We start from the raw sequence: 72,089 nt of genomic DNA, 5'->3' as shown, positions 1-72,089 counted from the left end.
GGGTTCCACGAGAAAGGCGAAACTAGGGCGTGAAGTCACTCCGCAAGTGACCCCACTCGGCCCGAGGCCACGCCTCGCGAACCATCAACAACGATCACAGCCATAATGACAATACATTTACTACATCAAACAACCCAACACAATACAACAACCGATCGACACGCTAGACTATCTCTGTAAACCGAGTAGGCGAACCTACCTTTAAGCCATCGCAACCAATCCATGCCGACAGATAACATGTCCAGCGATCAAGCAACGCCTATAACCAGAATACAATTCTAGATTACTAACAAGCAAACCCTAACTATGAAGAACAAGAACAACGATGATGATTATGACATACCTATAGGAGAAACTCGGCAAAAGACCGCTACCCGACTCAAGAGACGCTCTCCTAAGGCACAAGGATCTTCACAAAGGTTTCCATGGAGGTTTTGAGGTGAGGGGAAGGGAAAGAGGCGACTGAAAGATAGGAGGAAAGTGGCGGAAGTGATATGCGGATTTAACAAAACGCGATATAAAACCCTCGAAAAGAAAATCGGGTACTCGATCGAGTACCCAACATACTCGATCGAGTAGCCCCCTACTCGATCGAGTACCCTAACTACTCGATCGAGTAGCCTCTACTCTATCGAGTACCACTCTTAACACGCAACCCAAGATGACTTCAGCACTTACTTCTAAGACTATTACCGCTCCCAAGGTCAGTCAACGCTGGTCAAAGGGTCTCTAAAAGGACGGGTATTACATTTTGGGTTATCTAATGCACCGCCTGTGTTTATGGATTTGATGAACAGAATCTTCAGACGGTTTTTGGACAAGTTTGTGGTGGTGTTTATCGATGACATCTTAGTCTATTCCAAGACTAAGGAGGAGCATGAGGAGCATCTGAGGATTGTGTTGCAGACCTTGAGGGAGCATGAGTTATATGCTAAGCTATCCAAGTGTGAGTTGTGGTTAGAGAGAGTTGCTTTTCTGGGGCATGTGATCTCTAAGGATGGGGTAGCTGTGGATCCGACAAAGATTGAGGCAGTGACAAAGTGGGAAGCACCAAAGAATGTTGCTGAGATCAGGAGTTTCTTGGGTTTAGCTGGATATTACAGACGGTTCGTGAAGGATTTCTCCAATATTGCTAGACCTATGACAGCTTTGATGAGGAAAGAGAACAGGTTTCGTTGGGATGAGAGTTGTGAGACAGCATTCCAAACATTAAAGGAGCGTCTGACCACAGCTTCTATCTTATCATTACCTGAAGGGATTGAGAACTTTGAGGTTTATACAGATGCCTCAAAGAATGGGTTGGGATGTGTGTTGATGCAGAACGGTAAAGTGATTGCCTATGCTTCTAGGCAATTGAAGCCTTACGAGGAGAATTATCCTACACACGATCTAGAGTTGGGTGCAGTGGTGTTTGCTCTCAAGATTTGGAGACATTACCTTTATGGGGCGACCTTTAAGGTATTTTTTGATCATAAGAGTCTCAAGTACATCTTCACTCAAAAGGAGTTGAATATGAGACAGAGGAGGTGGATGGAGCTGATTGGCGATTATGACATGGATATTATCTACCATGAAGGGAAAGCCAATGTTGTTGCAGATGCCTTGAGTAGGAAGAGTGTATATTCGTTGTGTACAGCTTTATCTTTGATGAGGTTGAGAGATGAGGTGGGGAGGTTTGGGATACATGTGATGCAGAGAGGGGATGCCATGGGAGATTTGACGGTGCAGCCTGATCTTTATGATGATATTTGAGGTAAACAGGTATTGGATCCTAAGATGGTTGAGTGGAGAGCTGGAGTAGAGAAAGGGACAGTGTCTCGATTCTCTATTCATACAGATGGTAGTCTGAGGTTTGATGGGAGGAGGTGTATCCCTAATGATGAGGAGCTGAAAAAGACAATCAAGACAGAGGCACATAGTACACCTTATTCAGTACATCCAGGTGGTGACAAGCTGTACAAAGATCTAAAGAACACGTTCTGGTGGCCTGGGATGAAGAAAGAAACAGCTGAGTTTGTGGCCCGTTGTTTGACATGCCAGAGAGTTAAAGGGGAACAGCGATGACCACAAGGTAAGATTCAGTCTTTAGAGGTACCTGAGTGGAAGTGGGAATCCATTTCTATGGATTTTATCGTGGGTTTGCCGAAGAGTCAACAGGGTAACAACATGATATGGGTAATAGTGGATCGACTGACCAAGTCAGCTCATTTTGTGCCAATGAAAGATACATGGACTAAGGCACAATTAGCTATGGCTTATCGGAAAAATGTGCTAAAGTTGCATGGAGTCCCTAAGGACATAGTATCTGACAGAGATGCGAGATTTATCTCAAAGTTTTGGAAAGAGTTGCAAGAATCTTTAGGAACAACGTTAAAGATGAGTACAGCATTTCATCATGCGACAGACGGTCAGACTGAGAGAACAATCAAGACTCTAGAGGATATGTTACGAGTTTGTGTGATGGACTTTGGTGGTAGATGAGAACAGAGGTTAGATTTGATAGAATTTTCTTACAACAATAGCTATCACACTAGTATTGGCATGGCACCGTTTGAGGCCTTATATGGGAGGAGATGTAGGAGTCTGATTTGTTGAGACGACAGTGCTGAGGCAGTGGTTCTAGGGCCAGAGATGGTACATGAGATGGTTGAGCAGATTAAGATGATCAGGGAAAGGATGAGAGCGGATCAGAATAGGCAAAAGAGTTATGCAGATTTACATCGCCGGGATATAGAGTTTCAGGTTGGGGACAAGGTTCTTCTGAAAGTGTCTCCTATGCGTGGGGTTATGAGATTTGGGAAGAAAGGCAGGCTGAGTCAGAAGCTGATAGGGCCTTATGAGATCTTAGAACGGGTTGGAGAGGTTGCTTATCGTTTGGCTTTACCAGCTGCGTTAGAGAGGGTGCATAATGTGTTTCATGTATCTCAGTTGCGCAAGTATGTGAGTGATCCATCACATGTGTTAGATGCAGAGAGCATAGAGCTAGATGAGTCCTTGTCCTATCTTGAGGTACCTAAGCAGATTCTTGACCAAAAGGTTAGGAAGACTAGGAGTGGTGAGACAGTTTTGCTCAAAATCCTTTGGTCTAATCACGAGACTGAGGAAGCTACATGGGAGGCAGAGGAGGCCATGAGAGAGCGTTACCCTTTTCTTTTTGATCAGGTATGTATGGTTACGGGGACGTAACCTTGTTTCTTTTAGGGGGGGTAGGAGATGATCGCAAAAAGTTTTTAAGAGTTTTTACACCCTTTTTCTGTTGTGTCGGTATGTCTTGTAGTGGTTGATTCAGGTTAAGTTTGGTTGGTAGCATGTTTTTATGATTGAGTTTTGCTTTGGGTGTTGTGTCGGGAGTATAGTAGTATGTCTTTGTTTTGTTGTGGTTTGAACTTCGGGGACGAAGTTCTTTTTAAGGAGGGAAGACTGTAATACTACGGTTTTGTGAGTCTCTGGGTACTCTATCGAGTGGGCCTTACTCTGTCGAGTAAGTGTGTTTTGCGTTTTAAAATAGTTTCGGACCTGTTGGGTACTCGATCGAGTAGCCATGGTACTCGATCGAGTAGGCGGCACTCGATCGAGTACGTCAGTTACTCGATCGAGTAGCCGGTTTACGGGGGGATGATTTGTCGGGTTTTGTTAATAATGCGATTTAATATATAAACATTTCCGTCACTTTTATAATACACTTTTACAAACCTAATTACTTTCAAAAGAGATTTCAACCTACGTACTTCGTATTCATCGCATTATTGACAAATCCCGGAGCTTAGAAGTTCGGAATTCACCTTTCTTTACATCTTTGTGATCCTTGCGTCGAGGGTAAGATCTACGTACCGAATTTGTTATATTTAATTAAGTCTTGTTAAACCCTAATTTTGGGAATTGGGGATTTATGTTGGTTTTGTGTGGTTAGTGATGTATGTGATGTTATGTTAGGAGGAGGATTCGTAGAAGAGGCTTTTTGATAAAAGCTGTTGAGATCGTCTGACTGTGTTGCTTTCCAGGTAGGGTTTCCCTACTCAGTATTAGTCCCATAATGTGTTGGTGGTGATTTGTGATTGTTGATTGTTATCATACGAGTCTTGTGACGGTTGTTGGTTTTGATTGCTGATTAGTAGTTGTGATTGTTTGTATCTGTCTGTGTTCTTCGGGGTGCGTCCCTGGCTGAGTGGAGTCACTTGCGGGAGTGGCTTCATGCCCATTATTCGCCTTCTGTGGAACCCGCCACAGAAGGGATGTGCACATTAATGGATTTGGGTTATTCGCTCAACGGAGATGAGCGGGGCTTAGGTGGGAACGGCTGCTGTCCCCCACTGGCGGCGAGGAGTAACCTGTTGCGATGGGTACTCTGGCAGGGCTACACACTTTAGTGTGTAGTCAGTATTGTGGAGTTGGTGATGGAGTTCGGAGTACATTTGTGCCGATTGAGCTGTGTTGTTTGTTGTGCTGTTGGATTATATAAATTGTGTGATTAGTACTGACCCCGTTTATTGTTTTTAAAAAACTGTGGTGATCCATTCGGGGATGGTGAGCAGTTGTTGAGCAGGTATGAGTCGAGATACATGGGCTAGCTAGGAAGTGTCACCTTCAGATGATAGAGTCTTCCGCTGTAGCATGAATAGTTTGTCAGACATTTGATTTAGTTGATGAGATAGTTGTTTTGAGAACTTGTAACCCGTATTTTGGGTATTTGGTTTGGATTGTATTTTATTCACTAAACTATTACTATTTAAATGTCGTTTCATTATTGTCTTATGATTATCATTGCCTCGGGGAACCGAGATGGTAACATCTTTATACCTGAGTGGTCCTGGTTAGGCACTTGGAGTATGGGGGTGTTACAAAATTCACATGGGATAATGGGCAAGCGGGAGAGGCTAATCGGCAGAGTATGATTGATAGAGCAATGTGTACGAGTTCGTGGCTTGATCTATTTCCATATGCTAAGCTCATACATTTAACGCGGGATTGGTCGGACCATGCCCCCATCAAATTGTTTTTTGATAAATGAGTCACGGGTGTGGAGGTAAAGAAGAACTTCAGGTTCGAGCAGATATGGATTGGTGAAGAAGGATGTGAAGATGCCGTTAGGTGTGGGGTTAGTAAAGGCGGGGGGTGCTGGGTGAAGCGATTAGATGTTGTGCTCGGGAGTTGCAAGCTTGGAAGAAGACTAGTATAAGGAAAATTGGTCACATGATTGAGCACAAGGGTAAACAGCTAACCCGGTTAGCTGAAGGAGATCGATCAGAGGAAGCGGTTCGAAAAAGGAAGAAGCTTGTGTCTGAAATTGCGGTTTTACGACGCCAAGAAGAGCAGTATTGGAGGCAACGGTCTAGAGCGTTATGGTTACATGAGGGTGATCGTAATATTAAATTTTTTCACACAAGGGCGGGAGAGAGGAAGAGAAAGAACTATATAGGGATGATAGTCGATGAAATGGGTGAGGAGCGAGCTGGTCATGATGAGGTTGCGGCCGTGGCTACTACTTATTTCCAACAGCTGTTCACATCGTCACAACCCTCTCATTTTGATGAGGTGCTAGCTGGGATGGAGGTGTGGTTGATTGATTCAGACGATTGTGATTATACATTGTTGATAGATTCAGACGGTTGTTGATATTGTGATTGTGATTGTTTGTCTATGGTTCTCGAGATGTGTTCTCGGCTGAGTGGAGTCACTTGCGGGAGTGGCTTCACGCCCTAGTTTCGCCCTTCGTGGAACCCGCCACAGAAGGGGATGTGCACATTAATGGGACAGGGTTATCACTCGGTATGATGAGCGGGGATTTGGTGGGTACGGCTGCGGTCCCCCACTGGCAGGGCTGGTCCAGTGGAAAGTCGGTGACGGAGATGGAGTGGAGTGGATGATTGTGTATGATTGTATGAGCTGTATTGTTTACTGTTCCATTGGTTATATAATTTATGTAAATAGTACTGACCCCGATTATTGTTTTAAAACTTGCGGTGATCCATTCGGGGATGGTGAGCAGATATTGAGCAGGTATGAGTTGAGTACTGGGATAGCTGGGATGTACCACGATCTGATGATAGAAGTCTTCCGCTGTAGCTTAGTAGTTTTTATAAATATTTTAGTTAGATCAGTAAACAGTCAGTTTGAGGATATGTATTTGTACTTTTGGTTTTGGTTTTGAGATTGTAACCTTTCACTAAGTATTTCTATTTAAACGTTGTTTCATTATTTTTTATTTGATTATCATTGCCTCGGGTAACCGAGATGGTAACATCATTATACCTGGGTGGTCCTGGTAAGGCACTTGGAGTATGGGGGTGTTACAAAATGGTATCAGAGCGACAATCCTGAAACCTATAACCAATGAACCCAATGAATATAGGGAGTCAATTAAAATGAACCCGGGGTAAAGGTTGTAGGAGCTAATGCAAAGGCTTGGGAGACGTCCTAAAGTCGCGAAATCGCCCTACAATTTTGAACCGGTCACATGGGGGGTGTATGTCAAGTCGTATGTGTTGTTTGTCAGCTTGTGTGTGGATGTGATGAAGTATGACGTAATTGTTGAATGCTTGGAGTAGAAGGTTCAGAATATGAATGAAAGGTTGATGAGACATATAGAACTGTGTTGGAATAAGAAGCATGTTGGATGTTTACTATGTGGCATTTGATCATATGATATAACTGTTTCGTTGATTTTATGAAAAGCTTGGTAGAATTGCATGCTTAGCTATATCACATGTTGCGTTTATAATGTTGCTTAGTATGTTGGGAGATGTGAGATAACATGCGGGTAGTTATGCGAATCAGCATGACTCGATCGAGTAGGGGGGTACTCGATCGAGTAGGTGAGATACTCGGTCGAGTGGGTTTAACTCGATCGAGTGGGTATTTGACGATTTTGAATCCTGAATCGTGTTTTTGGGCACTCGATCGAGTACCTCGGGCACTCGATCGAGTAGGGGGTCACTCGATCGAGTAGCCGGGCTACTCGGTCGAGTATGTTAGAGGTCAGAAGGTCTGTTTGGGTTCTGGAGTCGAGGCACTCGATCGAGTATGTTGGGCACTCTATCGAGTAGCCTCTTACTCGATCGAGTAGGTTTGGGTACTCGATCGAGTGTGTTCTGGGCAGCCTGTTTTCGTGTTTTGAGGTTCTAGTGTGTATGTTTATGTCTACCCTTTCTTATATAGTTTCAAGATGCCGCCCAAGAGAAACGCGTACTATGCGAGAGCTAAGACCATGAACATAGATGATGTTGTTAAGATGTTGGAGCACCAAGATGCTCTTACCGAGGCCTTAAATAAAGTGAATAAGGATAAGGAGGTTTATCACTCTAAGATTAGTCTCTATATAGCGAGGTTTAACCCAAAAGAGTACACGGGAACCGGGGAACCAAACCTTCTTGACAACTGGCATCGTGAGATGGAGAACATTCTGGACCTGGTCCATTGTCCTGATGAGATGAGAGTAGAATAAGCTGCGTTCTACCTGAGGGGCGCAGCTGGCAAGTGGTGGGATATGGTGAAGGTGGGTGCTAGGGAGATGTATGTGAATCAGGGCTTAGCTGTTATACCTTGGGAAGAGTTTCGGAGGGCTATGAGGAAGGAGTTTGTACCGGAACATGTGAGGAGTAAGCTGAGAGAGGAGTTTGATGGATTTAAGATGGCATTTGATATGTCAGTTGCTGAGTATTACAAGCAGTTTAATGAGAAGTCTAGGTATGCTGAGGATATGGTTCTGAGTGAGGAGAACCTGGCGCTAAGGTTTGAGAGAGGGTTGACACCCAAGATTATGGATAAGTTACCCGTGGGAGTCCTTACCGATGTTAAGGAAGCTTATGAGAGGGCTGGGAGAGCTGAGAGGCTGGTTGAGATGGCTCAAGAGAGAGTGAGTGAGAAAAGAAAGGCTGAGAGTGAGGGTGGAGGCCAATCTAGTCACAAGAAAGGCAACCACAATCAAGCTAAGGGGTTTTCTTCTGGGTCAGGATTCAGTGCTGGGGCTTCCTATGGGCGTGGCCGTGTGAGTGGTAGTGGTAGTTGGGGGATGACTTGTTATGGCTGTGGCGGTGTAGGCCACAAGAGACATGAGTGCACGAGTGCACCGGGAGCTTTTCAGGGGTCGGCTCGGGGGGGGTATTCTCAGGGACCTGCACAGAGTTATGCGAGCAACAGACCAGGTGGGTCATGGTCTAACCGGGGAAGTCAGAGCTATCAGGGTGGAGGTAACCGCAATGGCGGTAATTCTTATCAGAAACCAGCTACGAACAACAATAACAATCAGGGGTAGGGTGCTAAGCCGACCACATTGGCAAGATCTTGTCGGGGAGGTGGACGAGAAGACCGATGGAAAAGTTCATGATGGACAAGAAAGCAGCTGAGGAGGATGCACATGTTATCACTGGTACTTTTCTTGTTAACGATGATGCGTGTCTTTTATATGATGTTTTACATCCCATTTTACACGCATTTCAGAGCTCATTCATGTAGTTTATGCTACATTTCTCCCTATTTCCGTCTACTTCCGTATTTTTGTACATTATTGCAGAAATGTGAAGAATCCAGCGGAAATCGAGCTAAATCCGTCCCCGAGTATCCTGCATTTCATGTGACGTGAAATATTCACCCGAGGAACGAGCGTGGTGCGCAATTCAAGGCCCAAATGACAAGTCCACGAGTTTATAGAAGTCAATAGCAGCTCAAGCAGTCGATCGACCGAGGTCATCAGTCGATCGACCAACCATCGGGTTCCAGATGCTACTGTTTACTGAAGACCAGTCGATCGACCCAATTGCTATTCCAGACGAGAATTAAAAGATCGTGAGTCTTGAAGCCCAAAGTTATGTTAGGTTTAGGAAATAAAGCTACGTTAGTTGCTATATAACGTAACCTAGAAACATCAGTTTAGCATTGAGTTTTTACATCAAGTTTTTATCTAAGTTTCACATTCAATTTTAGAATATCATAGTTAGGGTTTTGGATATTGATTGCATCGGATTTTTATTCATACTCCTAATCATTCTGTTACTATTCTCCTGCGATTTTCGGTATTCTTCCTGTTCTACTTTCAGTTCGTTCTATTTCGTTATTAGTATAGAATTGCTAAGTTAGATTCCCGAAACCGTATTATTGTTGTATGTTAATTACCGCTTTAATCATGAATTCAATACTTTATTGCCCTAGTATTATTGTTGTTATCACTTTCAGCATGAGTAGCTAAATAGTTTGTGCTAGGATGTAGGCGAATTATGGCGTAGGCGGCGAAGTATTAAATTGGACTGTATTCGCGTGTCAGTCGATCGACTGACATACTTGGTCGATCGACTGACCTCGTGAGGTTACCTTTCGTTTTAATTGATTTTAATGTTGTATTTAACGAATCGAAGGCATGCGACCAGTTAGATGCTTAATTTATGACTAACCCATTAGATCGAAAGATAGGGAAAGTTATTTGATCACCAATTAAGATGACTAAACTGTGCTGAGATCGAAAGATAGGTATAGTTTAGACCGTTAGTCACTTTTCAGGACGAGAGTCAGTATTAGTGATATTAGGGACCTATAGCGAGATCGAAAGATGCTATTTGTTAAGAGTAGACCGAGAGGACCTCTTGTTTCCCGCCTCACTTGTGTTTGATTGGACCGACTTAGTATCTTTTATTTGAAGCTTTAATGAACCGACCATCCTAGTACCCCTTCTTTATCTGTTTAAGCCGTCTTTTTAGTTTATTGTCTTTATTTATTCTTAGCTATAGACCAATTTAACTCAACCCCCACACTCGTTACTTTAGACTAGAATTAGACAGCTAGAAATTACGTCTGCCTCCTTGTGGTTCGACCCTGTTACCACTAGCCTAGGTTAGTCTTAATAGGAAATTATAAATCTTATTTTTGGTACTCACAACGACGGGTATCAAATTTTGGCGCCGTTGCCGGGGAGGCAATTGTTCTAATTTTTAGTTGTTTTATTTTAGTCTGTTTTTCGCCTCAAGGGAAGACTGAGTACCTTGAGGTAGTTCTCATCTTCTTCTTTAGTATTGTTTATTTGCAGTACTTCAGGAGAGTCCACTCATGTTCCATCCTTGGGAGCAGCAGGTGGAGATTTATGGGAGATGTGGCGCTAAGGGGCATGATTCTGTTATGTGCCGAGCAGATATGGACCAAGTCTATGCTTACTGGCACTATAAACATGATCATTATACGCCACCACATCCGTACTATCAGCAAGGCTTCCAAGAGCCTTCATATTCTTTTGCACCACCTCAGCAAGACTCTCTTCCTTCTGAAGAGAGTGCGGAATTGAAGTCTATGATGGAGATGCTTAAACTCCAAATGCAAGAAATGGCTGAACAGAGGGAAGCTTCTTTCAAAAGACTTGAGCTTCTCTTGGCTCAAGTAGTTGCCGAGCAAAATGATGATATGTATGACTCGGAGGATGATGATTTGGAGGAAGATGAAGCGTCAATTGAAGACTTCAATGCTGTGCCACATGAAGAGTTTGATCAAGCAGGTTTATGTGGTCGAACGATTGACATTACAGAAGGGAGAGCGGTCGATCGACTGGAACCAGTGGTCGATCGACCAGTTATGCTGGAGGAGGAAACTACTCGATCGAGTAGTGACGCTGTTCGATCGACCCCTTCAGCCTTGGGAATTGTTAAATCGTCACCAACGCATATTCCGGATGACGATGAGAAGGTAAATAAAGACCACTCCTATCCGATTAGAGGTAATTCCACTCCTTTAGTCGATTATGTATACCTTCTTACTCCTTCTGTCGAACCATTTGCTGCTGTAGAATTGACGCCTCCGCCCCAGTTTGGGGACAAATTGGAGGAACATCGCTTCGTTTCTCTTTCTACAGGTCTTGGCAAGTTCAAAGACCCCGGAGGTGAGTTGGGTGTTCCTAGCTTGAAGTCTGGAACTGCCCGGAAATATGATCCAGGAGGAGGTCCTGATGAGGATATGCCGTCTAATAAGAAGTCGTGCGCTGGGGCGAAAGATTGGGATCCGGATGCTGCGAGACGTTGTTGTTCTTCTGTTGCCGTGTTGTGGAGGCCGGGAGTAGATTTGACAGTTGCTGAAGCCACAGCGTTCAGTCAGAAGCCTAGTAGTGGGCCAGTGATTTGTGCTTTTTGATGATCGAAAAGTGGGTCGAGCTGGGACCGTCTAATCTAGCGCTACCGGGAGGCAACCCGGAGTCTGAAACATTTCGTTTAATTTGGTTTTGGAACTTTTAGCTTTTTTTTATTTTTGTGTGCTCTAATAATTAGCTACACTTTAGACTTTACTTTGGGTTTTGCGCAATTTTGGGCGCGTATTATTGTGCATTTATAGAGTTTTAGAGCTCACTAGCTCAAGTTATTGAGCAAATACGAAGAAATAAGGAGTACAGCAGTATTTTCAGTCGATCGACTGAGTTGCACTTTCCAGAAGCTTCTGTTCCTGTTCATCTGGTCGATCGACTGCCTACTATGGTCGATCGACCGCCGAGGACGCTGTTGTACCTATTCACGACCTCTCCCCTGCTGTGTTTGGTCGATATGCGGACTTAAGGGAGTTTTCTACTCCAATTTTCTTTCCGTCCAATTATTTATTTCTTCTATCTTCTCAATTGTGCACAATTTTACCGCTTCAAAATTGTCTTCTCGATTTTATGCGTGGGTTTTATTTGTCTTTCAGGTACCTTATTAGTAGCATGCTGCTCTTTGGAACCTCCTAGCTCACACCTTTGGTTTGGGAGGTTTCCCTTTTCCGCGCTTAAAGTCTTGTAAGTTCCTGATTTTCACTTCATGTCTTATTTATTTCATTTTCCCGCAAATTCCCATTTCTCTTTTCTTCATTACATGATTTTGCACAATGGGGACATTGTGCGATTTGGTTTGGGGAAGGGTTTTGCGTCGCATTTCATTTGCTTGCATTCACGTTTACATTTTGTCTTGCATTTGTTTATTTCATTCCTCTCATATATACCAAAAATTCAAAAAAAAAAATTGAAAAATTTCAAAAATTTCAAAAATGCACGTTTATTTTAGCATATAGGTCGAGTCGGAACGGTAGTATTTCAAAAATGATATAGCATTTGCACCTGTTTTGCCTGAGCCTTGCCTGATTAACATGTTATTAGTAGAATCGTAAGTGTATATCTACGAGTTTTCGTTAATTATTTGCTGAACTTGAGACTTGACTTAGAAAATTGGCAAACTACATCACATTTCTGAGATTTAGAGCCTATAACTGGTGACATCTAAGACCGGTTTATTTAGGAATGTGAGTAGTACTCCTTATGAGACATGTCACATAAATGTGCATAAATATGAACTTAATCTGCTTAATACCTGTACGCATTTGGTCTGTGGTTAGTCGACACATGTGGTAGAGGTTTCCTTTTATTCGTTTTACCCATAAGCTCCACACTGCCAAAAATATCCTTTTTTTGTCCCATTTACTACATCCTACATTTAGCCTGCCTTTGTCAAGCTAGTGGCCTGTGTTCTTGGGGTTGTTACTCATTTTTGGTGGCATATGCTATGTTGAGATGTTATTGGGAAGATGAAATAAAGGAAGGAAAGAAACAAAGAAAGAAATAGAAAAGAAAAAAAATATGAAAAAAAATGATTCGAAAAAGAGAAAAAAAAAAGAGTTATGTACTGTTCGTGAAGTCGATCGACTGCCTCTTTTGGTCGATCGACCGAGGTTCGAGAAAGAGAAAGAAATCAATTCGCATAATTCAACCCTTTATCTTTTGGCGATTTTTGCTCCCATGTATTATTCGTATTTTATGGGGAGTTAGTTGATTACTTTTATCTCTGGAAATTGTGAGATTTGTGCTTGCTATAGCACCGTTCCATTTGTTTTTGACTAAGAAGTTGGATGTTGCCATGTGGTTCCGTTTCGGTACTAGCTTGATCACATGTACCTCCACTTTTCCATAAATGTTTTGCCTCTTCTTACCCATACCTCACATATCCACATATATACCTCGGCATGTGTCATGGTCTCTTGTTGGTTGGAATACGTATGTACGGTTGTAGAGATTGCTTTCATATTAGACTGCAGGCATGTTCTGATAGGTCGTAGTTAGGTGAGCGTCATTACATTTACTTCTTACTATCTTACATATATTCACCTGTACTTATTGAGTGATTTGAGCGACCCGTGAGAGTCCAATTTGATAAGTCTCTACAGTTGACGGTTCAGTAGTTTTAACGACTCCATAACTCGTTTGCATGATTCATTTGCTAATTGATTGTTGGTTGTGCATTAAATTGGTTTAGGCTTTACATGTTGCATTTCGCTCTGAGATTGAACTCGTTCCATTAGGTCATTATATTGAGTCTAGTTCTTGCTTGGGGACAAGCAAGGGTTTGGTTTGGGGAAGTTTGATGCGTGTCTTTTATATGATGTTTTACATCCCATTTTACACGCATTTCAGAGCTCATTCATGTAGTTTATGCTACATTTCTCCCTATTTCCGTCTACTTCCGTATTTTTTTACATTATTGCAGAAATGTGAAGAATCCAGCGGAAATCGAGCTAAATTCGTCCCCGAGTATCCTGCATTTCATGTGACGTGAAGTATTCACCCGAGGAACGAGCTTGGTGCGCAATTCAAGGCCCAAATGACAAGTCCACGAGTTTATAGAAGTCAATAGCAGCTCAAGCAGTCGATCGATCGACCGAGGTCATCGGTCGATCGACCAACCATCGGTTCGAAGCTTCATTTCGAAGACCGATCGATCGACCGATTCTAGCGATCGATCGACCCAATTGCTATTCCAGACGAGAATTAAAAGATCGTGAATCTTGAAGCCCAAAGTTATGTTAGGTTTTGGAAATAAAGCTACGTTAGTTGCTATATAACATAACCTAGAAACATCAGTTTAGCATTCAGTTTTTACATCAAGTTTTTATCTAAGTTTCACATTCAATTTTAGAATATCATAGTTAGGGTTTTGGATATTGATTGCATCGGATTTTTATTCATACTCCTAATCATTCCGTTATTCTTGTTCTCCTGCAATTTTCGGTATTCTTCTGTTCTACTTTCGATTCGTTCTATTTCGTTATTAGTATAGAATTGCTAAGTTAGATTCCCGAAACCGTATTATTGTTGTATGTTAATTACCGCTTTAATCATGAATTCAATACTTTATTGCCCTAGTATTATTGTTGTTATCACTTTTAGCATGAGTAGCTAAATAGTTTGTGCTAGGATGTAGGCGAATTATGGCGTAGGCGGCGAAGTATTAAATTGGACTGTATTCGCGTGTCAGTCGATCGACTGACATACTTGGTCGATCGACTGACATCGTGAGGTTACCTTTCGTTTTAATTGATTTTAATGTTGTATTTAACGAATCGAATGCATGCGACCAGTTAGATGCTTAATTTATGACTAACCCATTAGATCGAAAGATAGGGAAAGTTATTTGATCACCAATTAAGATGACTAAACTGTGCTGAGATCGAAAGATAGGTATAGTTTAGACCGTTAGTCACGTTTCAGGACGAGAGTCAGTATTAGTGATATTAGGGACCTATAGCGAGATCGAAAGATGCTATTTGTTAAGAGTGGACTGAGAGGACCTCTTGTTTCCCGCCTCACTTGTGTTTGATTAAGACCGACTTAGTATGCTGCCGCCGAAGCTTTAATGAACCGACCATCCTAGTACCCCTTCTTTATCTGTTTAAGCCGTCTTTTTAGTTTATTGTCTTTATTTATTCTTAGCTATAGACCAATTTAACTCAACCCCCACACTCGTTACTTTAGACTAGAATTAGACAGCTAGAAATTACGTCTGCCTCCTTGTGGTTCGACCCTGTTACAACTAGCCTAGGTTAGTCTTAATAGGAAATTATAAATATTATTTTTGGTACTCACAACGACGGGTATCAAACGGTATTCTTACCTTTGTTTTGTTTGATTCGGGGGCGTCTCAGTCGTTTGTTTCTTCGAGTCATGTTAAAAGGTTGGGTTTGAGGGTATATGAGTCTGTAAGTGAGAAAGTTTTTATACCTTCGGGTGAGTCTGTATCATGTGGGAGGTTGTTTAGAGATATATCTATGATAGTTGGGCAAGTTGATCTGCCTGTAGACTTGCTAGAGTTTCCTTTTGACGGTTTTGAGATGATAGTCGGGATGGATTGGTTAGGAAACTATAAAGCTAAGATAGACTGTCATCAAAAGAAAGTGTCTTTGAGAGGGCCTAAGGGTATTAGTGTGTCTTATCGTGGGTTTCTAGTCAAACCCAAAGTTAAGTTGATTGCAGCTGTCACCTTGAAGTCTTATCTGAGGAAGGGATGTCCTTTGATCTTGTGCCATGTGAGAGATGACCGGATAGAGAGTCCGACAGTTGATCAGATACCAGTGGTGGGAGAGTTTGCAGATGTTTTTTCAGAGGAGATTCCGGGGTTACCACCGAAGAGGGAGATAGATTTCACCGTTGAGTTGAAACCGGGGACGGGGCCAATCTCTAAGGCACCGTACCGGATGGATCCTAAAGAGATGGAGGAGCTCAGGAAACAGTTAGATGATCTGATAGAGAAGGGATACATTAGACCTAGTGTATCGCCGTGGGGAGCACCAGTTCTTTTCGTGAAGAAGAAAGATGGGAGTTTGAGGTTGTGCATAGATTACAGAGTGCTGAACCGAGTGATAGTGAAGAATAAGTATCCTTTGCTCAGGATAGATGACCTGTTTGATCAGTTGAGTGGTGCATCAGTCTTTTCCAAGATTGATTTGAGGTCGGTATACCATCAGGTGAAGATTAGAGAGATGGACATACCAAAGACCGCTTTCACGTTGAGGTATGGTCATTATGAGTACGTGGTGATGCCGTTTGGGTTATCTAATGCACCGGCTGTGTTTATGAATTTGATGAACAGAATCTTCAGATAGTTTTTGGCCAAGTTCGTGGTGGTGTTTATCGATGACATCTTAGTCTACTCTAAGACTAAGGAGGAGCATGAGGAGCATCTGAGGATTGTGTTGCAGACTCTGAGGGAGCATGAGTTGTATGCTAAGCTGTCCAAGTGTGAGTTCTGGTTAGAGAAAGTTGCTTTTCTGGGGCATGTGATCTCTAAGGAGGGAGTAGCTGTGGATCTGGCAAAGATTGAGGCAGTGACAAAGTGGGAAGCACCAAAGAATGTTGCTGAGATCAGAAGTTTCTTGGGTTTAGCTGGATACTACAGACGGTTCGTGAAAGATTTCTCCAAGATAGCTAGACCTATGACAGCTTTGATGAGGAAAGAGAACAGGTATCGTTGGGATGAGAGTTGTGAGAAGGCGTTCCAAACATTAAAGGAGCGTTTGACCACAGATCCTATCTTGGCATTGCCTGAAGGGATCGAGAACTTTGAGGTTTATACAGATGCCTCAAAGAATGGGTTGGGATGTGTGTTGATGCAAAACGGTAAGGTGATTGCCTATGCTTCTAGGCAATTGAAGCCGTATGAGGAGAATTATCCTACACATGATCTAGAGTTGGGTGCAGTGGTGTTTGCTCTCAAGATTTGGTGGCATTACCTTTATGGGGCGACCTTTAAGGTATTTTTAGATCACAAGAGTCTCAAGTACATCTTTACTCAAAAGGAGTTGAACATGAGACAGAGGAGGTGGATGGAGCTGATTGGCGATTATGACATGGATATTATCTACCATGAAGGGAAAGCCAATGTGGTTGCAGATGCTTTGAGTAGGAATAGTGTACATTCTTTGTGTACAGCTCTATCTTTGATGAGGTTGAGAGATGAGGTGGGGAAGTTTGGTATACATATGATGCAGAGAGGAGATGCTGTGGGAGATTTGACAGTACAGCCTGATCTTTATGAGGATATTCGTGGTAAACAGGCTTTGGATCCTAAGATGGTTGAGTGGAGAGCTGGAGTAGAGAAAGGGACAGTGTCTCGATTCTCCATTCATACAGATGGTAGTTTGAGGTTCGATGGTAGGTGGTGTGTCCCTAATGATGAGGAGCTGAAAAAGACAATCATGACAGAGGCACATTGTACACCATATTCAGTACATCCAGGTGGTGACAAGCTATACAAGGATTTGAAGAACACGTTTTGGTGGCCTGGGATGAAGAAAGAAACAGCAGAGTTTGTGGCCTGTTGTTTGACATGCCAGAGAGTTAAAGGGGAACAGCGACGACCACAAGGTAAGATTCAGTCTTTAGAGATACCTGAGTGGAAGTGGGAATCCATTTCTATGGATTTTATCGTGGGTTTGCCAAAGAGTCAACAGGGTAACCAACATGATATGGGTAATAGTAGATCGACTGACCAAGTCAGCTCATTTTGTGCCAATGAAAGATACATGGACTAAAGCACAATTAGCTATGGCCTACAGGAAGAATGTGCTTAAGTTACACGGAGTCCCTAAGGACATAGTGTCTGACAGAGATGCGAGATTTATCTCAAGGTTTTGGAAAGAGTTGCAGGAATCTTTGAGAACAACTTTGAAGATGAGTACAGCTTTTCATCCTGCGACAGACGGTCAGACTGAAAGAACAATCAAAACTCTTGAGGATATTTTACGAGCTTGTGTGATGGACTTTGGTAGTAGCTGGGAACAGAGGTTGGATTTGATAGAGTTTTCTTACAACAACAGCTATCACACTAGTATTGGCATGGCACCGTTTGAGGCTTTATATGGGAGGAGATGCAGGAGTCCGGTTCGTTGGGACGACAGTGCAGAGGAAGTGGTTCTAGGACCAGAGATGGTACATGAGATGGTTGAACAGATAAAGATGATCAGGGAGCGGATGAGAGCAGCTCAGGATAGGCAAAAGAGTTATGCAGATCTTCATCGCCGGGATATAGAGTTTCAGGTTGGGGATAAGGTTCTTCTGAAAGTGTCTCCTATGCGTGGGGTTATGAGATTTAGGAAGAAAGGCAAGCTGAGCCAGAAGTTCATCGGTCCTTATGAGATCTTAGAGAGAATTAGGGAAGTTGCTTATCGTCTGCCTTTACCTGCTGCGTTAGAGAGAGTGCATAATGTGTGTCATGTATCACAGCTGTGGAAGTATGTGAGTGACCCGTCACATGTGTTAGAGGCAGAGAGCTTAGAGCTAGATGAGTCTTTATCATATCTTGAGGTACCTAAGCAGATTCTTGATCGGAAGGTTAGTAAGACTAGGAGTGGTGAGACAGTTTTGCTTAAGATCCTTTGGTCTAACCACGAGACTGAGGAAGCTACATGGGAGGCAGAGGATATCATGAGAGAGCGCTACCCTTTCCTTTTCGATCAGGTATGTATGGTTACGGGGACGTAACCTTGTTTCTTTTAGGGGGGTAGGAGATGATCGCAAAGAGTTTTTGTGAGTTTTATACCCTTTTTATGTTGTGTCGGCATGGTTGTTATCGTTGAGTCGGGTTGAGTTTGGGTTAGTAACATGTTTTTAATGTTGAGTTTTGTTTTGGTTGTTGAGCCGGGAATGCTTAGTGTGTGTCTTTGTTTTGTTGTGGTTTGAACTTCGGGGACGAAGTTCTTTTTAAGGAGGGAAGACTGTAATACTACGTATTTATGAGTCTTGGGGTACTCTATCGAGTAAGGGCGTGTTGCGGAATAAAACAGTTTCTGACCTGTTGGGTACTCGATCGAGTAACGTGGGTACTCGATCGAGTAAGAGGGCACTCGATCGAGTACCGTAGCTACTCGATCGAGTAGCCGGTTTACGGGGGTTGTTTTCTCGGGTTTTGTTAATAATGCGATTAGAGTATATAATACTTCCGTCATTGTTCCTAAATCACTTTTCAAAACCTAATCACTGTGAGAAGAGAAAGCAAACTACGTTATTAGCTTTAATCGCATTGTTGGCAAATCTCGGAGCTTGGAAGGTCGGATTTCACTTTCCTTTATACCATTGTGATCCTTGCGTCGAGGGTAAGACCTATATACCATTTTTATTATGTTTCTTTAAAGTTGGTTAAACCCTAGTTTTGGGATTTGGGGGTTTTGTTGTTTGTATGCTTGGTAGTGATTATGTGTTTGTATATTAGGAGGAGGATTCGTAGAGGAAGCTTTTTGATATTAGCTGTGAGATCGTCTGATTGTTGTGCTTTCCAGGTAGGGTTTCCCTACTCAGTATTACTTACATAATGTGTGGAAATTGTGCTGTAGTTAGTGTGGTTGATTGATTCAGACGGTTGTGATTATATATTGTTGATAGATTCAGATGGTTGTTGATATTGTGATTGTGATTGGTTGTCTATGATCCTCGAGATGCGTTCTCGGCTGAGTGGAGTCACTTGCGGGAGTGGCTTCACGCCCTAGTTTCGCCCTTCGTGGAACCCGCCACGGAAGGGGATGTGCACATTAATGGGACAGGGTTATCGCTCGGTATGATGAGCGGGGATTTGGTGGGTACGGCTGCGGTCCCCCACTGGCAGTGGTGGTCCGATGAGAGCGATCGGTGACGGAGATGGAGTGGAGTGGATGATTGTGTATGATTGTATGAGCTGTATTGTTTACTGTTCCATTGGTTATATAATTTATGTAAATATTACTGACTCCGATTATTGTTTTAAAACCTGCGGTGATCCATTCGGGGATGGTGAGCGAGATATTGAGCAGTATGAGTTGAGAATCTTGGGATAGCCGGGATGTGTCACGATCGATGATAGAAGTCTTTATTTGTAGCTTAGTAGTTTTTATAAACATTTCGATTAGATCGATGTGATCGGTTTGAGAATATGTATTTGTACTTTTGGTTTTGGTTTTGAGATTGTAACCTCTCACTAAGTATTTCTATTTAAACGTTGTTTCATTATTGTTTATTTAATTATCATTGCCTCGGGTAACCGAGATGGTAACATCCTTATACCTGGGTGGTCCTGGTAAGGCACTTGGAGTATGGGGGTGTTACACCAACACTGTATGAATGCTGGCCTGCGGTCCGAATACAGGGAGGACGAGGTTGTCGATGCTTTAAATCAAATCCACCCACTCAAGGCATCGGGACCGGATGGTATGAATGCGTTATTCTTTCAATCCTTTTGGCATATTATCGGCTCTGACGTCGTTAAAATCGTGTTAAGTATCCTTAGAGGTGAACTGGACCCAGGGGAGTTTAATAAAACTAATATAGTCTTGATCCCGAAGAAAAACAAGCCGGACAAAATTAGGGATTTTAGACCGATTAGTTTATGTAATGTGGTATATAAGCTCGTCTCAAAAGTCCTAACTAATAGACTGAAGGTTTTTCTCGGTGATATCGTCTCTGAAAATCAAAGTGCCTTTACTCCTGGACGGTTAATCACTGATAATGTGCTCATAGCCTTTGAAATGTTTCACCATATGAAGAATTTGAGGCATACCGATGGCTTTATGGCGGTTAAGCTGGACATGGCGAAGGCTTATGATAGGGTCGAATGGCGGTTCCTGAGGAGAGTGCTTGAGATTATGAACTTTGATCGCGGTTGGATTGCTCGTGTCATGGCTTGTGTCTCTTTTGTATCCTTTTCGGTGTTAATTAATGGAGTGCAGACGGATGAGTTTCGACCAGAGCGAGGGTTAAGACAGGGTGATCCCCTATCGCCGTATTTGTTTATTCTTTGTGTCGAAGCTTTATCAAACTAAATGCGGCGAGCTGTAGAACACGGGTCTATTCATGGACTGCGAATTTCGGGCACGGCCCCAGCTATTTCTCACTTGTTCTTCGCAGACGATAGTATATTCTTTATAAGAGCGGAGGAGGATGAAGCAGTTGAGGTGTCAAATATCTTACGAAGATACGAAGCTGCTTCGGGCCAATCGGTTAGTTTGGAGAAGACAACGGTGTCCTTTAGTAGAGGGGTTCCACGAGCGAAGAGGGATAGGGTGCTTGCCCGGCTTGGGGTGCGAGAGGTTGAGACGCAAGAGAAGTATTTAGGCTTGCCAACGGTGGTGGGAAGATCTAAAAAAGTTCTTACCGATATTCTCCGTGACAAGCTAAGCAAACGTTTACAGGGATGGCGCGGGAAAATATTGTCGAGGGCTGGTAGAAAGGTTCTTATAAAGGCTGTGGCCAATTCCCTCCCTACCTATGTGATGAGTGTGTTCAAAATTCCGGCGAATTTCTGTAATGTTCTCCGATTGATGGTCTCGCGGTTTTGGTGGGGACATGAGGAAGGGAAGAGGGGCATTTCGTGGGTTGCTTGGAAACAGCTGTGCCGGCCTAAATGCATTGGGGGTCTTGGGTTTCGTGACCTTGAGGTCTACAATGATGCACTCCTCGAGAAGCAGGCATGGCGTCTTGTTGTCGATCCCGAGTGTCTTTGGGCACGGGTGATGCAGGCCAGGTACTATAACCCGGGTTCGTTTATGGAGGCGGAGGTGGGTTATAGGCCGAGTTATACTTAGCGGAGTATTGTGGGGGTTCGGCATGTATTGGAGCGTGGGTTGAGGCGTAGAATTGGAGACGGTTGTGATACAAGGGTGTGGGGGCAGGCTTGGGTCGATGGGAGCAATCGTGGGTTGGTGATCTCACCGTGTGGGTCGGGCAATGAGAACTTGAGGGTGGCGGATTTGCTCACACCGCATGGCAGGGAATGGAATAAGGAGGCTCTTGCACATTTCTTTTTGCCTTTTGAGGTACAACGCATCCGTAATATACGCCTTAGTCCTAATGGGCCGAGAGACGCATGGTTCTGGAGTTTAGAGCGTGATGGTGAGTACTCTGTCAAAACAGCTTACGCGAGTTTGGTTGGGGATGATAATTACGCGGGGGGGTCCTTCAAATTGGGAAAGGGAGAGGTGGTTGTGGAACCGGTTGTGGAAGGTTCGGGTTTGGCCTCGTATTAAGCTATTCTTCTGGCAACTGTGTAGCGGAGTCTTGGCAACCTTGGACAACATAGCAGCTAGAACTAGAGGTAAGTCTTCTCTGTGCTATTTTTGTCATTCTAATTCTGAGTCGTCTTTACATTTATTTCGCGGTTGTAGTGTGGCAAAATGGGTGTGGGATGCTATTGGGCTGGAGTGGGAAGGAGAGGACGTTGCGTGGGGGGTGGATGGAGATGTGCGGGGATGGATAGAGGATAGGTGGAGAGTCTTTATAGCGGAGGATTACGGGAAGTTTATGATCGGGTGTTGGGCTATCTGGGAACACAGGAATAAGGTGGCTTTCGAAGGGGTGCGGGTGGATCCGGACAAAGTGGTTAGGCGTGTTATGGATATTATGCAGGAAGGGGTTGGAGAGGTGGGGCATGCTGGGGGTGGAAGGCGAGGAAGGAGGGAGTGCGCTGGCGAAAGGGAACCAGAAGGTTGGACACCGGCACCGGAAGGGGCTGTTAAGATAAATGTGGATGCAGGTGTAAAGGATGGGGAAGGGGTTAGTACGGGGGCGGTGTGTCGTGACAACCGTGGAGGGGTAAAGTGGGGTCTCACGATAAGGCGGGATGTGGAGTGGGAGCCACGCTTTGCAGAAGCTGTAGCGGTGCTGGACGGATTGCAAGAAGCTCAAACACGTGGTCATAGGCGGGTGGTTTTGGAGAGTGACTGCCTTAAGTGATCGATGCGCTTTTGGAGAAACGCAAAGGGCAGCTCGTTTTCTCTTTTAATTGATGACATTTTATCTTTATGCATTTCTTTTGATTCAGTTGTTTGGTCTCATACTAGTCGTATTAATAACTCTGTAGCTCATGCTTTAGCTCATGTTTTACCTAGGGTAGGTGACAAAACTGTTTGGCCGTCTGTTTTACCTTCTGTTGCGAATTTTGCAGCAGAGTATGATTTATCATTAATGAATTAATACTTGTATGGGTGTTTTCTTCAAAAAAATAAAATAAAAAAATAAAAAAAATCCACATGAAAGACAAGATCTATCATTAACCACAAAGCTTAGGCCTTTGTTGGTCAACTAAATCCAACAAACAAGCACCAAATTTCAAGCATTGACTCAAGAACACAAGCTTTTAAGTTCATCCATGGTGGACAAAATTTTAACATAAAAATTTGATTTTTGACCACATTAATGGTGTAAAAAGTTAATTACTATCATGACTTAAACAATTACATGGTCAAATTAGAGAAAACGGATGAAGAAAAGTGGAGTAGGAAAGTGTAATCCAAACAACAAATCACAAAAATGGAGTTTTGGAATTAGTTTTAGATAAATTTTGATGTTGGAGTTATAACGTTCGAAGTAGAAATGAAGAAGATAAGATAGAGAAAAGCAAATTTTACACGAGTTTCTCAGCCTGTCAGACTCACTCGGTCGAGTACTGAGGGCACTCGATCGAGTGACATGGTTACTTGATCGAGTGACCATTTTCCAGAAGTTTACCAGTTTTTGGAATTCGCTCACTCGGTCGAATGACTCGTCCACTCGGTCAAGTGCTACCCTCTCTTGGTCGAGTGTGGCCATGTACTCACTCGAGTGATCCTCCACGGCCTTCAATTCTCGATTAAATTGAACTATGGTATTCCGTGCATCACAAAGAAGGTTCAGGAGTCCACCGACTATCGGTGACCCATCCCGAGTTAGCTCATACGGCATCATACTCACCGTCTTTAACACATTACCTTCATACTCATAACTACTCTACTAACAATCATCAATATTCATGCCTTAACGATGGCACTAATTAGTTCAAACATGCATATGATATCAAAATGCTAAGATTCGGGACTAACGTCCCTCATACCAACACGCACTGATCACTTCTAAAACATATTACCCACATTAACCCACTCACCCATTTTTCACATGTTATCATATACCACATGGATAACTATATCATGCAAGAATTTAACAATTCATCATAGTATACATGCATCCACAATATGTTTAACATAGCGTTCACCCACACTTATGACCATCCACATGGTGACAAACCGAGACAATAGGCACTAGTTTTGATATGAGGGCGCCTACTCATTCAAACTGATCTCCTATTATACTCATGTCGAGTTCATTTTATTAAACACACCTAAGTTCATTTTGATTCATTGGTTTAGGTTCCAAAATCATTGCTCTGATACCACTTTGTAAGACCCCCAATATCAGGCCAAGATAATTGAAGGCATTACCATCTCGGTTTTTCGAGGTAGTGTTTCAAAACTCCAATCATAGGACATTTTATAATATGTATAACAATCTTATCTATTTTTTAGGCTCATTTTAATTCATTATTTAATTAAGTATGAAATCTAATCAAATTAATTGCAGTTGACTTCAATTCATAAACTATCAACGATTTAGAGATGAATATTAAGTGTAAAATCTAATCATAAAATCTTTAGGATAGATCTATCTAAAGTATTTCACGTGAATTAGAATATGTTTAGCTGTTGATACAGTTTTTTTTCTTATCCGATTCATGAAGTTTATCCTCTTCATTCTTAAATATTTATTAAAGATTTACTTTAGTATTTTATAAAATTTGAAGACTTTAATATAGCTCGAAGTGTTTCTCTAAAATTGGACTCGCTGTAATCGCTCGAAAAAAGCTTCATTTATTAATATTGATGATTGATGATTGATTGATTGATTGATTAATGATTGATTGATAGATAGATAGATAGATAGATAGATAGATAGATAGATAGATAGATAGATAGAGATAGATAGAGAGATAGATAGATAGATAGATAGATAGATAGATAGATAGATAGATAGATAGATAGATAGATAGATAGATAGATAGATAGATAGATAGATAGATAGATAGATAGATAGATAGATAGATAGATAGATAGATAGATAGATAGATAGATAGATAGATAGATAGATAGATAGATAGATAGATAGATAGATAGATAGATAGATAGATAGATAGATAGATAGATAGATAGATAGATAGATAGATAGATAGATAGATAGATAGATAGATAGATAGATAGATAGATAGATAGATAGATAGATAGATAGATAGATAGATAGATAGATAGATAGATAGATAGATAGATAGATAGATAGATAGATAGATAGATAGATAGATAGATAGATAGATAGATAGATAGATAGATAGATAGATAGATAGATAGATAGATAGATAGATAGATAGATAGATAGATAGATAGATAGATAGATAGATAGATAGATAGATAGATAGATAGATAGATAGATAGATAGATAGATAGATAGATAGATAGATAGATAGATAGATAGATAGATAGATAGATAGATAGATAGATAGATAGATAGATAGATAGATAGATAGATAGATAGATAGATAGATAGATAGATAGATAGATAGATAGATAGATAGATAGATAGATAGATAGATAGATAGATAGATAGATAGATAGATAGATAGATAGATAGATAGATAGATAGATAGATAGATAGATAGATAGATAGATAGATAGATAGATAGATAGATAGATAGATAGATAGATAGATAGATAGATAGATAGATAGATAGATAGATAGATAGATAGATAGATAGATAGATAGATAGATAGATAGATAGATAGATAGATAGATAGATAGATAGATAGATAGATAGATAGATAGATAGATAGATAGATAGATAGATAGATAGATAGATAGATAGATAGATAGATAGATAGATAGATAGATAGATATTGATTAAAATACATATATTTGTCTCCTTATTTTCGCAGGACTCGACATGTATATATGTAACTATTATATTGTCAACACAACCATATTCTTTCGCAAATATGTTTCTTTACATGGTATCAGACTAGGATATTTTTTTCATCTTTCTCAATTTCATCAGTAGTCATCATGACTGGAAATTCTGATTCCTCAAAAAATGACAGGAACGCGAAGTGATGTGATCATTATTTGCGCACATTTAGTCCCCTAATTGAGCCTATTTTGCATACTATTATAACATTCTATGGCCATTTTATCCGTCCAAACCTTCCTATTTGCTTTTCTAGCGCATTTCGTATGTTTTGTAGAAAAGTAGATAATAAGGCAGAAATTCCCGCCTTTCGTGCATATTTGGAAGCTTATTGATAATATTAGATGGACTAGTATGAAGAGGGGGCAAGAATGATGACCAAAGATGTAGGAATAAAGTGTATATAGAAGGATCAAAGGGTTAAAAGTAAGAATGATGAGAGGGAAGGCATTATAAGAAGAAATCGCTCAAAAACCGAACCAAGGGTTGCTCCTTTGGCTCTGAAAATATGCTAGATGGAACGGCGTCGAAAAAACAAGTGATCTAGGCTTTTGAATCACTCCAATAGGAGTCCGGATGAGAAAATGACGTCCGTTTTACAATCCGAGCTCAAACAAAGAAGCTGTTCGCCAATCCGCGCGTCCCGAGACTGAAGACGCTCGTCTTCCCCAGAAGACGCCCGTCTTCCCCACAAGACGCCCGGGCAGCAGCTCCAGAAGACGCCCGTCTTCCCCACAAGACGCCCGGACAGCAGCTCCAGAAGACGCCCGTCTTCACCCCAAGACGCCCGGGCACAGACCACCGAATCCGCCCGTCCCGTGCTAAAGACGCCCGCATTCCAAGGCAGACCAATTTCGTTTCTTCAAGCTTCAACAAAGATGCCCATCCTTCCAAAAATACCGGCGTTTCCTTAAGTAAGGACTTAATCGTCATTTAAGCCCTTAGTTAACCCTAATTCTTACACCTAATCCCCACTATATATACCCCATTTGTAATAATCAAACCATCAAGTTTTATTAGACTATAATTAAGTTTCCTTAGGTTAAATCAATCCTTCCTTAGATTAGATTAGGAGTAGATTAGAATAGATTATCATTTAATCTTTCCACAAATTACACATTAATCTTTCCTTAATTATTGTTCAAGTTTATTATTGAGTAATTCAAGTTTATTATTGGGTAATTAGAAGATTATTGAGTTTATTGGGAGATTGACAACCTTCCATCAATCATCAAGTTCTTCTATTATTTTTGCATTATTATTTTGGAATCTCCATAGGTATAATTCTCTTAATCCTTGTTTTAATTATTGTTAATCTTTCTTACTTGTTCATCATGTTTGGCTTTGTTAGTATGATTGACAACCTTATTAACATGTTAAACTTGATCATGAGTGAGTAGTTACTTAGCTAGGATTAATGGGTAATTAGGGGAAATAAACATGGGGAATGATTCATGCTTAATCTAATATGCTTCCATAATTAATTAGCTTTCTTGTTGTGATTTCAACTTATGCACATGTTATGTTTGATGAAATGCTAAGCCTATGAATCCTTGCATTTACAACCATATTGCATTGTAAGAAGCCAAGTGCCAAGTGCCATATTGACAAGAATCATGGGCTTGTTGGTTTGAAGCATTGTAAGAAGCCAAGTGTCAAGGGCAAAACAAATGGGAGAGTGTTCGGCAAGTTCTATTCCAAGCCAAGATGGCTAAACTACGTTTTGACATCGCCAATCTCCTATTTGTGCTTATATGAAGCCCATTCAAAAGCCTTTGACCGGTTGTTGAGAGCATTAAGCAACATGGACAACATCAATAATCATGGCAACAAGGAATGAGTTTGGTGGAGTCCTCCCTCAAACCACCATTTGTAAGATATCATTTCCTTTCACTTTGCATTACATTTACACTTGCATTTAGTTATTTACATATACATTTAGCCTGCATTTGTATTATATTTCATATTGCATTTACATTAGTTAGTTCATATAGTATAGTTTGCATTGTAATATTGTAACACCCCCATACTCCAAGTGCCTTACCAGGACCACTCAGGTATGAAGACATCACCATCTCGGTCGCCCGAGGTATGATAATCAAATAGACAAAACAGAAACAACGTTTATTATAAATAGTTTAATGAATAAATACAATCCTCAAAACCAAACCAAAGTACGATACATTATTCCAAACTAACTGTTTTCAACTGAAATGTAAATAAATGCTAAACTACAGCGGAAGACTCTATCGTCATGTCGTGGCCATCCCAGCTATCCCAGTACTCATCTCTATACCTGTTCAATATCTGCTCACCATCCCCGAATGGATCACCGCAGGTTTACAAAACAACACCGGGGTCAGTACTAATCACACAATCAATATAGATAACAATAATAAGGCAAACAGACAGCTGAACTGTCACACACACACACACCACCAACTCCCATCATCTCAATCGATCCCTTTGGACCGGACCAGCCCGAGTGGGGGACCGCAGCCGTTCCCACCTAAGCCCCGCTCATCGTACGAGCGATAACCCTGTCCCATTAATGTGCACATCCCCTTCCGTGGCGGGTTCCACGAAGGGCGAAACTAGGGCGTGAAGTCACTCCCGCAAGTGACCCCACTCAGCCGAGAACGCATCTCGAGAGCCATAGACAACCAATCACAATCACAATCACAATCATCATATCAAACAACTAACTACAAAGACATCACCAATATCCCATTATGGGACTAATACGAGTAGGAAATCCTACCGGAAAGCACAACACGCAGAGACGGTATCTACAAATTTGTATCAAAACGGCTCCTCTACGAATTCTCCTCCTATCATACAACACATAAAGACTACACATCACAAACTACACACCAAAACCCCCAATTCCTAAATTAGGGTTTCACCAATCTTAACAAAACATTATAGAAATTATATTAAAAGCTTACCCTCGACGCAAGGAATCCAACGACACGAACTACGATACGAACTGACCGTCTGAACTCCGGGAATTGTCAAGAACGCGATTAGGAAGAAGAACTAGTTGCTTTCTCTCTTAAACAGGTTTTAGGTTTTGTAAAAAGTGATTTAAAACAATGACGAATATGTTTAAATACCTCAATCGCGTAATTAACAAAACCCGAGAAAACTCCCCCGTAAAACCGGACACTCGATCGAGTACCCAAGGTACTCGATCGAGTACCCCCTTACTCGATCGAGTACCCCAGCTACTCGATCGAGTACCCAACAGGTCAGAAACTATTTTACTTCGCAACTTGCCCATACTCGACAGAGTAAGGGCTACTCGATAGAGTACCCCAAGACATATAAATACGGAGTATTACAGTCTTCCCTCCTTAAAAGGAACTTCGTCCCCGAAGTTCAAACCACTACTAAACAAAGGTACTCCCATAAGCCTCCCGACTCGAAGGTCAAACAAAACACAACGTAAAGCATGATACTAACCCAACTTATCCCGACAACCATACCGACACAACATATAAAAGGTGTATAAAACTCTTAAAAACTCTCGCGATCATCTCCTACCCCCCTAAAAGAAACAAGGTTACGTCCCCGTAACCATACATACCTGATCAAAAAGGAAAGGGTAACGCTCTTTCATGATATCCTCTGCCTCCCATGTAGCTTCCTCAGTCTCGTGGTTAGACCAAAGGATCTTAAGCAAAACTGTCTCACCACTCCTAGTCTTTCTAACCTTTCGGTCTAGGATCTGCTTAGGCACCTCAAGGTATGATAAAGACTCATCAAGCTCTAAGTTCTCTGCCTCCAACACATGTGACGGGTCACTCACATACTTCCGCAGCTGCGATACATGAAACACATTATGCACTCTCTCCAACGCAGCCGGTAAAGCCAAACGATAAGCAACTTCCCCAACTCGCTCTAAGATCTCATAAGGCCCTATAAACTTCTGAATTAGCTTGCCTTTCTTCCCAAACCTCATAACTCCACGCATCGGAGACACTTTCAGAAGAACCTTGTCCCCAACCTGAAACTCTATGTCCCGACGATGTAGATCGCATAACTCTTTCGTCGATCTGAAATTTGCTCTCATCCGTTCCCGATCATCTTAACTGTTCCACCATCTCATGCACCATCTCTGGTCCTAAAACCCTTTGCCTCGGCACTATCGTCCCAACAGATTGGACTCCTGCATCTCCTCCTATACAAAGCCTCAAACGGTGACATACCAATACTGGTGTGATAGCTGTTGTTGTAAGAAAACTCTATCAAGTCCAACCTCTGCTCCCAGCTACCACCAAAATCCATCACACAAGCTCGCAACATATCCTCAAGAGTCTTGATTGTTCTCTCGATCGCCCATCTGTCGCAGGATGAAATGCTGTACTCATCTTCAAAGCTGTTCCCAACGATTCCTGCAACTCCTTCCAAAACCTCGATATAAATCTCGCATCTCTGTCAGACACTATGTCCTTAGGGACTCCATGCAACTTCAGCACGTTCTTTCGATAGGCCATAGCCAGTTGTGCCTTAGTCCATGTATCTTTCATTGGAACAAAGTGAGCTGACTTGGTCAGACGATCCACTATCACCCAAATCATGTTGTTACCTTGTTGACTTTTAGGCGAACCCACAATGAAATCCATGGAAATGGATTCCCACTTCCACTCAGGCACCTCTAAAGATTGAATCTTACCTTGTGGTCGTCTCATTTGTTCCCCTTTAACTCTACGGCATGTCAAACAACGGGACACAAACTCATTTGTCTCCTTCTTCATCCAAGGCCACCAAAACGTTTTCTTCAAATCTTTGTATAGCTTGTCTCCACCTGGATGAACTGAATATGGTGTGCAATGCGCTTCTGTCATGATCGTCTTTTTCAACTCCTCATCGTTAGGAACACACCACCTACCATCAAACCTCAAGCTACCATCTGTATGAATGGAAAACGGGACACTTTGTCCCTTTCTCTACTCCGACTCTCCACTCCACTATCTTAGGATCCAAAGCACGCTTATCCCGAATGTCATCATAAAACTCCATATGTCTTGTCATATCACCCATAGCATCTCCTTTCGCATCATATGAATCCCAAAGCTCGCTACCTCATCCCTCAGCCTCATCAAAGATAGAGCTGTACACAAGGAATGTACACTCTTTCTACTCAAAGCATCAGCAACAACATTGGCCTTCCCTTCATGGTAGATGATTTCCATGTCGTAATCACCAATCAGCTCCATCCACCTCCTCTGTCTCATGTTCAACTCCTTCTGCGTGAAGATGTACTTGAAACTCTTGTGATCAGAAAATACCTTAAAGATTGCTCCATGAAGGTAATGTCTCCAAATCTTGAGAGCAAACACCACTGCACCCAACTCCAGATCATGAGTAGGGTAGTTCTCCTCATAAGGCTTCAGCTGCCTAGAAGCATAGGCGATCACTTTACCATTCTGCATCAACACACATACCAACCCATTCTTCGAGGCATCTGTATAAACCTCGAAATTCTCGCTCCCTTCAGGCAATGCTAGGACAGGAGCTGTGGTCAAACGCTCCTTTAAGGTTTGGAACGCCGTCTCACAACTCTCATCCCAACGAAACCTGTTCTCTTTCCTCATCAACGCCGTCATCGGTCTAGCTATCTTTGAGAAATCTTTCACGAACCGTCTGTAGTATCCAGCTAAACCCAAGAAACTCCTAACCTCAGCAACATTCTTCGGTGCTTCCCACTTTGTCACTGCCTCAATCTTTGCGGATCCACTGACTACCCCATCTTTAGAGATTACATGCCCAGAAAAGCAACTTTCTCTAACCAGAACTCACACTTGGACAGCTTAGCATACAACTCGTGATCCCTCAAAGTCTGCAACACGATCCTCAGATGCTCCTCATGCTCCTCCTTAGTCTTAGAGTAGACCAAGATATCATCGATAAACACCACTACAAACTGGTCCAAGAACTGCCTGAAGATCCTATTCATCAAATCCATAAACACTGCCGGCGCATTAGACAACCCAAACGGCATCACCACATACTCATAATGGCCATACCTTGACGTGAAAGCTGTCTTTGGTATGTCCACCTCTCTAATCTTCACCTGATGATATGATACCCCGACCTCAAATCAATCTTAGAAAAGACTGTTGCACCGCTCAACTGATCAAACAGGTCATCTATCCTTGGCAAAGGATACTTGTTCTTTATCGTCACACGGTTCAGCTCCCTGTAATCTATGCATAGCCTCAAGCTCCCATCTTTCTTCTTCACGAACAGAACTGGTGCTCCCCAAGGCGATACACTTGGTCTAATGTATCCCTTCTCTATCAAATCATCCAACTGCTTCCTAAGCTCCTCCATCTCCTTAGGACCCATACGGTACGGTGCCTTAGAGATTGGCCCCGTCCCTGGCTTCAACTCAACGGTGAAATCTATCTCCCTCTTCGGTGGCAACCCCGGAATCTCCTCCGGGAAAACATCTGCAAACTCTCCCACCACTGGTATCTCATCAACTGCTGGACTTTCTATCCGGTCATCTCTCACATGGCATAAGATTAAAGGACATCCCTTCCTCAGATACGACTTCAAAGTAACAGCTGCAATCAACTTAACCTTGGGTTTGACTAGAAACCCACGATAAGACACACTAACACCCTTAGGACCTCTTAGGGACACTTTCTTTTGATGACAGTCTATCTTAGCTTTATACTTTCCTAACCAATCCATCCCAACTATCATCTCAAAACCATTAAAAGGAAATTCTAGCAAGTCTACAGGGAAATCGACTTGCCCAACTATCAAAGATACATCTCTAAACAACCTCCCACACGATACAGACTCACCCGAAGGTATGAAAACTCGCTCACTAACAGACTCATATACTCTCAAACCCAACTGTTTTACATGACTCAAGACACAAACGACCGAGAAGCCCCGAATCAAACAAAACAAACGTAGGAATACCATTAACAAGGAATGTACCGGTGATACCATGCGCATCTTCCTCAATTTTGCCTTCTTGTCCATCATGAACAACTTGCCCATCGGTCTTACGCCCACCTCCCGGGACAAGATCTTGGCGATGCGGTCGGCTTAGCACCCGACCCTTGATTGTTGTTGTTGTTGTTGTTCATCGGTGTCTTCTGATAAGAATTACCGTCGTTGCGGTTGCCTCCACTCTGGTAGCTCTGACCTCCCCGGTTTGGCCATGATCCAGCTGGTCTGTTGCTCGCAAAGCTCGTGCGGGTCTCGACAGATCCGGTGCACTCGTGCACTCATGTCTCTTGTGGCCTACACCACCACAACCAAAGCAGATCACTCCCCAGCTATTGCTCACACTCCCACGCCCACGCCCAAAGGAAGTCCCAGCACTAAACCCAGACCCAGAAGAAAATCCCTTAGATTGATTGTGGTTGCCTTTCTTGAAATTAGATTGGCCACCACCCTCGCTCTCAGACTTCCTCTTCTCTCCACCCGACCTCTCCTGAGCCATCTCCACTAGTCTCTCAGCTCTCCCAGCCCTCTCATACGCTTCCTTTACATCAGTAAGGACTCCCACGGGTAACTTATCCATAATTTTCGTGGTTAGCCCTCTCTCAAACCTCAAAGCCAGATTCTCCTCACTCAAACCCATATCCTCAGATATCTAGATTTCTCATTGAACTGTCCGTAGTACTCGGCGACGAGACATCTCGTGATCATCTTAAACTTATCAAACTCTTCCCTCAACTTACTCCTCACATGCTCGTCACGAACTCCTTCCTCATGACCCTACGAAACTCCTCCCAAGGTATAGCGGGTAACCCTTGGTTGGTATATATCTCCTTGGCACTCACTTTCACCGAATCCCACCACTTGCCCATTTGCCTCCCTCGGATAGAATGCGGCTGATCCACTCTCATCTCATCAGGACAGTGAACTAAATCTAGTATGTTCTCCATCTCCCTCAGCCAACTATCAAGGAGGTTAGGCTCCTCAACTCCCTTGTACTCCTTCGGGTTAAACCTCGCAATGACTTTAGCATGGTCAACCTCCTTCTCCTTATCCTTATTCTTGTCCTCATTCACTTTCTTTAAGGTCTCAGTAAGAGCATCTTGGTGTTCTAACATCTTTACGATGTCATCCATGGTCATAAGCTCTGCTCTCGCGTACAAAGCATTTCTCTTTGGCGGTATCTTGAAACTATACATATATAAGAAAGGGTAGATATGAACATACGTACTAAACTTCAAAACACGAAAACACGCTGCCCAGAACCTACTCGATCGAGTATCCAAACCCACTCGATCGAGTGACGGGCTACTCGATCGAGTGCCCCCATGTACTCGATCGAGTACCCAAACTCCAGAACCAAACAGACTTTCTGATCTCTAACCCACTCGATCGAGTATCTAGGCTACTCGATCGAGTGATTTTCTACTCGATCGAGTACCCCTAGTTACTCGATCGAGTGCCCCAAAACGCGATTCGGAATCAAAATCGCAAAAACCCACCCGATCGAGTCGGTCCCACTCGATCGAGTACCACTAGTACGTAAGAGCTACCCGCATATTACGTCATATGCTAACATGCTAACCTTATAAAACCACATGATATCATAATAAATATGCTACGCATCTATTCTACTATCAACAAGATCAATTCATCATGCTATTAAAGCCACATTGTAAACATCCAACATGCTATTCCAACATCAAGTCCACACATTTATTACTTTTCTTTCACATTCTCAACTTCCTACTTCAACACCAACCAATCAACACACTTCATCACTTTGTTGCACAAGTTAATCAAACACACGGATGACTCGACAAACACTTTCCCCATGTGACCGGTTCAAAGTTGTAGGGCGACCCCCGCGACTTTAGGACGTCTCCCAAGCCTTTGCACTAGCTCCTACAACTTTTACCCCGGGTTCATTTTAATTGACTCCCTATGTTCATTAAGTTCATTGGTTACAGGTTTCAGGATCGTCTCTCGATACCATCGTAACACCCCCATACTCCAAGTGCCTTACCAGGACCACTCGGGTATGAAGACATCACCATCTCTACGCCCGAGGTATGATAATCAAATAGACAAAACAGAAACAACGTTTATTATAAATAGTTTAATGAATAAATACAATCCTCAAAACCAAACCAAAGTACGATACATTATTCCAAACTAACTGTTTTCAACTGAAATGTAAATAAATGCTAAACTACAGCGGAAGACTCTATCGTCATGTCGTGGCCATCCCAGCTATCCCAGTACTCATCTCTATACCTATTCAATATCTGCTCACCATCCCCGAATGGATCACCGCAGGTTTACAAAACAACACCGGGGTCAGTACTAATCACACAATCAATATAGATAACAATAATAAGGCAAACAGACAATTTGAATCACACACACACACACACCACCAACTCCCATCATCTCAATATCGATCGTCCTTTGGACCGGCCCGCCGATGGGGGACCGCAGCCGTTCCCACCTAAGCCCCGCTCATCGTACGAGCGATAACCCTGTCCCATTAATGTGCACATCCCCTTCTGTGGCGGGTTCCACGAAGGGCGAAACTAGGGCGTGAAGTCACTCCCGCAAGTGACCCCACTCAGCCGAGAACGCATCTCGAGAGCCATAGACAACCAATCACAATCACAATCACAATCATCATATCAAACAACTAACTACAGCACATCACCAATATCCCATTATGGGACTAATACTGAGTAGGAAATCCTACCTGGAAAGCACAACACGCAGACGGTATCTACAGCTGTATCAAAACGGCTCCTCTACGAATTCTCCTCCTATCATACAGCACATAAAGACTACACATCACAAACTACACACCAAAACCCCCAATTCCTAAATTAGGGTTTCACCAATCTTAACAAAACATTATAGAAATTATATTAAAAGCTTACCCTCGACGCAAGGAATCCAACGACACGAACTACGATACGAACTGACCGTCTGAACTCCGGGAATTGTCAAGAACGCGATTAGGAAGAAGAACTAGTTGCTTTCTCTCTTAAACAGGTTTTAGGTTTTGTAAAAAGTGATTTAAAACAATGACGAATATGTTTAAATACCTCAATCGCGTAATTAACAAAACCCGAGAAAACTCCCCGAAAAATAGGACACTCGATCGAGTACCCAAGGTACTCGATCGAGTACTCGATCGAGTACCCCAGCTACTCGATCGAGTACCCAACAGGTCAGAAACTATTTTACTTCGCAACTTGCCCATACTCGACAGAGTAAGGGCTACTCGATAGAGTACCCCAAGACATATAAATACGGAGTATTACAAATATATCTCACATGATTCCTGTAAATAGTTGCATATAGACTAGAATTCATGCATAGGCACTAATGACCAAACCTATTCCTTTTCTACACTAGAAATAGTGCTTAAATCGGTTTGGGGAGGTTTGATCATAGGTGACCATAGTTTACTAGAAAACATGCATCATATAATATAGTTTAGATTGCATTCATTTGTTATATATGTCATATAGAATTGCATTTAGTTAGAGCATGCATTCATTCATATCATATCATCGCATTTGTACTTCAATTTCCATAAAATCAAAAAAATCCAAAAACATGTATTTCTTTTTCATTCCTACTCCTACATGTACATTGAGGACAATGTCCAAAATAAAGTGGGGGATGGGAATTTATATTCCAAAATACATAAAAATTGAAAAATTTCAAAAAAACCCAAAAATATGTTCTTTAATTTCATAAAATCAAAAACCATACAAATTTGAAAAATTCAAAAACCAAAAACATGTTCATTTCCTTTGTAGTGTAGTCTTGTATATATTATTTTGTATATATTGTGTTTGTTCATCCTTTTTCACATTAATCGACTACGCCACATCCGAGACATGAGGATATTGAAGACCGCATGGTATGATTTTTCCAATCTCCTTTTTACTCTTTATGTTAATGACTATGTGGCTTTATTTTGATTGATGCGGTATAAACAATGTGAATTTAGGACTTGCATTTAGATTATTTGGCATATTAGTTGGTAGAATCATTTGCATTAGGATGTATATATGTTAGTTGCATCATGGCATGTAGTTTGCATGTTAGAAAATTTTGTGAAACCGTCTACTTGGGAAACTTGACAAGTGTATATAGGTCCTAATAGATGTTTTTTCTTCTTAAAACTTTGCTTGTTAGAATACTTGTAAAACACCCTAGGATGTGTCATGCTAGTATCCTTTGACCCATGGATTAAGGTCTAGTCAAGAGTACCTTGTGGTGTGATAACTCCTTGGCTACCGTTTATTCCAAGGTGACCCTTGAAACCATGCAACCATCATTCATCCATGTTCTACCATACATTTTGTCATCAAAGGGAATGGGCACAAAAAGAAATTGTTCAAATTTGAGTTCAAGAAATGAAAAGAAAAGAAAAGAAAAAGTTTGCAATTGCATCAAATGAAAAGAAGAGCAAAAATAGAACTCCTAAAACTTCAAATATAAGGCACCCTCACTACATATGGGGTTACTTTGAAAATGTTCAAAAAGAAATGCAAAAAGTTGAAAGTTGTCAGTGTTGAAGTGCCAAAAATCAAAAAGAAATGGCAAAAGAAAGTGTTCTAAAATGTCAAATGCCACACGAAATTGGGGGGAAAACAAAAACAAAAGCAAACTCCCAAAATGAAACTCAAATATCTATTGATCCCTTTATCCATCGTATCCATTTTTGTGCATGGTAGAGAGGGGACGACCCTTCTTCTTGTCTAGGCAAGAGGGGGAATTCCGCGATCCTCCAGTGTTTCTAACACCATAGGGAGTTTATTCTTGACAAAAACATTTAACGATTGAGGACAAAGGTACCCTAGCTTGACACAACTTGGAGGTGATTTATTGGTATCCTTCTAGGCTTAGTAGTTTGAAGAAATTGCATCTATGAAGGAGTGTGTACCCTTGAATTATTTCCCTTGTAGATAATTTCTGCCACTTAGATGAGGAAAGTGGCTATTCTTTTGTAGATGCATCCATTATTTGATTTTGTGTGCTTAATGTTTGGATGTGTCGCCATTTTGGCAAGACCCACCTTGCCTTGCAAGAAGCCATCCTACCTCATGGTTGTCTTGTTGTGAGTTGAATGGGCGGAGTGAGACCCGCTAATTGTCTCATATCGGTTATATTAGTAGGTTAGTTTAAATAAAGGTCTAGTTTTAGTCACCTCTTTACGAAGCAAGACTTAATCTCTACACTTTACTTTCTAATGACAACCTGGGTAGTAATATCACCGCCGTAGTACTTAACTATGTTGTTCGGACTCCGTTAGAAGTATTTGACACGGGTGCGTTTCCAAGTGTCGGACTCGGCCATTTTATGAAAAAAATCCAATAAGGTGTCCGGTGTCCGACACGGATACGTAAGGTAACATCAAAGAGTCGGAGTAACCTAAGCACTCAATGGTTGCAATTATGACGAATTGTCTCGCGCAATGCAACTTTCTTTGCGTGCTAAACATAAAATCGGTTTTATAACCGACAAAAATGTCGAACCGATGTCACGTCTGACGTTATGATGCTTGGACGACTATTAATGACATGGTGGTGGCATGGATTTTAAACACTATTGATAAAGTTTCGCATATTACTCTCTCTAATAGAGAGGCCGTCTACGATTAGGGTGGATATCAAAAGCAGTTTTCTCTTGGCATCGGTGCTCGTGTCAAATACCAGAGATTGTTGATCGTGTATCTTTTTTTATTTAGTATTTGATGGTATACCATGTATGCTAAAGTACTAAGAATGTCCTAGTGTCCGACGACTGAAATTTCAATAAAATGGAGGTGCAAGCAAATTGCAAATACGGAGACATAGGAGCTTATTATATCCAAGAGTTGCTTTACTGTAATATGCATGAGAATAGTCAGTAAATAAATTATTATAAAAGGCTGAAAAATAAGTAGACAGTTGTAGGTTGTAGAACGCTTTCCATAAATCACGTCAACTCAAATAGGTAGAACTAAATTGGGATGAGGATGGTATTTTATACTATGCGCGAAAAATAAAATAAAATGACTATAATTTGATGTGAAATCGCTTGGAAATTTGACAGAATCATGGTTTGCAACGTTTGCATTCAAGTAGCCTTAGAATTGTATAGGCATCATTTGTACGCTAATAACTTGCACAATCTTTTATGGCTCAAAGCCTCGAGTATCCTCGGGGGTCTTCACACTGCTCCATGAACTCGTCATTGAACTTCTTGAAGCTGTCCATGATGGCAGGCATGTCTTCCTCTGCCGGTAAGATCGTGGTCCTTAAGTGGAAGACCCTGTTATACAAAGATAAAACGCCTCATTATTATCCATAACTCGACAACATAAACTATCCGGTAATCCAAATTGGATTATTGAGAACAACAAACATCCAAAGAGCTGATTTTTACACAACCCCAAGCCACCAAGGTTCACTGCTTCTCAAGTTTTTTAGTAGGTGAACTCAAGGCTTGACACATCTCAGAGGCCAATCTGTCCGTATGAGCAGAAGATCCTACACATTGTACACAAAGGGGAAGGGGTGTGGAGGTAAAACCTCCCATTAAGTGCCCTATGGCAAGGCTTGAACCCATGATCTGAAGGTAACAAGTTGATAAGCTTACAAAAAGACAGGAGCTCTTATTAAATTTTGATATTTGACCTATTTTTTCATGGTAAATCGCCAAAAAAAAAAAAAAAAAAACCTTAAAAACCATAAATGCCAAACAGAAGTTCATGAATCATAAGTGATTCGAACAAGGGTTTGTCAATTACAGTTATTCTCATTTTAGGTTTTGAAATCACTCGATTATACAAAAGCTTATTATGGCACGTTTGTGGAAGAGAAGAATGGGCGATATGAAATGATATATGAATAGGTCTCTTAAAAAAAAAAGAATGGCATGTAAGTAAAATAAAGGAATGATGTGCATTGCATGATGTAATTGGTATACGTCTAATATCTATAAGGAATATGGCTAGGGATGGCCGTGGGTCGGGGACCCGACCCAGACCCTGAGGGTCGGACCCTAATGGGTCAGGTATGGGTTTCATTTTTTCAGACCCAATGGGTATGGGTCTTAAGAAAATATTTCGGGTCCGGGTCCGGGTCTAAGTTATAAGACCCATACCCGACCCTTAGACCCTTTATTATATAAAAAAAAAAAAAAAAAAAAAAAAAAAATCACAACTTTTTCGAATTCATACGCGGGACCGTAGAAACCCAACTAAAGTCTCTTTCTCTTCCCTCATCCCATAAAGTGATAAAACTCAACCAAACTCTTCTGATAATACCACCACTCCACCACTGACACAAGAAAACCACCACCACAGCACTGATACGCGACTGGCAACCACCTCTCTAATAGCGGCGACCGACAACCACCATTAATGGCAGCCAGCGACGGTCAGATGGAGACGGCTATCAAGTACGGTATTGATTTTTGGGTTCTGAGTTTGATTCTTTCACATGTATTTGGATGTAAAATTAATTTAGGTCTTCTTTGTCTTTCTTAATCTTTTTGGTATGTATATTGGATTTGGTAGTGTACAATAGAGATTAATAAACTCATAATGTTAAGGTAGTATGAATTTTTTTTTAATATTATAGACCCCCATAACTGTTAATCCTGTTACTAAAGTGGCTGAAACTCGGACCCGCGGGTAGACCCAGACCCTACCCTTACCCATAGGGTCCGGGTATGGGTCCTCAAATTTTAGACCATTGCGGGTCTGGGTCGGATACGGGTCCAAAGGGAAAATCTTGGGTCCGGGTCCGGGTCTAGGCGGACCCTACCCAGACCCTACCCATTGCCATCCCTAAATATGGCTCATTCATGGTGAATATTCTACCCTTTTACAGAACCCTATAGTGAAGACTCTGTTGCCTTGCCTTGAGTGAACTGAGAAAACCCCAAAACTCCAAAAGGAAAAGAACACAGATAACTAAAAGAAGGGAAAATGGGAACTGTTATTAGAAAACAAAAAAAAACAAAAAAAACAAAAAATTACACATGAAGTTTTACCCTTCTTTCTGTCCAAAGCCTGATCCAGGAACAGTGGAAATTCCAGTGGCTTCCAAGAGCTTGAGACAGTAGAAAACATCTGGATGTTTGCCAGCCTTAGTAGCGGCCTCAATTGCTTTGGGTGGCAAGCGTATCTGAGGAAATGAGTACATGGCACCTGCACTCGAAATACATCTTAAAAATGACTCCCTTCACCAGGAAACGAGATAGGGTTATCACCCTCCTCCAAACGATAAGCAAAAAGAAAGAGGGAAATCATAGGAAAAACATGTAGTGTTACCTTCAGTGAAGTTGCACACTACGTTCCTACAACTGTTAAATCCATCAGTCATTATACGAGCTCTCCTCCTCAACGATTCCAGGATCCCTTTGCTGCAAATTTAAAAAGTAAGTCAATTTCACTCCTATAAACACATGGAACTACGATATCACGTATATATGCAGGGCATGTCTTAAACAACAACATTAGCCATTTAACCCAGTTTTTTGAACAGCTTCAACAAATGATGAAGGGAGGGTGCCATGTATAAAGCATTATAATTGTGTTGTTTAGCACAAGATAGATTGTTTTTGCGCGACCGATAATTAAGAATGCGTCGTGAATTGTATTCAATGGCTGACATTTCACAATCAAAGAAAGAAGTGCATCCATTTAGTGAGCCAATTTGCTTCACTAAATAAGAGTGTCTTTTCGCTACATTCTAAATGTAAACATGTTCTTTCTTTAATCTATGGGCGACGTAAGTCTCACAACATTATTATGATCATCCTTCTTTGCCACTATAGGATAGCCTCAAAGACGTACAGATCATTGTATCACAATACTGAGCAAAATCACTGCAGCAAATATCCTTACCTCTCTTGGTCATACTTGTAATATGAAATGTCCCCTGGCTTTGGTGGGTTGACCATCAGCCCAAGCTACATAAAGAAACAAAACAGCGACTTTACGATGTTAAAAACCTAGATGTGAAGTACAAGAGAATGTTGAAGACCACAAAGTTTTGAAAGCTTACAAATATCTGTGCCGGCACATTTGGACTAAGTGCTATTGAAGCAATCTTATAGATTTCATCTACCGACTGCAAAAAGACCAGATTAAATCAGATTACCAACTACCACAGTGATATACATTTGTAGTCATAGATTCATAAATGCTTTCTATTACGTACTCCGTACTAAATAGTTACTCACGGATGATCGCGTAGTTCAATGAATTATGCAAAGAGTAATAGCAATGCCATGACTCCAATAAATCGTAGAGAGGCAGACAAACCTGTGGAGGTATGTTGGTCATTTCAAAGTATCCACCCCTCTGGCCACATTCACCCCAGTAACCCTTCGAAACTGTGTGGAAAGACACGAGTTGAAGATCCTTGCTTGCTGGCGGGCCCATGTTCATTAATACCTTACAGGAATTATCAAAAAAAGTGTATTTAATTATCAGGCGAACTCCAGTGACAGCCAACTTCTAAAGACTAAATAAAAACAAACCTTTCTGGCACTTATGAAGGGGCGCTCATCTTGGTATATGTTTTGCTGATATACTTCATCTGCCATTAGCACCAAACCCTCTTGGATACAGAAACGAACTATTTCTTGTAGATTAGCCTCACTAAGGCATTGTCCAGTAGGATTTCCAGGGTTTATAATGACCATTGCACGTACCTAAAAAACAGAATAGAGTAGGTACATTAAGAAAAAAGGTTGGTCCATAAAGCTACACAATTACTGATCAAAGAGAAATAAAGCATCTCAGATCATCCATAACTAGTGGAAACCAAATGGCAACTTCTAGAAGGGAGTAGATGACAATCAATCCCGGAAACGTCACAGTACTTTTCATTTCTAAAAGATGGAGTAAGAGATACTCCCTCCATCTCATTAATATGTCCTCATTTGACTTCGGCAGACAAACAATTTTAGCCTTGACCAATGTTTGCTCATAATATACACTAGCTACAACAGTACAAACTACAACATTTCAAAAGTGATAAAATAAACATAGGTGTTTCGATAAATCAAATGTGACAAAATTTTAAATTTTAATGGTACACATATCTAGAAAAATTAATGGTCAAAGTTGAAACACGTTTTGCCACCCAAGACAAAAGGGAATAATATAGATGAGATGGAGGGAGTATTAGAAAGCGAAATCTCAAACAAGGATGGGTTATTCTTAAGAAAGATAAGTCAGCAAATTTCACTGAGTCCAACCAAAATGCACTCATCTTTCCAGACACTAAATAAGAACGAATAGATGTGCGATAGGTTTGTTCAAGAATGAAACACAATTTTAAATTCGATCGTATCCATGCTTTGAATAGAGCATTAATCTAAACTCACAGTTATTCCTTTGAATGTTGCTTGTCGAATAGAGTCACGGAGATTTTTGATATCAAGTCCCCAATTTGCTGTCTCCTCAAGGTAATAAGGGACAAGGGATCCACCAAGTAGTGATATTGTAGCAGAATAAAGTGGGTACTGTGGAACTGGAACCAAAATCTGGGGAAACAAAAGAAAAAAGAAAGGAGGGATCAGTCATTCAACTATAGCAATGCTAGAAAACATTAATAACAGTGCCGCAGACCCATTAATTTTTTTTTTTTTCCTGATACCCCTTGGAAATAGTAAAGGTATTAGTCTTATTTTAATAAAATTAAAGATTCTGAATCTTCAAGTCGCAAATATTGGAATTATACAACGAAAAAGTTAGTTTTCTGGTGTTTGGGGACCCGAGTCCTTGTATATATATATCTGCTAGTGGGGGTGGGACAGGAACACTAGAGTCCTAGAGAGGATATAGGTGGGAAAATTATTACGTTTCAACAAATTTCTTACTCCATCATTATGGCTCCCTATAATAGCATTCAAGATTTGCATCACCCCTTTGCTAGCACCATCAGTCAGGAAAATGAGCTCCGGGTCACTGTAAAGCAAGTACACGTGAAAAAAAAAAAAAAAAAAAAAAAATTAGATCAAATAACCAAGAACAAGCATTAGGAATCAGCACGTACACTCAAATACAATGAGATATAGACAGCACATAATGCTTGAAGAAGACATTTTTCAGTTTCTCATCACCTTGGATACCCATCTCTCCTTTCAATAAACTCTGCAATTTCCTTCCTGACACCGGGAACCCCTCTTGAATCACTGTAGGCACCTATCCAAATAAAATCTCAGATGTTATACTCTAGCCATTTCCACTAACCATAGAGATACGATCTGCCGTAACAACTTGCTGTAAATAGGACTCAAAAACAATCAGGTGATGGTGAATATGGGTGGCCAGTTTTGATAGGTCTATTATTGAATTGAGACAGAAAAACTGCCATCCCCCCTTCTGGTTATGTTTGCATGCAACAGTACGTCAAATGTTAATATCAAAGGTTTTGTTTATTAGGGTAATGGCCTGGCAATCTGCCCAAAGGGACAAAAAATGACTTGTTTCCAGTTTATGACTTTTATCACAAGCATTTAGCAGAGAAGTTAAAAGAAATCAAGAAGAAAACATTGCAAGCCAATTACTACATGAAATTCCTGACTGGTAAATTAACAAATTTAATAATTACCTCCATTTTTTTTTTGCTTTCCACTTCTCAGGTTAATTGAAGGGAAATTAAAAGAAAAGTGGGAAGAAAACAGAATAACGGAGGGAGTATGATATAAGAGAATCAGAGACTTCTGTTCTAGCTATTACAGAAGCATCTGAAGAACAACCATGTGATAAATGTTGTGCCAAGTGAAGATCAAACTTACTACTCCCTCCATTCACTATACGTGCTTTTGGGCCAAAGTTTTTGAAAATGGAAAAAAATTGAGATCAGTGCACCACCCACATGGGCATGTGTTTGTGTTATTTCTTACACGACATGGAAATATAGTGAATCAACTTAAATGTCCCAAAAGGGAAAATAAATATTAGTAACTAGTTCTTTCTCATGAAAGTATGTATACAGTTAATAGTTGACTGACAGATACCAACATTGATAACAGCAATGTTTCCAGCAATTTGAAACATTTGTAGCTATTTTGTATAATAAGATCAGTTTGAGGGAGGAAAGGGAAAACATGTACCTAGACCTCCTGAAGTCATTCCAAGGTAACTCTTAGCTCGTGCAATAGCATCGGCTGGAAACATGAGCCCCACATTAGGATCATCAAGTAGAAATGGAGCTTGACATAAAGCAATCACCTGCCATTATATTTGCTCAATTTAGCTCACAGACTTGAGTAGAAAAATAGTATATGGATGGAACTACTGAATGGAAAATTAAGAGTATTCATGGGTAACCTGGCGTGGGAAGGTCAATGGTTTCTGCCCCAGCGCATGAGGATTTCCCACATTTGTGAAGATAATCTACAGAACATAAAGAAGAGTCAGGACACAATAAATTACTCCCTTCATCTCAATCATTTGACTAGCTTTGATTAAGATACTACTCACAGAGAATTAAAAAACGTAAACAAATGAATGGGATGAAGCGGGTATGTTCAACCATTGCGTACTAATGATGAAAGATAAAAGTATTTCTATCCACAGGAAAAGTTTAGATTAAAGGTCATTCAAACTAGAGTCACAAATTCTCAAACAAGACCGTCTCACACAGTATTTTCTGCAAGACGGCTCTATAATTGTATGTGAGACAGGTTCATGTGAGACTAAATTAAGCTAGAGAACTTCCCCCAAGTATACATTATTTCATTTTACAGCCCTATCTCATATACATGCTGCCTCAATAGGAGTAAAATTGCAAATTTAATCATTAGTTCATAGTTTTTATGGCATGATTAAATTGCCAATGATTTTCAAGCCTTAGCCTAAGGCCTTGTTTGGATAGCAAAAAAGAAAGAAAAGAAAGGAAAAAAAAAACCTAAGCCCTTGTTTGGATAGCAAAAGAAGAGGGAAACGGAGGGGAGGGGGAAGGAGGGAAGGGAAAGGGAGGGGGAATGGGATGTGGGTGTTTGGATACAATTTCCCTCCAAATCTTTCCTATTGTGGAGAGATTTTGATTTGCCTTGGAGGACGGAAAATGGATCTCTCCAAATCTCTCCCCCTCCATTTCCCTCCACCCTTATTTGCTATCCAAACAAAGGATTTTAAATCCCCTACTCTCTCTCTCTTTCCTTTCCCTCCAAATCCCTGAATCCAAACACACCCTTAGGGAGGTAATTTGGATTTAGCCGTGTGCCTCAGCACATTAGACAAATCCACTACCTATAAAAATCCATTTACCTTCTTCCCTTCCTTTTGGAGCTCAGAAGCTCGGAGATACAGTTCACCCCTAACCGCATACTGGCACTTCTTCACATTTTCATTCAGTACCTCGTAATCCAGTCCCTTGGGTGCCATTATAAAGAAGCTTATTCAAAAGGTTGGAGTCCCTCAATTCCAAATGAGAGAATTGATAGCTCACAATAACGAGATCAGGTCATAAACCTGAAATCAAGCCATGGTAGTTGAAGTTATATATTTATCAAAAGAATAGGCAACCAATAACATGCAGTCATGCATTCACAAAACATAGACAAGCAAAATCGTTTCCCCAAAAAATCAACAAACGTAGTGAAAGTGGCCAATGACATCATTTTCATGCTTTAAAACTTGGAAGCCCAAAATATGCAGAGGCTATTTCGTTCCCATCAGTTAAAAGGAATGGAAAGAAGTACAATAGGCATAGAGAACCAAAACGGTTAAATTTCTTAATTGTTTAGTTTAGGAAGAATGAAGAAACAAGGAATAAATTGAAATTAAAAAACAAGAAATTTCTAACTCGTATAGTAAGAGAATGGGTTGGATCTGATCATTGATCATTCTCTCAAGTCTCACCTTTTTAGCCAAACACACGAAAATCAAACAGTTCCTCAAACTGTAATCACGAATTGATTCTTTTGATCAACTTAAAGTTGGAACTTTTTTCTCCGACATAAAATGATGAGATATATTCAGTAAAAATTTATGAGCATCATGAAAGGTCTATGAAAGTAAAAACTATAACATCAGTTCCTCAAGTCCTAAAGCAAAGTGCAAAAAATTAAGATATGCGTCATGATATTTTTTTCGCATTTTGAGGTGTGCAATCACCATGGACGGTTCTAAAGGATGATTCATGCCATTTGATGGAACGAGGGAAATGTTGTTGCGATGACCTGATGGTTCACATTTAGCATTCAGACTTAACAACACAAACAATTCCAGATTTTCAGTTTTTATCAACAACAACAACAACAAAGCCTAGTTCCAAAGTGATTAAATTTTCAGTGTTCAATAATCATCAATATTCAAAGTTGAATTGTTTTTATTATGAAAACAATATAAACCTGATTAGGCAACGAAACCAATAATAAAAACCTTAAATAATTGGGTTATTTAATGACAATAATCCATCCTAAGCTCTCCCTTTCCCATTTAATCCAACCTATTAATTATCCCATATTAATCTGATCTATCCTATCATTTAACTTTTATTGATCTTGTCCCAAAATTAACCTGCTAAAACCGGTTGCCCAGCAGGTCATTACGTGGGACCTCTATTTTTTTCTTCTTCTACTACATTTCTCCATTACCATTCTTCAAAACTTCATCTTACTTCTTCATTTCTTCATACTCCCTCCATTCACAAAAGGAAATCTAAAATCAATAAACCATAATAATCAGTCATTTAGTCTCTCCCTCCTTCCTACCCACTCTAACCTCTCCATCAGTCCATCCTCAACCACCGTCAAACCCAAAACAACTGTCACACACATCTCCCTCTTTGCTCTCTACAACCTATCTCCGTCGCTACCACTAAACCGGCAAACACCAGATCACCACCCTCCACCACCTCGGACCTCGGATCCCACTATCCGATACCACCCCTACTACCACCCCACCACCCTGAACCTCAGATTGCACCGCCAATATCACCCCCTGCCACCACCGAACCACATACTCCCCGAATAACGTAAACCCCTTACTCCCCCTCCCCTGCCCATATGGATTATAAATACATGGATTATAAACCCGTTGATTTTGTTGGAATTTGTCATGGATTATAAGCTGCAAGAACAAATTTTAATTGATTTTACAAAACCTAGAATTTGTCATGGTTTATAGGACGATAGTTCTTGGGTTTCAATTGATGTTTTCAATTAATTGAGGTGTTGATTGAAGACGAAGATGATTGTCAAATGGGCTGGATTATAGAGGTTTTATATTGAGGTTTTCAATTAATTGAAGAAGAAGAAGTTTGGTATAAGAAGAAGATTGGTAAGGTGTAAGTACGTTTTTGTTTTTTTTTTTTTTTTTTTTTTTTTTTTTTTTTTTTTTTTTTTTTTTTTTTTAAAGAGAGGAGTAAAATGAAGGGGTGACCTGTGTAACAAGTTGCCCTTCCATGGTATCAAAATAAGTTCCATGGTATTAAAATAAGTTAAATGATAGTAAAGATAAGATTAATATGGGATAATTGATAGGATGGATTAAATGGGGAAGGAGAGGCTTAGGATGGATTATTGTTATTAAATAACCCTAAATAATTTTAATATTGCCAATTATCAAATTTCACTCCTAAAATAAGACTTGAACACATGGATGAAGCAGACCCAGAAACCCAAAACTGTGCAATCATGTATTTCACAGTTCATAGCAAAAAAGATTAAAACTTTTAATCAGAAAACTCACCCACATAAACAATCAACACTATTTATTACTCGCTCCATTCATTTCATATTCATAGCTTTGCTAAATATGTGACGAGTATTTTAATCAAACGTATGAAAACCGAAATGAATAATTACATAAGGGTGCAAATTAGAGGTAGAAGCAAATACCTGAGAGTTTAAGTTGGGAGAGTGAGAGACAAGAAGAATGGTTTTTGTTTATTTTCAACTGTTGGAAACAAAAACAAAGAAAGTTAATATTGATATGCCCAATAATCAGTGTAAATATAGGTGAATTATGTAGGTGGCAGTATGTGGAGTTGAGTAGCAAAACCACAACCACCCAAAAAGCTTAAGATTATGTTTGATCATTTGCATGTTTTATCTTGTTTTAAAAATGAAATTTGAAAAAATTGCAAAGAGATAAAGTTCAAAGGAACAAGTGTGGTGGAGCTTCAAGGGAGTCAGAGCAATTGGCATATATTGGCTCGTTTTCATAAATGTCATCCAATTTCTGGGACACCAATAAGATTTGTATGGTTTTTATTGCTTTGTACTCGCATCTTCAGAACGATCATTTTCCATCTTAGCCTTTTCGGTTCGATTGTAGGACAAATGATTATTTTTTTTTTTTTTTTTTTTTTTTTTTTGATTAGGTAAGAAAAACCAGGTTGATCCTCTGGTAGACCAACCTATCTCATCCTTTCGAATGAGGGAGGTAAGTTGAACCGCCATTATCAAACCACTCGAAAGAGTTGGACACGAATGTCCAATAGTAGCCATGAAGTCAAGAACCTTGTTGGCAGAAAAAAGAATGTTTAATTATCACTTCATCGAAAAAATGAAGGTCTAATTTTACATCCTCGATAATAGAAATTTAGGAATTTCAAATCGCCGAATTGAGTTAATAACACATAAATTATCACCCTCCACAATTAAATTTGAGATTCCTAAAGGGACAAATGATATTGGTAAGGCGCACTTTTTAAGTCCTAGCTTCTAAGGATCGTCGACACATTGCTAATTATCGTCGACAATTATTAATGAATTTTCTAAACTACCCCTTCCTCACACTCCCCCTTATATTTTTCATATTCTCCAAAAATCACCATTTCACACTTAAAACTTAAAAAAAAAAAAAAAAAAAAAAAAAACAAACCGACTCACATAGCAACAAAAACCCGCTTCAACCACATCATTTCCGTCATCAAATTCAAACATTCAACAAGGTATGTGTTCTTTATTAATTTTTTTTTGAATATTTTCTTAGTTTGTATGTTTGTGATGGAATTAGGATAGAAGGCTTTATTATAGACGGAATTAGGATAGATGCCTTGATTTGAGACGGATATAATCGTGTTTTGCAACCTTTTAATCGAACAAATTCAAAAAAAAAAAAAAAAAAAAAAAAAAAAAAAAAACACTTACACAAAATTTGGGGACGAAGAACATTTTCGTCAGATCAGATCCATTTAAAATGTTCTTCGTCGGCAAAGATGGGTCTTGGACGAAAAACATTTTTGTCTGGGCCTGGATCAGGACGAAAATGTTCTTCGTCCAAGCCCAGGTTTGTGTATTTTTTTTCGTTTTTTTTTTTGAATTTGTCGATTTTTTTTATTATTTATAAAACTTATTTTTCTGTCTTGTTTTGTTTTCGTTAAAAAATAATTAATTATTAATAATAAACCCGGTCCGTGCCGAATTCGTTGTATTTTTATTTATTTTAATTTTTAATTTTTTAAAATTTATTTTTCCGTCTTGTTTTGTTTTCATAAAAAAATAATTAATTATTACTAATAAACCCTGTCCGGGGTTAGTTTGTTGTATTTTAATTTTTTTTTTACTTAAACTTATTTTTCCGTTTCACGACAAATAAAAAGAAATAGTGAAGTATAACACTATAATTAATAAATTTTTCGTTTTATTAATTTAACTAATCAACACCTTTTTGTTATTTTGTGAATAGATGGCCGGTGGAGGAAAAGACCGTCACATTCGAGCTCGAAAGGGGCTCCAGTTTGCGTCTGAGGCTGGAGAGGGTAGTACCCAGTCGTGGACTGCGGAGGAGTTGGAGGAGGTGGTTCGGGCTACTGATGAGATAGGTGAGGAGGAGGCGGGTGCGGAGCGAGTGCGTAGGGGGCCCCGTAGACCGGATGAGCAGGGGCGTTTTCAGCGGATGTCGGATGGTAGTTCTAGTAGTGTCGTGGCTCCGAAGAAGAAGAAATCGGGTAAGGATGTCTCTTGGTTGGTTTCTGATCCTGTTCCGGGTGGTCTGTTGGTTCCCCACGTGATTCCCAGTTTTGGGGGCCACATTGCCCACACCTTATGGCCGACTCCTAATGAGGTCGGTCGACCAATTTTGACGGGTTACCACCGGTTTGGTAAGACGAGGTTGTTGAGTTGCTGGCGACTACCTTCGGCCGTTCGGACTATTTATGACGGTAGTGGTCTTTCTCACCTTACAGATTCCATGGCCGAGCATTTTAACATGGCCCTTATTTATGCTTTCGTTGAGAGATGTCCATACTTCTTCACGATGTTACGCAGATCTTAGGTGTTCGGGTAGATGGTGACTGTTGTAAGGTGGAGAGTGCGGACGGGACGTTGGCGGATCCCCTTATGTATGTTTGTGACTTCTTTGCGAAGTCACAAAACGAGTTGAGGTTGCCGTTAAACCCTAATAAGAAGGTCCCTATTTACAAGAGTGAGGGTATATTGGTAGATGCAGTTTGTGATATGGCGGCAGCTGGTTGTGATGTTGTTCATGCTCAGGGGTTCTTGGTTGCGATGTTCGGGTCGACACTTTTTGTCGACAAATCAGGTGATAGGTTACGTCCTCAGTTGTTTCCCTTAGTGACTGATACTAATTCTGTACACCACTACGCTTGGGGAGCCGGTGCACTAGCCGTCATGTACCGACAGTTGGGTGTGGCTTCACGTGTTGGTGTGAAGACTATTGGTGGTTGCTTGACTTTGTTGCAGTCGTGGATCTATGAGTATTTTCCTATGTTCAGACCCGGTCCACCTTCGGTAATTGACCCTACTCAGCCTCGGTCGTGTTCTTGGAGATCCGTTGGTCCCTTCGCTCAAAATGCGGAGAAATTGTTGGAGTATCGGAGGGTGTTAGATGGGCTTACTTATGCTTCCATTAGGTAGGATCCGTATGGGCCGCGTCAGGAGGAGTATCATCCTCGTACTCTGTTTGTCGGTTGTGTTCGTTTCATGGACATAGCCGAGCCGTACCAGCCCGATCGGTGTTTACGTCAGTTTGGGTATTTGCAGGTAATACCAAATCCCATTATGAGAATGGTAGCGCACCGTCCTGCTTCGGGGATAGGGTACGAGGTTAGTGTCGGGGCGGTGGCCGATCATCTTTGGGATTGCTGGATGGATCACTTAGTTCACCTTTCTCGTAGATCGAGACCAGTTAGTTTCCCGGGGGAGACGGCGCCAAATTACGAGGATTGGTATAATAAGAGTTCTCACCCGTTGATCATTGATCCCGACCACCATGATGCCCCCGCTGCACATGACGATTTTGATGTCCCTGCTGAGGTAATAGTTTTACTTACCGTTGTTGTAATAATTGTTTAAATTTCTTACTGTTTGTCGATAATGTTTAAAATGTCTTGGTTATTTTTGTCAATTTGCAGACTGCACGTGCTTTAGTGTTTCAGTTTGCCCAAGCCGGAAGGATTGCCGATGACAAGAAACAACTTTCCTTCTTCCGCAAGATGATGAAGAACATCCAACCATTGGTTGAGAGGGCTAGGCACATACAGAGTACTAGAGGACCCCGTCAAACACCCGGTGATCGTGTTCAGCGTAGATCAGATGGTGTGTTGCGTTTACTGATAGCGAGGGTGAGGTGATGAGTAGTCGGGAGACTAATTTGTGTTTATTTTCATTTATTTTGTACGTTTTTAAACATTTTCTCTATGTTGGACGACTATGTTAGTTGACTATTCAAACCTTATTTAATTCAAAAAACATGACGGTTTTAAATTCTGAAATTTCTTAAATTTCTGGAACACATAGCAACTGATGCAAATTCGGAAATTTCTGGAAATACTTACTATTTCATGACAATGGCTAACATAAGGAAAACAAACAAATACAAGATACACTTGAAATAAAACTTCATCATCCTTGACATTTCCGAAATCTCTTCTTTTATACATATCACTTGCTCTTTCATGACATTTCCACTTGATGCATCATCACCTTCATCTTCACATGCTATCTTCAACTTTTTGGTTACTGTCAAATGATCTTCAGTCAACCACGACATAAAATTATTGCAATCTAAACACTTAAAATACGCTTTCATTGGATTATTAATTGACCCGAAAATCTTGATGATAGCGTTTTTGCCACAACGATTGGAACATTGATTCTTAAAACTAAGGCCTTCAATTGGGTGGTTTCTCCACATTGAGGATGATGTCGACATAAGTAGAAAGATGAAGAAGAAAATAGAAGAAGATGAAGATGAGTGAAAAATAGAAGAAGATGAAGATGAGTGAAAAATAAAAGAATATGAAGATGTTAATATAGGTGAGATTGAGGAAAAAATGGAGGGAAAATAACCGTTACAATTCAAATCTAACCGTTACAATTCAAAAATAACCGTTACAATTCAAAAATATCCGTTATAGTTCAAATCTAACCGTTACAATTCAAAATAACCGTTACAATTCAAATCTAACCGTTACAATTCAAAATAACCGTTACAATTCAAATCTAACTGTTACAATTCAAATCTAACCGTTACAATTCAAAATAACCGTTACAATTCAAAAATAACCGTTACAATTCAAAAATAACCGTTTTGCACCGACTTCTTATAAATATCCCATTCTGTGTCAATTTCAATCACAACATCCAATCCTATTCACTCACTATAATACTAAAATGGTTCTCACAAATACTCAAAAAATCAGAGTTTATCAACTAAGAATCGATCTAATTGTTTAAAATTTACCAGTGCTAGTTTCCCGACTTGAATTAGTGGTTCCTAGTGCCACCGTATGGCAGTTGCTTGAAAATCCTCCAATTGGTAGCCTTTGTATAATCTTAGCCGGAAACAGGGATCAAATTCTAACTCCAACAGTTACTGATGAGGTTGTTTCTGATGAAACATTAACCGAGAAGATGTGGGATTTTCGCAGGTTAAGAAGTGATCTCTTTACATATTTTGAGCGCATCCTGACCGTGATCGATTACGCAAGACTATTAGACTTATGTGCCGGTAGAGTGCTCAACCTAGGAAATGTTTATCTCTACGTCACTGATTTGTTGTATCAATATGTGGTTACCCAACCTGAAGAAATTGAGGCTCAAAATTATGAACAAGATGAGAAATCGTCATCTTCATCATCGGAAGATAATTAAGTTCGATAGTTATTTAATTATGTTATGTTTTAATTAATATCATTGTAACGAGGTATTGGTTTAGGGTTTCAGGGTTTGAGGTTTGGGGTTTAGGGTTTAGGTTTTGAGGTTTGGGGTTTGGGGTTTAGGGTTTAGGGTTTGAGGTTTGGGGTTTAGGGTTTAGGGTTTGAGGTATGGGGTTTAGGTTTTCAGGTTTAGTTATGTTTTAAGTGATTTATGTAATGTCGTTGTATTTCAAATTAAGGAATGTTTTAATTAAATATCGTTGCATGTTAAATTAAGCTACTAAAATATAAGGTACAATAATCGGACAAATAAAATATAAGGTGCAATAATCGAACAAATAAAATATAAGGTACAATAATCGGACAAATAAAAGCTAACATCCGGTCTCGAAACTGCGCCACAAAGTTAGCTGATGTCGATACGTGCCTCTATAATGAGCTACGCTATCATCATGTTCCAAACAAGGGGCTATTGGAGGCATAGGTGACAAAGGGCGTACCCGGAGCCTCAGATAGTGGTTTCCCGCATGTAATATCCATAAGACACCATATGGGATACGTACTCCAGTGGGGGGCTCGTAAAGACAAGTAAGTATGACTGCTACTCCAATGTCGGTGACCTTCTTGATCTACCCATGAAGAAACGCAACATATCACCCAATTGTACATCGTAGCATAACCATATAGATCGAAACCGTCCATCCAATGAGCCGAGCCACACGGTACTTGATCCATAAATGTAATTCTAGCTACCTCCGCATCAAATCTCTCCGGGCCATAGATATGATCACGGTAAATGGGACTATGGATTTCCCTTAGTAAATCTGTTCTAGCCATCATGAAATGAGATTGGTCACCCCGAACAACATGTGAGAGAACTCGGAAACCACAATGACCGTCTCCGGAAGGATTTTACCACGCTTCTAGATACTCTGTAAACCAGGAAGGCAAAAACTCAAGATAAGGAAAGTACCTCAAATGACCAATAGTGTAGTTTACCTCCAGAGGTGCACAATGCGATGTGCTGAAACTCCCCGTACTCGTGGTAGCGGTGGTAGACGGTGTGCCTGGACCCGTTTGAGTGGATCGGGGGTAATAGACGGAGTAAAATGAACCGTCGGAGTGGAACAAGGAGTATTAGACGAAGTAATAGGAACCGTCGGAGTGGAACGGGGGATACTAGACGGAGTAACCGGAACCGTCGGAGTGGACCCGGGGGTGGTAGGTTGTTGCGAAGACGAGTTTCTTTGGGGCGTAGCTCTGCCTAATCGAACCCGAACTCGTGCATGCTCAACGGCGGACGGTTCTCTACGAGTTCCCCTATTCGGACGTTCTCTAGGGTTCTCGTTCACCCGAGGCTCGTATACATCCTCCTCATCCGGATGTATCTGAGAGTAAAGGGCATCGAACATGGATGATCTCATACTCGGATCTGCATTTCGAATTTCATCGAATAACTCCTCGAGTCGATCATCGTCACAAGCCGGCATTGCCTCCGAACCATCATACTCCAACTTCCTCCAAAATACATGTAACACATCAAGAGGGACTCGAGATCCATTTCTAGCAATGCGATGAAGTGAACAAGCACATAAAAAACCAAGTGTAGTAGTCTTTACACAACCGCAATCGATCATCAAGGCATCTTCCGTCATCTTGGCGCCTCTTTCGAATTCTCCACGCAATTCAATGATGGCATTCTTTGAGATTTTATAAGAAAGTCTGGAGAATAATCGATGAATCCCCGTCAACTGTCTCGATCTAGATAACTCCAACGAGTGTCGGATCTCAACATGTTGCGTTTCCATCAAAGAATGAAAACGGATCCCGATGCTATCAATGGCCAGTTTCGCGCTATTCAACCATTTCTTCAAATTCGCATGAGCCGACTCAACCCGGGATGTAGAAGTGTTCTCAAAATGAGTTATCTTGTTCGTTCTGTACTTGGCCCATTTCTCCACGTGCGGAAACCATTGACTCTCAATATAAGCCACCACTCCCGTCCATTGCCTTGCCAAATTGGCCCACGCCACATCAAATTCATCTCGGACTCCGGGACTCCGCCTCGACAATCGCTTTAAATAAGTTACAAGTTATAAACTTAGCCCAACTATCCCGACCCGTGATATGAAGTGCTCTCGTCTCCACGTTAGCATATATATGCCAAAGACATAGCAAGTGAGCCGAATCCAGAAAAACAGTGGGAATCGCGTTCAACAACCCTTGCTCGCAATCAGTAACAATAACATTAGGTTGAACGACATCATTGAGAAGGGCATTCAATTTCTGTAAGACCCAACGATATCCATCATCGGACTCATGCGTCACAAGAGCATACGCGATCACAAAGCTCTTCCCAACGGGTGTGACTCCAATCATCTCAACAAGCGGAAGACGGTATAAGTTTGTCTTGTACGTGGAATCGATTAGGACCACATAATAGTATGATCGAAACATCTTAACGGCTTCTGGATGAGCCATGAACACGTGGGTTAGCTCCTCGGTCTCCTGATTAGTGACCCAATAATGAACGTACTTATGCCGAACCGCAAGTGCTAACATCTGTTGTGCCGGGTTTCTCCCATCTCTTTCCTCGGCCCTTACTTTCGGAGAATGATTGTAGATTTGTTGCCGATTAAGTCTTGACTTTTCCGGATTCCGCTGATGCAAACCCGCACAAATAATAGCCGGTCTTACGCGAGCTCTAACTGGGGCGTCGATATAAGCCAACTCCTCTTCATCAAACTTTGCAAAGTATCTATCGCCATCACAATACAACGTTAAAGCATGATTATGAAACCCGGATATCATGACAAGCTTCCACTTATTCTCTTGTATTTCAACAACTTTCATTTGAAATTTGCATTTGCACCATGCGGTAACCGTGTTAGCCCTCATTAAAGCATCGGCATCATTATTTACGGGACCTCTTCCACCCATCCGACAAACAAAATAATCCTGTTTCAAATTCATGTGACGACCAACTCTCTTGTTCCTTGCTCTTTTTATACCAAATCCGAGTCTAAGTCCAATCTCAAATGCCCAATTAAACGCTTCCATAGTTGACGAAAAAATTCTGGTGGTCGTAAAATGATCTGAGTAATCAACACTGTCGCCATCGTTATTCACCTGCGCACGCATTTCGATAAATTAGTTAATAATAATTAATTATTTTATACAAAACGAGTCGGAAAGAATAAAAAATAAAAAAAATATAATACAACGTACGAAAACTCAAAAATACGGAAAAAATAAGACGGTAATTAATTATTTTATACAAAACGAGTCAGAAAGAATTAAAATAAAAAAAATATAATACAACGTACGAAAACTAAAAAATACGGAAAAAATAAGACGGTAATTAATTATTTTATACAAAACGAGTCGGAAAGAATTAAAATAAAAAAAATATAATACAACGTACAAAAACTAAAAAATACGGAAAAAATAAAACGGTAATTAATTATTTTAATTATTTTATACAAAACGAGTTGGAAAGAATTAAAAAAAAATATATAAGACGGAAAAAAAAAATATACGAAATGGGCCTTGGACGAAGAAATTTTTCGTCCAAGTCTAGGTCTGGACGGAAAATTCCTTCGTCCAAGGCCCATAATGGACGAAAGAATTTTTCGTCCAGACCCAGACTTGGACGAAAAATTTCTTCGTCCAGCTAATTCCGAATCCATTTTCAACTAATTCCGTCAACAAATCTATCCTAATTCCGTCTAGAATCAAGGCATCTATCCTAATTCGGGAATCAATCGATAATAAAACATAAATTTGAGACAAAAATAAATCGTAAACTCACCTCGTTACTGGCTTTATTGTTGAAATCGTTGTTAAAATCGTTCTCGTTCATCTTGTTAATTACAAATCCCTTTTTTTTTTTTTTTTTTTTTTTTTTTTTGAGAAAGCGTCTTTTTTTTGGGAGATTTTAGTGAGACGGAAATTGAGTTGTGTTTTAGTGAGACGGAAATTGAGTTGTGTTTTAGTGAGACGGAAATGGAGTTATGTTATGGAGGGCAAACATGAAAATTTACATTAAATGTCGACGATAATTAGTAAAATTGTCGACGATCTTTAGCAGGAAGTTAAGTTGCAAGTGGTAACTAGAGATGGCAGTGGACCCTTCGGGTTGGACCCTAATGGGTCAGGTTCGGGTCTGAATTTTTGAAACCCAAACGGGCATAAGTCGGGTATGGGTCTTAATAAAATATTTTGGGTCCAGGTTTGGGTCTGATTTAAGGGACCCGGACCCGACCCTTAGACCCATATAATTTACTAAAAAAAAAACTTAATTTAACAAGCAAACACGCAGGCGTTCATTGTATCATTCCCAAATCCCAATTTTTCTTTAAACTCTAAACTCTCAATTCTCAAAGGTTCTAATATGTATGTCTCTAACCCTAAATCCCTAATTACTCACCTACTTTCTAACCCTAATCTTAGACCGACGACGGAGACTGGCGGCAAAAAGTGGCAGCAAGTTCGACGACGACGACTAGTAAGTTCGACAACGAAGCAGTTAATCCCCTCTTTTTTCAGGGTTTTTTTGTTCCTTTTTCTAATCCTTCAGTTATTTTGTACTCCCTCCATTCAACTCCACTTTACATGTTTGCTTTATCACGTTTGCCAACTCGACTTTTACGCGGTAAATATCTTTAGCTACGTATTTGCAAAAATTATAAAAGTTAGATATTTTTAATGTACTCTTAAAGACGAATCAAATAAGATCCCACATGAATATATTTTAACTTATGTATCGAGAGAAAATTGAAGTTGAATGTCCGCTTGTGAATAGTGTGTAAAAGAGAAACATGCAAAGTGGAGTTGAATAGAGGGAGTATGATTTTACCTTTTTCATTGTTCTTAATTTTATATGCTTGTTTGATTTGAAATCTCATAAGAATTTGATAGCCAGTTTTCTATTCAAATGAATTTGTCTTAAAATTAGTATTCAATTGAAATTTCATATGAATAATTTCTTTGTGTTTGATATTTGTAAGAGACCAAGGATTGCTGCAATTTTTTTTTTTTTTTTTTTTTTTTGACAATGATTAACTTGTATATATAAAAAGTAAAAGGAAGAAGAACAAACAAACATCTGGTATAAGAAATGAATCATCCCGTAGCTAAGCTTACAGACCAGTAATGATACATACGAAGGAAAGATTGAATTGCGCGCAACGAGTGCCGCAACGTGATTGGTCTGTGGAGGCTAGAACTGAAGATAGTTTTATGGAGGTGATCTGAAAAGACACAAAAGGAGAAGATGCGGAATGGGACCTGTACATAACGAGTAGTAGACCTTTAGTACTTGCAGCAAAAGCAGAGGAGGCACGAATGCAATCGGAAACAGTAATGCCAGTGAGCGAGTCTGTTATTATAATGCTGAAGCGATCTCTAGGAAATATTTCTTTCACCTCAATATTGTAGGAAACATCTGCGAACGGGAAGTTGCTAACTTGAGAAATTTTATGGGCCGAATAAATAGGTATCGTCAGAGACTTCCGAAAAGAGGGTAGCTTGATATGTGAGGCAAACATATAATCCGCTATTTGAAGAATACGAGTTGGGTTAACTATGCTGTTTTCAAAGACAATAGAATTGCGAACCGTCCAAATAGCTTTAAGGATGCAGAAAAAGTGGAGCAAGCAGTTGTCGGCATTAGCAGTGTGACGGTGAAGGTACAAGACATGATCAGCCAGCCACCTTTGAAAGGGCACACTTGGGTTGGCTACTGAATTTATACCAAGAACAGAGGAATTCCACACATGACGAGCCACAGTACAAGAACGAAATAAATGATCTAAAGATTCCGGGCATGAGTGACAAAAGACACATGAAGTACTTACCTGGAAACCGCGAAAGGATAGATTCTCTAAACATGGAAGGATATTATGAACAATCCGACATACTAGTAAAGGAAACTTGGGAGAAGCATGGTGTTTCCAAATTTCTTTCCATGAAAAATTAGTATAGAATGACGGAGAACATGAGATGGATGCCTGGGACAACAAAAATGTGTAACCAGATTGCTGCCATTTTGATCTATTAAAATAGAAAAATTGATGAATGCATATAGTAGCACTTACGGTGGGCAGTAGCTACTGCCAAGTTGAATTTATTAAGAGTAAAATTGCACATGTGCTTTCTCAACTAGACCCACAGGTAGACCCGACCTGGATCCGTCCGGACCTGTTGGGTATAGGTATGGGTCCAGTAATTCAATAAGTCTCCCTTGTGACGGATATATCCGTTTGTACGTGACGGGTCAAGTATTATCGACATGGGTATAAGACAACAATTAAAGTTTATAGGGAATCACAAATAATTTGTCTTATTAAACCATGTGGGTTTACTTTACCGTCACAAGCTTGTGACGGATATCAACCGTCACATATGAGAATTTGCGCCAGTAATTTTAGTCCCTTTATGGTCTGGGTCCAAGGTATGTAACATGGGTCCGGGTCCGGGTCTTACTGGACTCAACCCAGACCTGACCCGTTGCCATTCCTAGTGGTAACCCTTATTCTCATCACATGTCCCATATTTGCTATGGGATACTAAACAAATTGAAGAGGTTGTCAACCATTTATCGTAGTTGCATACAATTAGCGGGAGTCATTGGGTCAGGCAGAGCTAGCTTCTGAAATTGCGGCCCGTGCCGTGCCTTTAGGGGGGGTGAAAGGTCGGGCTGAGCCTCCTTATGTCTGGCCTGAGCCCCACCCATATAGCCATTTTTTTATATTTTTATGGGCTTGTTTGGGTTGTGAAAATGTGTCAGGGGCCTGTGAGGGAATCTAGGTTGCACCAAGTTGATATGTGGCCTATGCGGGGTGCGAATTTTGTGCACGAAGTGGTGGGTAGGGCCGGATTTGGTAGGCTCTACACAAATTCAAACTCACTAATTCAAATAAGAAATCTCAAAAGGAACATATGAGCATGATAAGATATGAAACTAAAAAAAGAAATATTGTAAAGATAACGACATCAAAAGTAAGTAAATAAGTACTATAGTGTTAGGAAGATATCAGAGGCAAGATGGGGATAAGTAAACTTACATATAAAGGCAAGGCTCAACAAAGTTAGGAAGGAAGGAAAGGGAATAGAATGATACGATGAAAGAGTTAAGGCTTAACTCACACTCGTTAATGAAATTTAAGTGAGACTGATTTTTCACTAAGACTATGTTTATCCGTAGTTCATGCAACCCTAGTTCCTTCATTAAAACAGTAAATTATTTTTATTAACCTACTTACGAGCCTTAATTCCTATTTTTTTGATGTTTTATCAAGCCCTTCCTTAACCTACTTTAACCCACCATTTCTCCTAATTTTAGTATTCCCCATGAAATAAAAAATAATCAAATAAATTAAATTTTGATCCAACTTTTTAACATAGGTTTAAATTTATACGCAAGTTTTTATAAAAGAAATTTCATGTACATATATATGTTCATTTTTTAAATAAAATAAAGAACTAGATGGACTCCAAAATATATCAAAAGTGTTCTCTAATTGAAGAGCACCAAAGTATAAGAATATTGGTACAATTATATATTATTTTTCTTATTTGTATAATTATAGCTAAAAACGTTTTTAACAAAAAAAAGTTAATTTCATAGATTTTGGTTAATTTTTAGTTAAACCCTTCCCCCACTCAATTGGTGCCATGTGGACAAAATGGCATAGGGTTGAGATGAGTTCCAAGACTTCTATGGAGGAATGGGTGGAATGCATCTCATCTATTCGTGTAGATGGTATGCGGTCTGCCTCTTTTATTCAGTTTACCTTTTTACTTTTCACCTTTTTTTTATCTTTATTTAAGATCTAGCCCTTGGTAGACCTACCAATAAACATAGTCTAACAATAATACAACTCTAATATTCCAAGGATACCATTATGTCCAAAACCTTTATAGTCCCGAAACAAGTTTCTCACAATTTTCAAAAGGTTCCTGTTTATAAACATAACGCGCCAACACGCCAACCAATCACCCTTAAGGATGTCTTTCCTAGAAGACCTGATAAGATTATCGAGGGGAGAGAATAACATAAGAGAATTGTACTTGTTATCGATAATATGTTGTGATTCTAATGAATGTATTTATAGAATCAGCAACTCGAACCCTAATACACTAAACCCTAATGACAGACGGCCTTAATGGGCCTAATATCCTAATACCCTCCCGCAATCGTAAAGGCAGTACATAGTACGAACTTTACGATTGGAGAATTACAAGAAAATCATAATCTATAAAAAAAAGTCTTCATCACTTCATCTCGATCTTTCTTCAAGAAACTTCTCATCTTCACAAGGTGGTAAGGGATGCGTATAGGACTCGCCAGACAATTTTCAATGCGTATAGGACTCGCCAGACAATTTTCATTCCGTAACTCGCCAGTTTTTTCAGTGCGTAACTCGCCAGTTTTTTTCAATGCGTATTGGTCTCGCCAGACAATTTTCTTGCGTAACTCGCCAGTTTTTTTATATTTTGAACCACCTAGATCAAAATCGAAAATTTTCTTTTAGAGCAATTCTCGATAAAAGGAGAAAACACATCATTAGAAGACTTTTATTTATTTTTTAATAAAAGGAAATCCCAGCCATACAGGCATGGGTCAAACCACATCACAACCATAAGATAATTGTATTGCCGCACACGATGTTCACGGACAATAGAAAGACAATCAAATAAATCATCTCAATGCACCAATGATTATGCTTTGCCTAATTAATAGGCTAATCGGCAAACAAGGGAGTAATTAAACAAATTAATAGTTTTTTTAAAAAACAAATTATGAATTATTATAAAGATCCCACCGGTGGGCATGGTAGGTCAAATGCCCACCAGTAGGGCAGCGGAATTTGTAGAGACCTCAAGAACGAGGCTCTGATACCATGATAAGATTATCGAGGGGAGAGAATAACATAAGAGAATTGTAATTGTTATTGATAATATGTTGTGATTCTAATGAATATATTTATAGAATCAGCAACTCGAACCCTAATACACTAAACCCTAATGACAGACGGCCTTAATGGGCCTAATATCCTAATAAGACCACTCTACCGCAAACTCTTTAGCGGAAGATACACACTCACGTAAGTTTGACAAAGCAACTATATCTCAAGTTCATTCATCCTTTAACATATTACGAATTCCTAAAAGCTGAACTACACTTAAGTGTAACGATATTCCTCTATCTCTAGTACTCAACACGAATCTCAAGAATTTCAAATATATGAGATTAACAAAGACTTCAAAATATTAAGTATTTCTCAAGTCAAATAGCATTAAATGCCAATAATGTCAAATTATAACACCAATGCATTGGTCATCCACAACGTCATAAGATATATCCTTCAAAGCACATCATCAAACTTATTTACTTACCATCTAATCCTCAAGTATCAAGGTTTTACTTATGACATTACCTCACCACCTTATATTTCTAGTCTCTAATACTATAAATTAAGCTCATATTCCTGAACCCAAGAATTAGTGTCAAAACACTTTTCTACCAAGCCTCTAAAACACACACCACTTCTCCATGGAACCACTTGGTCTCACTTGTATTTTAATATTCAAAGTAGCACTTAAATTTTCTCAACCTAGTCCAACTAGTCTCACAATGGGCACGAGTCACAAGATGGCTCTCAAATTACCAAGCTCTCAAATCCCACGCAATTAAGAAGGTCAACCACAAGTTCTGATGTTTTAGTCCCAAACACACTCAACCCTACATCGTTAATTCCACAAATCAATCACACTAATTTCATATCAAGTAACTAAGCACTAGAATCTTCAAAGAGTGTCTCACTACACTCTCCAACACATTTCTAAGGGTTCGGGCTCAATTCCACGCATTTCCCTCAAAATCCAAATTCATTCAATCAAAGTTAACATCCCACAAAATAAAGGAGAGGTATCCACAAGGGGTCATATAAAGAAGAAAATGATGCTAATTTATGGTTGAGTCATAAGGAAAACTCCCAAATTAAGGTTATGAGTAAAAATGACAAGAATATATAAGAGTAGCTTCGAGGGTAAGAAGGTATAAATTTAAATATAAAGAAGCACCAAAAAAAAGAATAAGGCAAGGTACACTAAGAACGGAAAATTCTTCGAGAAATTAAAAGCATCCTTTAATTGGCCCAACAAATTTTCAATCTTCGGCAACATACACTTCTTCTAGGCAAACACACGGTCAAGCTCATGATTGTCGATCCAACTATGCATAAAACCACTCAACACAATCAACAAACAAGTTAGAACTTAACAAAGAGTAAACACAATAAAGATTACCAACTTAAGTCCTTAAGTCTATCCACTCTCATTCAAAATCTACTGGTCAAGTTATTTAAGGTTAGGGTACAAGAGTGTGTGTCATTTGTAATAGCCCTGGGTTTTCAACCACAAAATAATAAAACAAATACAGAAAATCCAATGATGTCACTCTGCACTTAGCCGTTAAACCAAGTGCAAGGTAAATATAGAGTCAACATTTTTCTAAAAAAAAAAACCAAAGTATATGTCTCAAAACATTATCAATTAAATAAGACATTGCAGCGGAAGACTTAAGTCTTACAAAATTCAAAATAGTAATTAAATTCCAAATCCGATAAATCTTATAAAAATATATAAATAAATTAAGACGGAGTTCTTTATTCAAAATCCTTCCTCACTCGTACTACTCCCAGATCTAACATGCACCCATCTAGCATCTCAAGTGTACCTATCAACTGTACCCAAAATCACAAATAGGTACACGTTCCAAATCAGAGGGGGAACGACCCAAACAGTAGGACGTCAACAAAGCCCAGTTTTAAGAAAAATAAGAAGTAATGGCAAATTCATAAAACTGTACCAAAGTAAAGCAGAATTATATATCAAAACCAACATTATCATAAATATAATAACAATTATAAAACCATTCAGAATCCATAACTTTCACCACATGTGCGTCAAGGTCCTGTCTAGAGTAGAGTTCGCAATTCGAGCTATGGGCTGGCGGGCGGCATGGCACAACACGACTCGGTGATGTTTTGGAGGAAGCATGGACTAGGCACGGTCGTGCTTGAAGCGAACTCCGACGCGACAAATCTCAGAATCCCGTGCCCATGCACGAAGGGGCCCGACATGCACCAGGCATGACGGGCCTGACACGACACGGTCCGAGAAATGGCACGCCCAACTTACTAGTCGTTTATGGTTGTTGCAAAAATGGTTGTTGGAGTTGTTGTTGATATAGCTTATAGCCGTTAATCTGGCTGTTAGAGTGAGTTTTTTTTTTTTTTTTTTTTTTTATAATTTTCAAACTCTATAAATACCACCTTAATTCAATTCGTTTCTTCACAATTCAATCCATCTCTTATTCTCTTCTACTTATCTTAATTGTTACAAATTACAATCTTACAATATAATTTATAAATATATAGAAATACTATATAAAATAATTAGTTAATTAGTTAATTAGTTATTTGGGTTTGTTGAATCAGGTTTTATAATAATTGATGCGTGTATTTTATATAAGGCTTTTACCTCATTTTTACACGCATTTCTGTACTATTTATGTAGCATCTAGCTACAAATACCCCCGAATATTCTACTTTGGTTCGTTTTATGTAATTTGCAGGAATAAACCAAAGAGGAGCTAAATCGAGCCTATTTTGTCCCGATTGCATGCATTTATGGAGAATAAGGAGCAGGAGCTTGGAATTTAACATTTTGAAGACGCGTGAGCTGGTTTCAGAAGGTGTTTTAAAGTCTTACGTGCCAAGATAGCTCGATCGATAAATTTATTACTCGATCGAATGCTTATTATACTCCCAGTTGCTCGATCGAGCAATCCAAGTTAACGCAAGAGAAGACATAGCAAGAAGTACTCGATCGAGTGGTTTATAACCACTCGATCGAGTGGTTTGGCGTTAGTTTGCTCGATCGAGTGGTTTATTTCCACTCGATCGAGTGGTTTGTCCTTCTATAGACTTTTTCCGCCTAATTTTCGTATGGGCTTTTGTAATTAGTCCATAGGTTAGATTAGGAAGGGATTTTCGTATGTAAAGAGAAGGGGGACTGCGTAACTTCTCTTCTCCTCTGGCATTCACTTTTACTCTATACTTTGGCTACTGTTGATTGGATCTTGCTCTTTTTCCACTCTTTTGCTACTCAGATTCAGATTAGTATTGGTACTATCATTCTCCTTTAATTCCTTAATTCTTAATCATTGCTTTAATTCCTTCTTCCCTTTTATTGCTATCATAATTGCTTTTAATTCAATCTTCATTAGTTTTATTATCATGTTTAGCTTTGATTATCTATATGTTATTGTTGGTAATTCAATAACGATGTGTAGCTAATTCCCTTCTGCTAGGACTATAGGGGATCCATAATTATGAAAGGAAAGTAATCGAATCATAAGGTCAATGTTGGTATAATCTTTGTTGTTAACTGCTGCAATTAATTGTATCTGTTTAATTGAGTCGACGCAATTAGGCATTTATATCTTAGTGACCCTTGACCTGGACCGAAAGGTTAGAAAAGACGAGACTAGTAGCGCACAATCGAGCATTATAGTTAGGGCGAAAGCTAAGCTATTTGTGCTTTAGGGCGAATTGAGACCGAAAGGAGATATTCACCGCTCCTCAGACCATATCTGCATTGACCTGAGACCTAGATTACTTGACTGAATGATTATGGTGAACCGTCTGTCTTAGCTATTCCCTCTACTTGATTTATCTTATTTCTCTTATTTTCTCTTCCTTATCCTTACCATTAGTTTAGAATCAATCAATTAAAAACCCCCCAATTTGGTTACCTTGACAGACTTAGACGAGGCTAACATTTTCCCATCTCCCTATAGATTCGACCCGACTTCTCTAGCTATATTAGTTAGAGCCAGTTGGTTATTTTTGTTAGGTATACGATACTGTCAAATTTTGGCGCGTTCTTGCAGGGAGGTGGCGCAATTTTGTTGCTTTATTTAAGTTTGTGTCTCGTCTCAAGGAATTTATTCCTTGAGACTGATCTCATTTTTTGCAATGTTTTTGATTAGCTTTGCAGGTTAGTTGTTGCTTTGTGAAATCTATTTGTCAGAATGCCTAAGTTAGCCAGCCATTCAGAGCCTACTGTGGATCCACTTCCAACAGGTTTCCTATTACCCATTACTGATCAGGGAAACTTTGGAATCCACCCGTCTTACATACAACTGGTAGAGAGAAATCTCTTTAGGGGGGTACCTGAAGAAGATCCATGCGGGCATATAGAGAGCGTTTTCTGAGTATTGCTCTACCATTCCCCTTTCTGCTGGGGTGACACAGGACAAAGTAAAGGGAGCCCTCTTTCCCTTTTCTTTAGCTGATGATGCCCGAGAGTGGTTGAGAGATCTTGATAGGGAGGCAGCCGGTGTAACCGACTGGAATTCCCTTGCTTTAGCCTTTTACAGGCGATATTTTCCACCGCAGCGCACCAATGCCTTGAGAGCTCAGATTAGTTCTTTTGAGCAGCTGTCTACTGAAGATTTGAATGGGGCCTGGACTAGATTCAAGAAACTTGTCCGCTCTGTGCCTCATCACGGGTTCAAGAAATGGTTCCTTTGTACCCAATTCTACAATGGGTTATATCGGAGCGAGAGAGCTATTCTTGACAGCGTAGCTAAAGGGAGATTCATGAAGAATGTTGAAGATGACCAAGGGTGGCGTCTCATTGAGGATATGGCTATTCATGTCTCTGAATATGGAAATCCCCGAGGTAGTGAGCAGGTTATTGAATCAGCAGCTGCTGCAGTGGAAGGTCCTAGCAAAAGTCTAGGTAATGTGGAGATTACAGACGTTTCAGGCGAGAGTGCTCAGGTTTGTTCGATTACTGAGTATGTTGAGATATGTGGTAGATGTGGTATGGAAGGGCATGGCCCTATTGGATGCCTGGCGAGTACAGAGCGCGTCCCCGCTTATCAGAAATACAAGCAAGGAGTTCCTTTTTCTCAACTGTACGAAGAAATAAGGAATGCTCTTACTCTTTATACGCCAGCGCCGCAACCCGTTTCTCCTCCTGCAAATCAAGAAATTGCCGAACTGAAATCCTTTATGTTTAGCATCACACAGCAATTTGAGGAGAAGTGCAATAGGAAAGAAAATGTCATAGCGGAGTTGAGAGAACAAGTCGCGCAGTTAACACTCGCGAAAGACCAAGCCAAGCCTCTACCGACATGTGATTCAGCCAATGCAATGAATCTCCAAGTTGTCCTCACTCATGAAGGGCCAAAAGTACCAGTAGATGGGGTTTTGATAGCTGAAGATACCCCGGAGGATGATATAGATGAGTTTTTGGACGAAATAGTTGCTGCGTGTGGTCCAAACACTCGATCGGGTGAAAAATCTACTCGATCGAGTGATTTAATTCATCCTGTCACTCGATCGAGTGATAATTATGGTCGATCGAGCAGTGCAGAAAACGAGGATGGTCGATCGAGTGATATACTTACTCGATCGAGTAAGTTTGTTGAAGAAATCACTTGATTGAGCGATAAAAATGCTCGATCGAGTAAAGCAGAAAAAGGGAATGGTCGATCGAGTGAGGAAAGAGCTCGATCGAGCATTTCTCAACATGAAATCACTCGATCGAGTGATAAAAGTACTCGAAAGAGTACCAGAAGTGGCGGAGATCATATTTCACTATCTAATTCCGTTACCGTGTCATCTCCCCCTACTGTGGAGACGTCACGCGTTGATAAGGGTAAAGAGAAAGTTGCGGGTCCACTCATTGCTACCAGAGTGCCTTTCCCAGGTCGTCTGAAGGACGCAAGGATCGAGTGACAGTACGGTAAGTTCGTGGACGTTGTGAAGAACCTCCAGGTAACTGTCCCTTTTACCGAACTTGTTACTCAGGTACCTACTTACGCTAAGTTTATGAAAGATATTGTGACGCGTAAGAGGGATTTAAGTGAGTTTGAGACAGTTTAATTTATGGAAGAGTCTAGTAATTTGCTTTTAAACAAGGCTCCACCCAAAATGAAAGACCCGGGCAGCTTTTCTATTACCTGTATTATAGGCAATGTGGTCATTGATAAGGCCCTTTGTGACTTAGGAGCCAGCGTCAGTGTCATGCCCCTATCTGTCTGCAAGAAACTGAACATGAGTCACCTTAAAGTGACTAACATTACCCTACAGATGGCTGATATATCTGTTAGGAAGCCCTTAGGTGTCTTGGAGGACGTGCCTGTGAAGATAGACAAGCTCTTTATCCCAGTTGATTTCATTGTTTTAGATATAGCTGAGGACACCCGGACCCCAATTATCTTAGGAAGACCATTCCTTTGTACAACCGGGGTCGTTATTGATGTCAAAAAAGGGCGTTTGACTCTTGCAGTAGGGGATGACGCAATCACTTTCAGTCTGCCTAGTACTTTGGCTCAGTCAATGATAGAGGATACTTGCTATTCGGTTGATATTATTGACGAGTCTATTTATGACTTCTGGTCGGGTTCTTTTATAAAGGACCCATTAGAAGCTCTTATGCTTTTTGATGAGTGTGCAGATAGCCCAGATGGCAGTGACGCTGTGTTGGATTTGCTTGTTGATGATTTAGATGAGCCTGAACTCACCGAAGATGAGGGAGAGCAAGTGGAACAGATGATTAGCACTCTTTGCTCCATTGAGGTAAAGGTACCGGAGCATAAGTCTCTCCCTTCTCATCTTAAATATGTTTTCTTAGACGATACAGAGCAATATCCAGTCATTGTTAGTGCTAAGCTTAATGATGATCAGCTGACTTCTTTGTTAGCTGTACTTAAGAAAAACAGGAAAGCATTGGGTTATTCGTTGGACGATATCAAGGGGATTAGTCCCGATATTTGTATGCACAGGATAGAGCTGGAGAAAGATCACAAACCTTGCAGATAGGGTCAGCGCAGACTGAACCAGAAGATGCAGGATGTTGTGATGATTTGAGGTAATGAAGTCGTTTGCGACGGGTATTATTTATTCTGTTGGTCACTCAAAATGGGTGAGTCCAGTACAGGTGGTCCCGAAGAAAGGAGTGACAACTGTAGTTAAGAATGATAAGGATGAGTTAATACCTACTCGAGTAGTGACTGGTTGGCGGATGTGTATAGATTACAGACAGCTTAATGCCGCCACCAAGAAAGATCACTTTCCCCTTCCTTTTATTGATCAAATGGTAGAAAGGTTAGTTTATCATAAATTTTTCTGCTATTTAGACGGGTACTCTGGGTTCTTTCAGATCCCTATACACCCAGACGATCAAGCTAAGACTACATTTACTTGTCCTCAGGGCGTTTTTGCTTATCGCAGGATGCCTTTTGGTTTGTGTAATGCCCCTGCCACCTTTCAAAGGTGCATGATGAGGATATTTTCAGAGTATATTGAGTCTATTATGGAAGTTTTCATGGACGATTTCAGTGTTTATGGAAGTGATTTTTCTAACTGTCTGTCTAACCTTGAGAAAGTGATGCTGTTATTGTATTGAGGTTAATCTTGTGCTGAACTGGGAGAAGTGCCACTTTATGGTCAACGAGGGAGTTGTCTTAGGGCACTTAGTTTCTGATAGGGGAATAGAGGTTGATAAAGCAAAGGTGGAAGTGATTCAGCAATTACCACCTCCTGTCAATGTTAAGGGGGTGAGGAGTTTCCTTGGCCACGCCGGCTTTTATCGCCGGTTTATCAAGGATTTCTCAAAAATTGCTAAACCACCTACACAGTTGCTACTTAAGGATGCCCCTTTTGTGTTTACTGATGAATGTCTTTCCGCTTTTAACAGGTTAAAGTAGGCTTTAGTCTCTGCGCCGATCATACAGCCTCCCGATTGGGACTTGCCGTTTGAGATAATGTGTGACGCCAGTGACTACGCACTAGGAGCGGTGCTAGGCCAAAGGAAAGACAAAGTTCTGAACGCTATCTACTACGCGAGTCGAACTCTGGATGAGGCTCAAGTGAAGTACACTACCACTGAGAAAGAGCTGCTAGCTGTAGTTTATGACTTAGAGAAGTTTCGTTCTTATTTAGTTGGGTCAGAAGTTACTGTTTTTACTGACCATGCATCTTTGAGGCATCTTCTTGCTAAGAAGGAGGCTAAACCACGGCTACTGAGATGGATACTCCTTCTTCAGGAGTTTGATTTGCAGATTAAGGATAAGAAAGGAGCTGAGAACGTTGTAGCTGATCACTTGTCGCGACTGATGCGACAAGAAGGGGAAGATTCTCTACCTATTGACGATTCTTTTCCTGACGATACTTTAATTGCTGTTATATCGTCTATTGTTAACCAAGAGCCCTGGTATGCAGATATAGCTAACTTCGTTGTCAGTGGCAAGTAAGCCGCCCGACCTTTCTCATCCCAGAGGAAGCGTTTTACGTAACGCTAAGCAGTATTTCTGGGATGATCCTTATTTGTTTAAGGAATGTGCAGACGGTCTCTATAGACGGTGTATTCCGCAGTGGGAGGCCAAAGTATTCCTGGAAGGCTGTCACTCCTCTTCCTATGGTGGTCACCACGGTCCATCGCGCACCGTGGCTAAGGTACTTCAGTCTGGTTTTTACTGGCCTTCTTTGTTTGTTGATGCTAAGTCTTTTGTTTCAACTTGTGACGCTTGCCAACGATCGGGAAACATTTCGAAGAGACATGAGATGCCACAAAACGGCATCTTAGAAGTTGAGGTCTTCGATGTCTGGGGCATTGATTTCCAAGGACCGTTCCCATCCAGTAAAGGTAACAGGTATATCTTAGTGGCTGTTGATTATGTGTCGAAATGGGTTGAGGCAATTGCCTCACCCCATTGTGATGCCAAGACCGTGATAAAAATGTTCAAAAAAGTCATATTTCCCCGATTTGGTGTCCCTAGGGTCGTCATTAGTGATGGGGGAATGCACTTTAAGGAAAAGAAACTAACCTCTATTCTGTCTAAAGTTGGTGTCCAACACCGGCGTGGTTTGGGGGTATCATCCCCAAACTAGTGGTTAGGTTGAGGTCTCTAATCGCGAGTTGAAACAGATCTTATCTAAGGTAGTTTCTAAATCACGGAAGGACTAGAGTCTTAAGTTAGAGGACACATTATGGGCTTACAGATTTGCCTTTAAGACACCGACTGGTGCATCCCCTTATAGGCTAGTTTATGGGAAATCATGTCATTTACCTGTTGAATTGGAATGTAAGGCTTGGTGGGCAATTCGTGAGCTTAACTTTGATCCTAAGTTGTGTGGTCAGAATCGTCTTTTGCAGCTAGATGAGTTGGAGGAGTTTAGGCTAAATGCCTATGATAGCTCGCGCATATACAAAGAAAAGACGAAGAGATGGCATGACAAAAGAATTTTACCTCGGGAGTTCCACGTTGGGCAAAAGGTGCTACTGTTTAATGCCCGATTGAGATTTTTTCCTGGCAAGCTGAAGTCCAGGTTGAGTGGTCCTTATACGGTGACAGCCGTTACCAAATTTGGATCCGTGGAGCTCGAAGATTCCGAAGGTA

At 40.5% G+C, this 72,089-nt stretch overlaps 3 protein-coding genes across 3 annotated transcripts; 1 reads left to right on the top strand and 2 right to left on the bottom strand.

Moving 5' to 3' along the window:
• Window positions 1–38,420: 38,420 nt before the first annotated feature.
• On the bottom strand, window positions 38,421–48,791 carry LOC141632861 (glutamate--glyoxylate aminotransferase 2-like). The gene is made up of 14 exons (XM_074445368.1): window positions 48,375–48,791; window positions 45,799–46,002; window positions 44,857–44,922; window positions 44,640–44,757; window positions 43,644–43,725; window positions 43,401–43,488; window positions 42,906–43,064; window positions 42,054–42,227; window positions 41,836–41,967; window positions 41,576–41,641; window positions 41,416–41,480; window positions 40,840–40,931; window positions 40,560–40,716; window positions 38,421–38,831 (listed from the first exon to the last, which is right to left on the bottom strand). The coding sequence occupies exons 2-14, from the start codon at window positions 45,913–45,915 to the stop codon at window positions 38,702–38,704; spliced, it is 1,446 nt and encodes a 481-aa protein (XP_074301469.1). The 5' UTR covers window positions 45,916–46,002; window positions 48,375–48,791; the 3' UTR covers window positions 38,421–38,701.
• Window positions 48,792–50,177: 1,386 nt separating this feature from the next.
• LOC141626285 (uncharacterized) lies at window positions 50,178–52,142 on the top strand. Its single transcript, XM_074440186.1, has 2 exons — window positions 50,178–51,758; window positions 51,857–52,142. Exons 1-2 carry the CDS (start codon window positions 51,426–51,428, stop codon window positions 52,073–52,075), a joined length of 552 nt encoding a protein of 183 aa, XP_074296287.1. The 5' UTR covers window positions 50,178–51,425; the 3' UTR covers window positions 52,076–52,142.
• A 2,383-nt stretch (window positions 52,143–54,525) lies between these two features.
• Window positions 54,526–56,662, bottom strand: LOC141632246 (putative protein FAR1-RELATED SEQUENCE 10). Its single transcript, XM_074444808.1, has 3 exons — window positions 55,802–56,662; window positions 54,877–55,677; window positions 54,526–54,534 (listed from the first exon to the last, which is right to left on the bottom strand). Exons 1-3 carry the CDS (start codon window positions 56,660–56,662, stop codon window positions 54,526–54,528), a joined length of 1,671 nt encoding a protein of 556 aa, XP_074300909.1.
• Between the last annotated feature and the right edge of the window lie 15,427 nt (window positions 56,663–72,089).

This window comes from Silene latifolia, chromosome Y (assembly GCF_048544455.1).
Source record: "Silene latifolia isolate original U9 population chromosome Y, ASM4854445v1, whole genome shotgun sequence".
Classification (NCBI taxonomy): domain Eukaryota; kingdom Viridiplantae; phylum Streptophyta; class Magnoliopsida; order Caryophyllales; family Caryophyllaceae; genus Silene; species Silene latifolia.
This window is presented reverse-complemented; position numbering and strand designations above follow the sequence as displayed.

Bases quoted from the DNA above. Each gene is read 5' to 3' on its own strand.
- LOC141632861 (XM_074445368.1), bottom strand. From the start codon at position 45,915: ATGGCACCCAAGGGACTGGATTACGAGGTACTGAATGAAAATGTGAAG. The intron at 41,968-42,053 runs GTTTGTTTTTAT...AATTCCTGTAAG, and splicing joins CCTTCATAAGTGCCAGAAAG to GTATTAATGAACATGGGCCC. The intron at 40,717-40,839 runs GTAACACTACAT...TTTCGAGTGCAG, and splicing joins AGTGTGCAACTTCACTGAAG to GTGCCATGTACTCATTTCCT.
- LOC141626285 (XM_074440186.1), top strand. From the start codon at position 51,426: ATGGACATAGCCGAGCCGTACCAGCCCGATCGGTGTTTACGTCAGTTT. The intron at 51,759-51,856 runs GTAATAGTTTTA...GTCAATTTGCAG, and splicing joins ATTTTGATGTCCCTGCTGAG to ACTGCACGTGCTTTAGTGTT.
- LOC141632246 (XM_074444808.1), bottom strand. From the start codon at position 56,662: ATGGAAGCGTTTAATTGGGCATTTGAGATTGGACTTAGACTCGGATTT. The intron at 55,678-55,801 runs GTTTTTCTGGAT...ACTTATTTAAAG, and splicing joins TGTTGAACGCGATTCCCACT to CGATTGTCGAGGCGGAGTCC.